General features: G+C 44.8%; 2 protein-coding genes across 2 annotated transcripts; both read right to left on the reverse strand.

Annotated features, from left to right (window-relative positions):
* Positions 1–6,001: 6,001 nt before the first annotated feature.
* LOC146961045 (pleckstrin homology domain-containing family G member 3-like) lies at positions 6,002–34,012 on the reverse strand. The gene is made up of 19 exons (XM_085771645.1): positions 33,844–34,012; positions 30,103–30,473; positions 26,983–27,083; positions 24,648–24,717; positions 24,522–24,568; positions 23,503–23,653; positions 23,267–23,398; positions 19,922–20,104; positions 19,739–19,831; positions 18,874–18,960; positions 18,706–18,739; positions 18,483–18,584; positions 18,340–18,372; positions 17,509–17,567; positions 16,439–16,576; positions 14,026–14,109; positions 10,974–12,203; positions 10,139–10,409; positions 6,002–6,954 (listed from the first exon to the last, which is right to left on the reverse strand). Exons 1-19 carry the CDS (start codon positions 34,010–34,012, stop codon positions 6,092–6,094), a joined length of 4,218 nt encoding a protein of 1,405 aa, XP_085627771.1. The 3' UTR covers positions 6,002–6,091.
* Positions 34,013–54,649: 20,637 nt separating this feature from the next.
* On the reverse strand, positions 54,650–67,419 carry LOC146961046 (kunitz-type protease inhibitor 1-like). Its single transcript, XM_085770538.1, has 9 exons — positions 66,896–67,419; positions 65,793–65,941; positions 64,137–64,278; positions 59,144–59,314; positions 58,405–58,440; positions 58,136–58,264; positions 57,982–58,032; positions 56,363–56,533; positions 54,650–54,912 (listed from the first exon to the last, which is right to left on the reverse strand). Exons 1-9 carry the CDS (start codon positions 67,341–67,343, stop codon positions 54,650–54,652), a joined length of 1,560 nt encoding a protein of 519 aa, XP_085626664.1. The 5' UTR covers positions 67,344–67,419.
* Positions 67,420–72,089: the final 4,670 nt, after the last annotated feature.

Genomic DNA, 72,089 nt, shown 5'->3' on the forward strand with positions numbered 1-72,089 from the left:
TTTTCAAAACCACACCCGCCCGCCATCCGCCCGTTGTTGTAGGCCAACATCTAATATGGATGAGGGGGGTCAGGCCATCTGAGTTTCACTTCTGCCGCGCGCTGCTGTCATGCAGTGTGCGCCCCTCTCTCTCTCTCTCTCTCTCTCTACCAATAACGGGAACAGAGCGCTATGCGGAGATGAACGGAACGAGCCAAAAGCTGAAAATCTATTCCTGACGTCCGCGGTCGATATAAAGTGGATAGGTTTCATTCATCCATGTTTTGACAGACAAGTGATAATGAGTTGCGCCGCACCGACAGCCATGTGGCTCAGCCAGCCAGGTGACGCACACAGCACAACAACATGTGCAGGCTGCTGCAGCAGCACGTCAAAGGGACACCGCCGAAAATAAAATAAATAGACTACACATAGTTTTTGAATTGTTTTTGCGCATGTTTTCATCCATAAAATGACCAAAAATGAACACTAGCGGATTTCTTGATCACTATAACGAATTATTTAAACAGCATTTGTATAGAAATGATTCCGTCCCAAGCCTTTTGATCCATAAGCGGTTGATTAGGCTACTATATCCGTGATCACTATAAGTGGTTTCCACTGTATTGTCATTTCCATGAAGAAAGTGTTGACTGTTGTTGCCAATGCCCTCAGATCAGGAGTGCGTTCCTCACAAAATGAATAAGGTGTTGCCATCTCTCATGCACAGACACCAGTGGGCAATTACTGCAGTGCCTGATGAAAATTTGACTGTTTCAAAGAGTGCTGCTCATTTTTCGTATGTGGGTAACAATATTTAACTATGTATATATTTTTCCTAATTGGTTCAACCGCCACCCGCCCGAATCTAATTAACCCTTTGATGCACAACATATGCACACCCCCTCTAATGCGCAACATGGGTCTAAAATGACCCGCATTCATTTTCCATGTGAATTCATGCTGGGTGAGTGTTTCTTTGTGGTATCTTTTAAAATCAATATATTTTATGATTGAATCCTCCAAGTATCATTTGAATATCTTGTTTTTAATTAGTACAGGGTGTTATTTCCATTTTTACTTTCTTATTTTATGAACAAATAGACAAAAAGTCTCAGAGAGTGGACCAGTTAGCTAGCTAGCTGTTGACATTTCTACATTCTACTGTATTAGTTAACTACAGTAGAACATGTCAACAGCTAGCTAGGTAGGCAGCTGTTGACATGTTCTAGCTGGTGTCTACAATAGAATATTATTCTATTGTTGTCACCAGCTAGAACATGTCATCATGTTAACAGTTAGCTAACTTGCTAATATTAAGGTATTTCCCTTTATGACAAGTAATGTAGCTACTTATTCAAGGTAACTAAAACCTTATCAATTATGCACAGTTATCTTTAATGAGTCATCAAATGTTTCTTTAGGTAAATTGGAATAATTGTAAAACAAGTAAATATGATTATATGTGCTTAAAAAAGAATATTTACTGAAGAAAATGATAAATACTGTGCAGTGATTTCAAAGATATAACATTGAAATAGCCTACTCAGATAGAATAAACTATGGTTAGCTGTTGACCACAGTAGAATATGTCAACAGAGCTATTAATGGGGGAAAAGGACAGGTAATGACTAGTCATTATTGTAATCAAGGAAACAATGGTCTGTTGTTGGTATAGATAGTGAGGGAATGCTAAAATTAAAGTATTCTTGCTATACTTGTTTTTTCAACCGGTCCACTCACTGAGACATTTTTGTTCATTTTTGTTCACAAGTTAGAAATGAAAAATGGAAATAATGACCCCACTAATAAAAAACAAGATATTAAATAATACTTGGAACATTCAATCATAAAATAGATAGATTTCAAAAGTTACAGCAAAGAAACTATCACTCAGCATGAAATCACATTGGAAATGAATGTGGGTCATTTTAGACCCATGTTGCGCATTAGAGGGGTAGTGATACAAAATGTGTTTTTATTAAAAAAGTGAAAAAGTAAAAAATAAAATAAGGATGTATTATGATCAAAAACAAGTTAATTGAGGAATACCTGGAATTCTATATGATGAAATAAATTTTTCGCAAAGATATAGCACAAAAAAACTCACTCGGGTCTATTTAGACCCATGTTGTGCATCAAAGGGTTAAAATATATTTTTTCGTCATGTCACCCGCCCGACCCGCGGTTTATCCGCGGACTCCGCGGTTGTGTCCGCAAACCGCGCATCTCTACTAGGGGGTCATATTGACAGGCAAGTACCTTGTAGACGTTCCTCAATGTTAGGGATGGGAACCGAAATTCGGGACTTTTTTGGTACCGACCGAATTCCAACCAAAGTACCGAGTATCGATTCACATAAAGTCAATCGGTACCACATTTCGGTACCTGAACGCACCTTCGTCGTGCGTCAGCGAGAGTGCAGTCTCTTTCAAGTCCTCGTCACGTAATGAGAGCAGATCTAAACGAGTCTCCCCCTCTCCTCTCGTCAAAACGTCAAGTCCACATGTTGCAGAGTTTGCTCTGCAGTTTCAGTTTCAGTTTTTTTTATTTGACAAAGTTTCACACAGAGCTTTCTGATGGCTGTAGGAGTCTTTCCATGTTTCTCCTTTTCCCACAGTAAAAACGGACATTTTTTCAGACAAGACTATAGTCTCAAACTTTTTTTTTTTTTTTCATTGAATGACTATTCCATTAGGCTATATGAAAATCATTGCCCATCCCTAAAAAATAAAATACTCTTAAAGGCTGAGGAGTTGTGATGTTGTTAAGAGGTAAATATTCAAATTTCAGACGTTTGTATTTATTTATTTATTTATTTTACCACACACACAAAAAGTACCGATTGGTACCGATATCGGTTCCCAGGTACCGAGTATCGATACCGTATCGATTCAAATGCAAAAGGTACCCATCCCTACTCAATGTGGGTTCGGTTCTCTCCACTGGTCTATGTTTGTACTTCAGGGAGTCACGGAGGCAATCCCAACGTAGCCCCAGAGTTGGCTCCTGCAGGTCCATGCTGGGTTGGGAAAGCCACAGCTCATTGCTCTCAGATCTGACGTCGGATGGAAGGTGCTCAACGACCTCCGGGATGTTGCTAGCCCACTGGCGTATCTCGAAGCCCCCAGTGAGGAGTAGCTGGCGCAGACCATCGACAAGATCCTTCGCTTCCTCCTTTGAGTGGGTGCTGCGGAGACAGTTATCCACGTAGAATGACCGCTCAACACAATCAACAAGATGGCTGTTGGACTCACCCATGTCCTGGACGTGCAGCTGCAGGGCGTACAGTAGATGGCACAGCAAGGGCTGCACGTAGCGCCAAATGGAAGGACTTCGTAGGACCATTCGTAGATCTTCGGCTCTTCGGTCCTCTTCGTGTCCCGCCAGATGAAGCGCAGAACAGGTTTGTCGGCTGGCAGAAGGCGTATCTGGTGGAACATACTTTTGATATCACCACTCACCGCAACTGGGTACTGTCGAAACCGAATGAGGACTCCTAGCAGCGATGGACCTAGAGCAGGTCCAGGAAGAAGAAGGTCGTTGAGTGACTTTCCTTCGTACTGAAAGGAACAGTTAAAGACAATCCTGTCTTTGTTGTTGTGTTGCACCATGTGGTGAGGTATAAACCAGGATCTGGTGGCACCACTGCTACGTAGCCCATCTTCTCTAGCTTGTGGATCTCCTGACAATAGACCTCAGCGCGCTGTGGGTCTTTGGCGAGTCTCCTCTCCGTACTACGAAGACTAGGCAACACTTCCATAGGAGCTTGGAGGATGGTGGAGTTGGTTCTGCGAAGCGGCGGTGTAGCAAATCTTTGGACCCCTTCAACATTGACTCTGACAGAGGAGGTCTGGAGCAGGTTTAAAGCTTGCTGATCTTGCTTCGATCGGGTCACCTGCTTCTGGCTTGTGTATGGCAGCGTGTCGATCTGCCAAAGGCGTCCAACGTTCTTTAAGAGTTCAGAAGTGGGCGAGACCGTTGCTGTAAGCAAGCACTGCTGGTTGGATGCAGGAACTTGGTCGACACTGGTGGGACCTTGAAGTGACCAGCCAAGCTTGGTGTGGACTGCAATGGGTCCCCCGGGGGGTCCCAATTGCACCGGCTCTATAGGTGTCAGGACATACATCTCTGTTTATTCATATATATATATATATTATTATTTATATTCATATTGTCTAAGTGAAGAACGTTGGGCTTTAGGGTGAAGTTTCAGAGTGTTGTGACTCTTCCAGGTGAACTCAGTTTGACCTTCTCTAGATGTGTAGCTACGTATGAGACAAACTGTTGTAAATAACAGGCTAAATAACAGGCTATACAAATCAAACTGCCTTGCCTTGTCTGTGTAATATAGGCCTATAGCTGATATAAAATCTTATATATAGTATGTAGTGTTACCCTTATCCTAACCTTTAAGTTAAAGTTTCATTCATTTCTTTTTTTAAATAATTCTGTTGAACCACGATTCAGAAGCAACGTCTGATTTATGTTCGCTAAACTTTTACCCGTTAGAACTTTTGTCAGTTTCAAGTTAATTCAGTGACAGTTGTTTTATTTTGTTTATCATCAATGAGGCTGAACATGTTTTAACAAAACATAAATAACTTCTGAACCGTTAATGACTGATGATGTAAAAGACGACGACACATGGAACACACTACAACACAATGACAACACAACCACTGGTCGTCCTGTTGGTGGTTTTAATGTGAACACAGACGTCCTCATTCTCATAGAAACTGGTTTATGTACATACATACACACATACATACACATACACACACAGTTATAGAAAGACAGTGCATTGGTTTCTATTTACAACAGATGACATAAATAGCAGGAGAAACGTTACAGGTTCAAACCCTGAGTCAGAGTCAGAGTCAGCCACTGAGCTAAAAGAACAACTCACGACACGTATTAAAACCTGCTGAGGAAACACTGGCAGCAGTCCACCATCCATCCCAGAACACTGCAAAATCTCTACATCTATCCAAGAATATTTGTCTTATTTCTTGTCAAAATGTCTCATTTCTAGTCAAAACTAATCTCTTTCCACTTCAAATAAGACTCATCATCTAAAAATTAACTTGTTTTTAGATCATTTTCAGATTATTTCACTTGAAATAAGTAGAAAAATCTGCCAGTGAAAGCAAGTTTTTAGTGCCACTATCAGATTTTTCTACTTATTTCAAGTGAAAATCTGCTTGAAAGAAGTAAAAAGTGTCTAAAAACAAGCTGCTTTTTAATGTGATGAGTCTTATTTTAGGTAGAATGAGTTTTGTTTTGACTAGAAATGAGACTAATATTCTTGGTAAGATGTTGAGTTTTTGCAGTGTGTCAGGTGTGGACAGGAAACCCTGGACTTTCCCTTCACCTTCAAAATAAAAGCATGGGGCAGTTTAGTGGTTGTTTGTGCAGCAGCAGGAGTTAAAGTGGGAGCTGGAGGGGGCATGTCCCTTTAACTGTACACACCATCCAGTAGAAAAACAGACCAGTCACACCTGATATTATATATATTATACACAACGAGCCAATCAGCACAGACCTGCCTTGTCTCCTAAAACCACAATACTCATATATACTGTATGTTTATTTATAAGTACAATTAACCCTCTAACGATCCTAGACCAGCGCGGACCTGGTTCACTGCAAAAACTCTACATCTACCAAGAATATTTGTCTTATTTCTAGTCAAAACAAATCTCATTCTACTTAAAATAAGACTCATCACATTAAAAGTAGCTTGTTTTTAGACACTTTTTACTTCTTTCAAGCAGATTTTCACTTGAAATAAGTAGAAAAATCTGATAGTGGAGCAAGTTTTTCTTTCTTATTACAAGCACAAAAAACTTGCTTTCACTGGCAGATTTTTCTACTTATTTCAAGTGAAAATTAGTTTGAAACAAGTGAAAATGATCTAAAAACAAGTTAATTTTTATTTTAAGTGAAAAGAGATTAGTTTTGACTAGAAATGAGACAAATATCCTTGTAAAGATTGTGAGTTTTTGAAGTGCTCTGGTGTCGGATGTAGAAATCTTTGGGTTCATTCGTTCGGAGCTTCGATACGACTCTTTACAGTTGAATTAAAACTGTTTCTCTTCAGTTCAGTTGATCAGTTGAGGCTCTGGAACTTCTCCCTCAGGTTCTTCACCATGCTGCTCTGCTGCTGCTGCTGCTGCTGCTGCTGCGTGGCGCCGTCCTCTGGCTCTGCAGACCGCGCGGCCTTCGCCTCCTCCCGCTGTCTGTACTCGTCTGAGTCCTGGTAGGCACGGCAACGGTCGATGACGGCCATGATGGAGATCTTCTCCCTGCTGGTGGGAGAGCGAATCTGAACGTAGCTGTCGTCATCATCATCGTCTTGTTTGGTTTCTGTGGCGGTTTGTGTTTCTGCAGCCGGCAGTGGAGGAAGAAGCTTCTCTACGACGATGAGCTTGTGTTCGGGGTCGCCGGGCAACGGAGCCTCGGCGGCGATGAAGTATCCGTCGTGGTTGCCCTCGGCGACGGCGGCCTGCTGCTCCTGGAGCTGCTGCAGCTGGTCGACCTGTTCTCCGCTGAGCCGCGGGTCCAGGGAGTTGGCTCGCTGCAGCCGCCGGCAGCGCTGCTCCCGCCGAGCGCCGTCACGTCTGCTCCGAGGTCGGGACGAGGACGGAGCGTCACTGTCGCCATGGGAACCTGCTGCTCCTCCTCCCTCCGAGGAGGAGGAATGTCGTCTCAGACCCCAGTGGAACATCTGCTCCGGCGTGGAGCGGCTGCGGCCCACAGGACTCTTCTGCAGCCGGACGCCGTGGTCCGAGTACTTGGAGCGGAGTTCCTGCACGTCGGGCCAGTGGAAGGCCTCGGTGGGACTGAGGGGGCTGCGGGACCGAGGCCGAGCCGGAGGGGCCGGGGGGGCGGGGCCAGAGCTGCAGGGGGGGGCGGAGCTCAGAGGCAGAGAGGACGACTTCTTCTGAGACACCAGGGGCAGGACGGGGTTTCCTGCAAGAAACACAAACAATCATAAATGTCAAGTTTAATTCTAGTTCATTATCATAAAGAAAAGACTGACAGGGTTATCAGAGAGGGACGTCAAGACTTTGGTCTTCTTCCATTCACTTCTGTGCTAGCCACAGTTTGTCCATAACGAACACCATGTTCAAGCATAAGGGTGTCCATCAGTGCACGTGGCACCAGGACACCCTAGGCCGGAGGTCAATGATCGACTTTGTAGTCGTGTCATCTGACCTCCGGCCGTATGTCTTGGACACTCGGGTGAAGAGAGGGGCTGAGCTGTCAACTGATCACCACCTGGTGGTGAGTTGGATCCGCTGGCAGGGGAGGAAGCTGGACAGACCTGGAAGACCCAAGCGTATCGTGAGGGTCTGCTGGGAACGTCTGGCAGAATCCCCTGTCAGGGAAGTCTTCAACTCCCACCTCCGGGAGAGCTTTGACCGGATTCCGAGGGAGGTCAGAGACATTGAGTCTGAATGGACCATGTTCTCCACTTCCATTGTTGACGCGGCCGTCCGGAGCTGTGGCCGTAAGGTCTCCGGCGCCTGTCGCGGTGGCAATCCCCGAACCCGGTGGTGGACACCAGAAGTAAGGGATGCCGTCAAGCTGAAGAAGGAGTCTTACCGAGCCTGGCTAGCTCGGGGGACTCCCGAGGCAGCTGACGGGTACCGGCAGGTCAAGCGGACGGCAGCTTGGGCGGTCACGGAAGCAAAAACTCGGGTCTGGGAAAAGTTCGGAGAGGCCATGGAGGAGGACTACCGGTCGGCCTCGAGGAAATTCTGGCAAACCACCCGGCGCCTCAGGAGGGGGAAGCAGTGCTCCACCAACACTGTTTACAGTGGAGGAGGGGAGCTGTTGACCTCGACTGGGGATATCGTCGGGCGGTGGAAGGAATACTTCGAGGATCTCCTCAATCCCACTGACACGCCTTCCGTCGAGGAAGCAGAGGCTGAGGACTCAGAGGTCGATTCATTCATCACCCAAGCTGAAGTCACTGAGGTAGTCCAGAAGCTCCTCAGTGGCAAGGCACCGGGGGTGGATGAGATCCGCCCTGAGTACCTCAAGTCTCTGGATGTTGCGGGGCTGTCGTGGCTGACACGCCTCTGCAGCATCGCGTGGCGGTCGGGGACAGAGCCTCTGGACTGGCAGACCGGGGTGGTGGTCCCTCTCTTCAGACCGGGGTGGTGGTCCCTCTCTTCAAAAAGGGGGACCGGAGGGTGTGTTCCAACTACCGGGGGATCACACTCCTCAGCCTCCCGGGGAAATCTATTCCAGGGTGCTGGAGAGGAGAATTCGGCCGATAGTCGAACCTCGGATTCAGGAGGAACAATGCGGTTTTCGTCCTGGCCGTGGAACGCTGGGCCAGCTCTATACCCTCCGCAGGGTGCTCGAGGGCGCATGGGAGTTTGCCCAACCAGTCCACATGTGTTTTGTGGACTTGGAGAAGGCTTTCGACCGTGTCCCACGTGGCATCCTGTGGGAGGTGCTCCGAGAGTATGGGGTCGGAGGCCCTCTGCTGAGGGCTGTACGGTCCCTGTATGACCGGAGCAGGAGCTTGGTTCGCATGGCGGCAGTAAGTCAGACCTGTTCCAGGTGCGTGTTGGACTCCGGCAAGGCTGCCCTTTGTCACCGGTTCTGTTCATTATTTTTATGGACAGAATTTCTAGGTGCAGCCAAGGGCCGGAGGGGGTACGGTTCGGGAGCCACTTGATTTCATCTCTGCTTTTTGCAGATGATGTGGTCTTGTTGGCTCCCTCGAGCCAGGACCTTCAGCATGCACTGGGGCGGTTTGCAGCCGAGTGTGAAGCAGCTGGGATGAGAATCAGCACCTCTAAGTCCGAGGCCATGGTTCTCGACCGGAAAAAGGTGGCTTGCACCCTCCAGGTCGGGGGAGAGTTCCTGCCTCAGGTGGAGGAGTTTAAGTATCTTGGGGTCTTGTTCACGAGTGAGGGGAGAATGGAGCGCGAGATCGACAGGCGGATCGGTGCGGCGGCCGCAGTAATGCGGTCATTGTATCGGTCCGTCGTGGTGAAGAAGGAGCTGAGCCGAAAGGCAAAGCTCTCGATTTACCGGTCGATCTACGTTCCCACCCTCACCTACGGTCATGAACTCTGGGTCATGACCGAAAGAACGGGATCCCGGATACAAGCGGCCGAAATGAGTTTCCTCCCTTAGAGATAGGGGGAGGAGCTCTGTCACCAGGGTGGCGGGGCGCTCCCTTAGAGAGAGGGGGAGGAGCTCCGTCACCAGGGTGGCGGGGCGCTCCCTTAGAGAGAGGGGGAGGAGCTCCGTCACCAGGGTGGCGGGGCGCTCCCTTAGAGAGAGGGGGAGGAGCTCCGTCACCAGGGTGGCGGGGCGCTCCCTTAGAGAGAGGGGGAGGAGCTCCGTCACCAGGGTGGCGGGGCGCTCCCTTAGAGAGAGGGGGAGGAGCTCCGTCACCAGGGTGGCGGGGCGCTCCCTTAGAGAGAGGGGGAGGAGCTCCGTCACCAGGGTGGCGGGGTGCTCCCTTAGAGAGAGGGTGAGGAGCTCTGTCACCCGGGAGGAGCTCGGAGTAGAGCCGCTGCTCCTCTACATCGAGAGGAGCCAGCTGAGGTGGCTCGGGCACCTGTATAGGATGCCCCCTGGACGCCTCCCTCGTGAGGTGTTCCGGGCATGTCCCACCGGGAGGAGACCAGAGGAAGACCCAGGACACGCTGGAGTGACTACGTCACTCGGCTGGCCTGGGAACGCCTTGGGGTCCCCCCGGAAGAGCTGGAGGAAGTGTCCGGGGAGAGGGAAGTCTGGGGATCCCTGCTCCGACTGCTGCCCCCGCGACCCGATTCCGGATAATGCGGCGGAAAATGGATGGATGGATGGATGTTTCAAGCTTGTTTGTAGTGGAAGCTTCTCGAAGCTCCTCTTCCCGGTTCGTCAAATTTGATGAACCGGGAAGAGGAGCTTGGAGGTATTTGGATGTTTTTTGGTGTGTCTTTTTGTTACAAAGACAGTTGGTATCCATTTGCAAGTAGATAATGAGTGAAATTTGAATTTTAGGTGAACTATTCTTTTAAATGCTGCTCATTTGCATATTCACATCAGTGTAAGTATTTGTATTCTCTTTATTATCTATGTATTTATCCCTTTAACAGACAAACTGGGAGCAGTGTGTGAAACAGCGGTACATGAGTCCTACCTGCAGCCTCCCTCTCCTCCTCCACCGAGGCTAAGCTCTTGGTGCTGGTCAGGAGGAACTGGCTGCGCTGGCGGACCACGGGTTTGGTGGTCTTGATCTTCTGGCTGTACTGACGGGCCAGGTGAAGGACTTTGCTCTTGGTTTTGTCTCCGTCGTCCGTCTGGTCCTCTGAGTCGTCCTCGGCGGTCCTCGGTCCTCCCGCTGCCTCGGCCTTCAGCTGGGCGACGCGCGGCGCTGCAGCTCTCAGCACCACGGCCTCATGTCCAAACACCTGAAAACAACAAGACCAATGAAAAGAAAGTTGTGCCTCCTTTAAAGATCAAGTCAACAACAACCAGACTACATTTGATGTTATTTTGTGTTGGTTTGAATAGTTAGAATATCATTATTTTTCATGTTCTTATGTTGTTTCACTCCACCGTGGCTTTATCATTACTGACTGCCATCATCTGCCCACAAACATTGGGGGCGGTGCGCGACCGTAGTGGAAATAATGAAAGTAATGGCAAACAAACACTGCTATCCACTCCAAAATCAGGCAGGTTTCCAGGATGCCAAGTAGCCTACTCATTGTAATGTAACAAGTGCCGATGAGAACCGGTGTCAAAAAGGGAAAAAGGAAGAAAAAAAAAACAATCGATCACAGACTTAAAGATCAATTTTCCATGGCAACGAACGAAGCTTCGAAGCTTCGATTTTTTTGGCTCTGCCCTAATGTTTTCCAGCGTCGTGTTTTGAGTTTTTGAGTTTATTTTACTTAAATAAAGAAGAAAAGTTTAAAGGCCCAAATAGGACGATATACACGTTCTATATATGTTATTTTTCTTCTACAGACCTTCAGCGTGTCCTTCAGACTCGCTGCGCGCGTCGCTCCGGTGGTTCTGGTCTTGAGGGGCGTCGGTCCGGTGGTGGATTCCTCGGTGACGGCGCCGAGGTCTGATGCTCCGGTCGACGGGCCGACGGCGGTGGCGGCTCTGGAAGTCTGAGGAGCTTCTCTGGATTTGTCTCGCCCTCGGTCTCTGTCTCGGTCTTCACGCTGCGATCTGGAGATCTTGTGCTCCATGGCCTGCCAGATCTTGATCATCTCAGATGAAGGTCTGAACTCCTCGTCCTCCTCAGACGGATTATTATTGTCCTGCAGACTCTGGGACCGGGACCTCGACGGGGTTTGTCCTGAGTCTTCTGCATCCGTGCTCCTCTGGTCCGACCTCAACGAGTCCAGAGAGTCGCTAGAGACCATGCAGCGGCCGTAAGGGTCTGAGGGTGAAACCAGCTGAGACTCGAGGCCCGAGGCGGCGGTGGATGTGGCTGTGGTCTGGCGGTCCCTCTGGTCCTCGGCGGCGGTCTCGGTGCTGCTGTTGAAGCGGCTGACGGAGCTGCGGACCAGGCCGGTGGGGATGTAGGTGAGGCTCTCGCGGCGCTGCAGACCGAAGGCCGCGTCCTGGTTCCCCGCGTCCTCGTAGTAGCTCCTGATCTTGCTGATGAGCAGCTGGTCCTGCTTGGACAGCGCCGAGTCTCTGCGGCGGCGGATCGCTCTGTCGCCGTCCAACAGCGGAGACAGAAGAGTCTGATCGGTCTCCGCGGTGAAGGTCTCCACGGCGACAGCGGTGTCATCTAACCGCTGGCCGCCGAGCTCTAGTTCGGCGCGGAGGCTCAGGCTGCTGCTGTTCCTGCTGGGTAACCGCGGCGACGGGCAGCCCAGCGAGCGGGCGTCGTCCGGGGCAACGCCGCTGCCGCTGCCTCGCTTGACGCTGCTGGTGAAGTGCTGAGCGATGGCGCCGGCTCGGTCCAGCACCGAGGACGGGAGGATGCTGACGACCGCGCTCTGCTGCTCTTCCTCCTTGTCTTCATCCTCCTCCTCTTCCTCAGACGACTCGGCGCTGCTCAGCGTCTTGGAGTCTGAGTCCGGCGTGGCCGACGGCGGTCCGTCCCGGGGCTCTGCAGGGTTCAGTTTGACCTCTGACCTCTGAGGAGGAGCTGAGGTCAGAGGAGGTTCTGCACCAGGTTCAGAGTTCACTGCTGGTCCAGACTCTGAGGTCGTCTGCAGCAGCGGATCGGTGGCGAGCTGGAAGAGAAGAAAATACAGATGATCATCACATCATCACTTTCAGCATTCCCACTATTGTTCTTCTGTTTGGCCATTTTGTTTATTCTCTTTTTATGTGTGTCTGTAGCCTAGTGGTTAGATCACTGGGCTGAAGACCTGAAGGTTGCTGGTTCAAATCATCACTTTCAGCATTCACACTATTGTTCTTCTGTTTGGCCGCTTTGTTTATTCTCTTTTTATGTGTGTCTGTAGCCTAGTGGTTAGATCACTGGGCTGAAGACCTGAAGGTTGCTGGTTCAAATCATCACTTTCAGCATTCACACTATTGTTCTTCTGTTTGGCCATTTTGTTTATTCTCTTTTTATGTGTGTCTGTAGCCTAGTGGTTAGATCACTGGGCTGAAGACCTGAAGGTTGCTGGTTCAAATCATCACTTTCAGCATTCACACTATTGTTCTTCTGTTTGGCCATTTTGTTTATTCTCTTTTTATGTGTGTCTGTAGCCTAGTGGTTAGATCACTGGGCTGAAGACCTGAAGGTTGCTGGTTCAAATCATCACTTTCAGCATTCACACTATTGTTCTTCTGTTTGGCCATTTTGTTTATTCTCTTTTTATGTGTGTCTGTAGCCTAGTGGTTAGATCACTGGGCTGAAGACCTGAAGGTTGCTGGTTCAAATCATCACTTTCAGCATTCACACTATTGTTCTTCTGTTTGGCCATTTTGTTTATTCTCTTTTTATGTGTGTCTGTAGCCTAGTGGTTAGATCACTGGGCTGAAGACCTGAAGGTTGCTGGTTCAAATCATCACTTTCAGCATTCACACTATTGTTCTTCTGTTTGGCCATTTTGTTTATTCTCTTTTTATGTGTGTCTGTAGCCTAGTGGTTAGATCACTGGGCTGAAGACCTGAAGGTTGCTGGTTCAAATCATCACTTTCAGCATTCACACTATTGTTCTTCTGTTTGGCCGCTTTGTTTATTCTCTTTTTATGTGTGTCTGTAGCCTAGTGGTTAGATCACTGGGCTGAAGACCTGAAGGTTGCTGGTTCAAATCATCACTTTCAGCATTCACACTATTGTTCTTCTGTTTGGCCATTTTGTTTATTCTCTTTTTATGTGTGTCTGTAGCCTAGTGGTTAGATCACTGGGCTGAAGACCTGAAGGTTGCTGGTTCAAATCATCACTTTCAGCATTCACACTATTGTTCTTCTGTTTGGCCATTTTGTTTATTCTCTTTTTATGTGTGTCTGTAGCCTAGTGGTTAGATCACTGGGCTGAAGACCTGAAGGTTGCTGGTTCAAATCTTGCCTCAACAACTGGAATCCTTAGAGACACCACTGAACTCATTTCTGTACAAAAATAAACGGTCAGAGATATTATGGACATCACCACTGCACTGCTCCACCGTTTATTTAGTAAAGAAATCATCACAACAAGGACAAAGTGTTAGTTTCTGTGGCGGGGAGAGCAGGCGCTCTGTGATGGGATAGTAATGTCTTTCTGGGATGTTTCAGAGTTAAAACACAAAGTTTATACTGTTTCTACTCTACACTATATGAGTTCAGTGGTGTCTCTAAAGATTCCAGTCATGTACCAGAGATATCTGATTGTTTTCTGAGTGTTTGTTGTGGTTGGAAGAATTGCCCCCATGGGTTAGCGTTGTCGCTAGCGCTAGCGCCGTTTTTTGCTCCCCCCAACACTGGGTGACCATCAAGAGAACAATTTAGGGGTCAAAAATGACCAGAATTCTCCTTTAAAGCAGATAAATGTTAGTAAATGTGTGGCTTCATGTTTCTGCTGCTCAGGTGTAGAAACTGAAGCTGTTCTTCACTGCTCTGTACCTGTTCAGACGGTGGCTCAGCTCCACCTGGTTCTCCTCCAGGAGGTCGGCCATCTTGTTTGGAGGAGACTCCGCCTCCCTCCGTCTGCTCCGACAAACACAACACAACAAAGCTTCAGCAGTTTGTCTCGTCAAGTAGAACACTTGGTTAAGTATGAAGGCGCGTTACTACCAGACATTTCAAATAAAAGGGTCAGTAAAAGTCGAGGTCCTGTTTGTTCTGGATCATTAAGAAGAATCAAACTTTATATTATGAATTCTCTGAGTTTCCCAAACAGGGTTGTGTTAGGAGAAGCATCAGAAACCATAAGACCTCCTGTAGGTGAGTGAAGCGTTTCCTCATCAGCTTCCTCACACAAACTGAATGAAGTGTCAGTCGCTGAAACCAAACATGCAAATAAAACAAAGCAACCAAACACCGAGAGGCAGCTTCAACACGTTCAGATTAAAACCCTGAGCTGCAGGTCAGAGGAGCTTCAGCAGGTGAACTTCCTAACGCTCTGCTCATCAAAGCCCTGTTCTTTAAAGGGATACACCAACATTTGTTTTTTTTTCCGTGTCTTGCCTCACTCCCGAGTCCATGGCCAGCAGATAGACACCATCCTTTCCACTGTGCGTGCAGTAACAAGGGAGATAGAGCCGTATCGCCGTAATTAGCTTAGCTCAAACACTGGAAGTGTATAGGTAGTGTTAGCCTGCCTCCACCTAAAGTCGCTAATTAGCTTAGTTCAAACACTGGAAGTGTATGGGTAGTGTTAGCCTGCCTCCACCTAAAGTCATCAGAGAAACTCTTCAGCAACTCTAAACAGAAACCGGCGGCCGATCTTCGTCTCAGAGCTACAAAACTCTCCGGTAAGGCATCTTGAGCGGTCAAATGCCGCTAACGGGACGAGATCGGTCAAAACGGAGGGTTCAAGCAAAGATGCTTTATTTTGGTTCAAGCTAGCTACATCGAGGGTAGGTTAGCTTCCTATTTCAAAGTAAAAGCACAAATTCTATCGTCATGGTTTTCTGTATGTAAAGGGCAACGGGTGTTTTATTTTGTGAAAGTAACTGGAAGTGCGTTGGTCACAACGGCTAGCTTGAGTAGCGCCGAACAAAATAGTAAACAGCTGGTATTTAGACAAATTAACGACACACTGCTGATCTAAACAGCTACTTTCTCACCTAAACATGTTTGAAATGTGGATAAAGTGAAATATTTACAGAGTTTAGAGCTAAAATGAAATCAGCTTCTGACTGCTGGTTTCGGCTCAGGTAGGAGGCAGGCTAACATTACCCATACACTTCCAGTGTTTGAGCTAAGCTAATTAGAGACTTTAGGTGGAGGCAGGCTAACACTACCCATACACTTCCAGCGTTTGAGCTAAGCTAATTAGTGACTTTAGGTGGAGGCAGGCTAACACTACCTATACACTTCCAGTGTTTGAGCTAAGCTAATTAGTGACTTTAGGTGGAGGCAGGCTAACACTACCTATACACTTCCAGCGTTTGAGCTAAGCTAATTAGTGACTTTAGGTGGAGGCAGGCTAACACTACCTATACACTTCCAGTGTTTGAGCTAAGCTAATTAGTGACTTTAGGTGGAGGCAGGCTAACACTACCCATACACTTCCAGCGTTTGAGCTAAGCTAATTACGGCGATACGGCTCTATCTCCCTTGTTACTGCACGCACAGTGGAAAGGATGGTGTCTATCTGCTGGTCATGGACTCGGAAGTGAGGCAAGACACGAAAATTTTTTTTAAAGGGTTCTTTAACTTCTGAATGTAAGCGGTCCACCACCCTGCTGCAGTTGAGCCCCGGCCTCAGACATGCACCTCAGCTGCTGTTAGTCCCACACGTGAAGCTCATGCAGCCGAGCCGAGAGCTCTGGAGCCACACTGCAAAAACTCAACATCTTTCCAAGAATATTTGTCTTATTTCTTGTCAAAATGTCTCATTTCTAGTCAAAACTAACCTCTTTCCACTTAAAATAAGAAAATGAACTTGTTTTTAGATCATTTTCACTTGTTTCAAACTAATTTTTACATGAAATAAGTAGAAAAATCTGCCAGTGAAAGTAAGTTTTTTGTGTTTGTAATAAGAAAGAAAAACTTGCTCCACTATCAGATTTTTTTTCTACTTATTTCAAGTGAAAATCTGCTTGAAAGAAGTAAAAAGTGTCTAAAAACAAGCTACTTTTTAAATGTGATGAGTCTTATTTTAAGTAAAATGAGATTTGTTTTGACTAGAAATGACATTTTGACTAGAAATAAGACAAATATTCTTGGTAAAATATATGAGTTTTTGTGGTTGGTTATGGCCGAGCGGAGCAGGGAACGCCGTTATCCAGGAGTTATGGAGCGGTGGAGGAGGAAGGATGCAGCAGCGATGAAGCCCAGGCCGGCAGCAGAAAGCCGTCCTCACCGTCACCGTCAGCGAGCTGGACAGAAAGGCCTGCACCCTGAAGTGCCAGCAGGAGATGGCCGCCAGCAGCGAGCCGGCAAAGTCCTCGTCTACCTGCTCCTCGTCCCCCAGCAGCAGAAGGTCGTCTGGATCGCTGTCCTCCGTCTGGGACCGCCGAGGACGCAGCCGCCGTGCCGCCTCTTCCTCCTCTTCTTCCTCTTCCTGCTCCTCCTGCTGCTCCTCTTCCAGACCGGAACCCAGTCTGCTGCTGCTGCTGCTCCTCTCCCCCGGTAAAACCCCCTCGCTGCCCGAGTGCTGCAAGACGCCACACACACCCTCACCTTCACTCTGCAACGACTCTACGACTAATGTGACCTGGTTCAACAGATGTTCTCTGGACCAGAGGAAAAACATGGTGGTTGTGCACACACCCAGTAAGTGCCTATTTTAGGCCAGGTGCCGGATAGTCACAGGATTATTGAAAAGAAAAAGAGGGAATATCCGCACACTGGATTAAAGCTCCCATTTATTGGATACTTGCATGCAACGTTTGGACCAGATGTGGTCTTCCTCAGGCAACTAGAGAAACGGCAGGACAGGTAGCAGGCATATACTATATATATAGGCTGAAGGCCTGATGACATCACACCTCTGTCATTAGTTGGATGGGCCAATTATAAGCCACTTAGTATGCACAGAGGTCAAAAAGTACAGTAAATGTTACACAACACAATACACAATATACACAGACACAGACACACAGGTCAAGTGTTTAAAAGATGTACACAAAGACATGAGATTATAGTTGATAAACAACAACACAACAAAATGCATAAAGTCTAAAGAACTTGTTGAACACTGTTCTTTGTGTTGTGTAACATTTACTGTACTTTTTGACCTGTGTGCAGACTAAGTGGCTTATATTTGCCCATATATGGCCACCTGAAGCCCATCCAACTAATGACAGAGGAACCAGTTTCATCTTCCCCTCTTGGTTTTCTTATAATATAATATAAATGTAATGTGTAACGTTCCTAATGGACCACTAGAGGGCGGAGCAGCTGATGGATGGAGCTCAGTGACTGTAACTCTGTGACAGGACAGGGAACTGGTGACCAGCAGGTGTGAGACAGTTTGATTCTTACCTTTAGGATGGCTGTGAGGTCCAACAGGCAGCAGGCGAAGGAGAAGAAGGAGGAGAAGGAGACAGATGATTGGTTGAACACAGACAGTAAAACATTCAGTTACTATCCATCTGTGAACATGAACATTGAACAAAGAGACCAACACAATCAAGACTATTTCGTCCCTGAGGTCAGTGAACGCACCACAGTAACAGATGCAGGGGCTCGGCTATGCATAGATACTATATACACATAGACGCCGCATTCGAGCTTGTCAGGGTACGTCAACACGGCGGCCATCTTGGTCAGGGGTTTCTGACCATAGACATATAAACGTCTGACCAGCAGTCAGACCAGTCAGACCCTGTAGAACACATTTCAGTGTATTTATGCATGTGGGTGTGTGTCTGAGTATGCAAGTGTATGTTTAATACATAAAAAAAAAGAGATTTTTTGTTGATGTATCATAAATATCTGTCTGACATTTATAACAAACTAATTGGCTTGAAACTTGGTTGAATATCCAGTGAGTTGTGGTGATGTTAATGGTTAATAGACCTCTGATGCAGGAAGTAGACACGGCTTCCCCCTGACCAAGATGGCCGCCGCGTTGACGCATCGTTCCAATGGACAGCAGCGCCAGAGGCAGCTTCTACGTGTTTATATCTATGTCAGCTGTGAATGTGATGTCACAAAGTCACACCTGCAGGAAAACACCTGTTCAACATGGGATGTAAAGGCTGTAAAAGGCCGTGCTGCGTTCAGGGACCGTGGGACAAACCAGAACAGAATGAGACACGTTACCTCTGCTGCTCCTCAGGATCTGCCTGGTCGGCTCTGGAGGAGGAGGAGAGGAGGAGGAGAGGAGGAGAGGAGGGTTCAGTGACAGGTCAAAGTGATGAAGATGAAGATGAAGATGATGGTGCTTCATCATCAGGTGTTTTTACCTGACTGTCGTCGCCCCTGACGACCGTCTCTCTGGAACTCCTCGGACTGAGACGACAGAGCTTTCTTCAGACGCTCGGGACTGAAGCGATACCGGGGAGGATCTACAGGGGAGAGCACCTTCATCATCATCATCATCATCATCATCATCATCATCATCATCATCATCATCATCATCATCATCATCATCATCATCATCACAGCTGATGAACAGAGTTTACTCACAGATGGCGTCCATTTCCAAGATGGCCTCTTTAGCCTGAAACAGAAAACCACGTCAGACCTCTGCTCACTGGTGTGTGTGTGTGTGTGTGTGTGTGTGTACAGGTGTGTGTGTGTGTGTGTGTGTGTGTGTGTGTGTGTGTGTGTGTGTGTGTCTGTCTGCTCCCTGACCTTCTGTGGGATGATGGCGTGGTGGTTTTCCAGAATGATGCGTTTGATGTGATGAGCCCACAGCTTCTTCTCCTCCACCGTCTTCGCCTGAACAAAGAGTTTAAAAGAGTTCTGTCACGTTGAAGTTTATAACAGAGGGTTTGTGTTTACGCCACTTCTCCCTGGGACACGCCCCTTTCATTCAGACACAGTGGCAAAACAACAACGTCACGTGCACACCCTCTGTAAGTACAGATGGTCAAGTTGAGGGTTCCTACACATTTGAAAGTTTCCAAATTCCAGACTTTTTCCAGACCCTAATTTCCAGACTTCTCTGTAAAAAAAATCTAATAATGTGCTGCCTCTGTGCTGTTCAAGTGTTCACCTGTGTCGTTCTATGTCTTGGGTTCATTCTGTATTTTACTGTGATGTGTATTTTTTGTGATCTGTATTTTATTGCGATCTGTATTGTGAGTGTTGGGACTATAGATGGAAATTCGCCCTCGATGCTAAATCTGGTACAATCATCTTTTCATGGTTTTGCAATTGACTAATGGTATTGTACACTGTCCTGTGTTATAATAAACTAAACTAAACTAAACAATATTTAAGTAAATAGACGTGCATAATATAAGAAAATCAAGCAATTTATCATTCGTTTTCATTACTCTGAATGTGTCTGCCATTATGCAAATCATTTCCAGGAGATTGTAGCTAGATACAAAATAATTAACCCAAATAACTTCAGATAAGACCGAACCAAGATGAAATATATTTCCATACAATAGTTTCCATTTTCCATACTTTTACAAACCTGGAAATGTATAAAATCAAATTCCATACTTTTCCATAATTGCATAGGAACCCTGGAAGTTCTTCAGCTCACCTGCACGGTGTGCGGCTGCTTGGGGTGTTTGTAGTGCGTGACGCTGAAGCTCAGGGAGTCTTTGGCGCTTTCGATGAGCATCAGAGTGGAGCACTGAGGACAGAGGGACAGAGGTCAGAGGACAGAGGTCAGGGGTCAGACCAGGCCTCAGGTCAGAGGTCAGTGTCAGGGCCTGTCACTCACAGAGATGTGAGTCTTGTAGACGTAGTGCTCCCCGCGGCGCTTGGTGATGAGCAGCATGCGGTCGAACAGGAAGAGCGTCCTCTCGTTCTTGGCCCGGTGGACCTTGAAGGTTCCTTCTAGGACCAGTTCCCCGTACGTGGTGAGGTCCGGTCCTTTCCAGTTCAGCAGCAGAGACTGGACCTCCTGGTGGGGGGGGGGTGACATCATCATCATTACCTTCATCATCACCTTCATCATCATCATCATCATCACCTTCATCATCATCAGTTATTCTAGTAGGAAGGAGGGGTCCCAATGTCCCCGAGACAAACATTTTTGAAACATGGTTTTTTAGGACCCTTAAGGTGTCTACTTAAGATTTTTGCTTGTTGCCCGGGACAACTAATGTCCCATGGGTGTTTTTTGGCGGCCATTTTGAATTTATGTCCGCACAAATGGCGAAAAATGCCAGTTTTCATAGCTCCTAAACTAGACATCATACAAAGACAAATGAACACACTTTTTCTGATAATTTTGACACCAGGAATCAAATGGAAAGGTCGCTGAGATGATAAAACCACTCTTTATCAGAGAAAAAATAACTCCAAGTAGTATTTTTGTATAAATTACTCAAAAAAAGTTCGGAAATGTTTTTTCAGTCCATAATTTCTCCCTTTTAATAATTCTGGTTGGTGCTGCTTTTTAGACAGATGGAAAGCCTGATTAGTCACCTTTCCAACGAGGTACAACTTGTAAGGATTGTGCATTCATGGAATGAGTGACAAAGCTAAACATGTGGGAGCGACCAATTTAGAATTCTTAAGTGAAGCCCATTTAAATCTCACTGTCAACATGACGGTTGTTGACTGTGACAGCGTGGCGGTGCGTTCAGGTGTCGTTACCTGCAGGCGGACGGTGCGTTCAGGTGTCGTTACCTGCAGGCGGACGGTGCGTTCGTAATATTTTTTTCCGTAGGATAGGTCCGGGAAAGTCCCGCCTTCCCCGCCTCTGATTGGCTGGATGAACTCTCTGATTGGTTGTTTGATTTGGCCGTGTAACGTCATCTCACAACAGTACTGTAGTAAACTAAAATATACACAAACCGAAATGTCTAGTGTGTTCAGACGCCATGGCGAAGTGGTTTGCGTTTTCGCCTGCGGTGTGGTGAACCCGAGTTCGATCCCCGCTGGTTTCACATTCTGAAAAATTTTGTTTTTAAATGTATATTCCAAGTTTACATTTTGAGTTTGAGAGAAGTGTAATTGTGCCATTGGTTGGGTTTAGGCAATGAAGAAAGGAGTTGGTTAAGTTTAGTAAAAAGACTTTCACAGCCAAAACAAACAACCAATCAGGCGAGAGTCCTTCTAGCCAATCAGAGCCGAAAATGGAGGCGGGAAAGGCGGGACTTTCCCGGACCTATCCTACGAAAAAAAATATTGTGGTGCGTTCAGGTGTCGGACGGCGTGACGGTGCGTTCAGGCGTCGCTACCTGCAGACGGATGGCGTGACGGTGCGTTCAGGTGTCGTTCGATCCCCGCTGGTTTCCCATTCTGAAAAATTTTGTTTTTAAATGTATATTCCAAGTTTACATTATGAGTTTGAGAGAAGTGTAATTGTCCATTGTTGTGTTTAGGCAATGAAGAAAGGAGTTGGTTAAGTTTAGTAAAAAGACCAGGTAGGTAGAGAGAGTCCAGGTAGATCTAGAGGCACTTATCACAACTGACAGCCTGCGTTTCACAGCCGTTTCACAGCCAAAACAAACAACCAATCAGGCGAGAGTCCTTCTAGCCAATCAGAGTCAAAAATGGAGCCCATCTAGCCAATCAGAGGCGGTAAAGGCGGGACTTTCCCGGACCTATCCTACGAAAAAAAATATCGCGGTGCGTTCAGGTGTCTTTACCTGCAGGCGGACGGCCTGGCGGTGCGTTCAGGTGTCGTTACCTGCAGGCGGACGGCGTGGCGGTGCGTTCAGGTGTCGTTACCTGCAGGCGGACGGCCTGACAGTGCATTCAGGTGTCTTTACCTGCAGGCGGACGGCCTGACGGTGCGTTCAGGTGTCGTTACCTGCAGGCAGACGGCCTGACGGTGCGTTCAGGTGTCGTTACCTGCAGGCGGACGGCCTGACGGTGCGTTCAGGTGTCTTTAACTGCAGGCGGACGGTGCGTTCAGGTGTCGTTACCTGCAGGCGGACGGCCTGACGGTGCGTTCAGGTGTCTTTACCTGCAGGCGGACGGTGCGTTCAGGTGTCGTTACCTGCAGGCGGACGGTGCGTTCAGTTGTCGTTACCTGCAGGCGGACGGCCTGACGGTGCGTTCAGGTGTCGTTACCTGCAGGCGGACGGTGCGTTCAGGTGTCGTTACCTGCAGACGGACGGCCTGACGGTGCGTTCAGTTGTCGTTACCTGCAGGCGGACGGCCTGACGGTGCGTTCAGGTGTCTTTACCTGCAGGCGGACGGTGCGTTCAGGTGTCGTTACCTGCAGGCGGACGGCCTGACGGTGCGTTCAGGTGTCTTTACCTGCAGGCGGACGGTGCGTTCAGGTGTCGTTACCTGCAGGCGGACGGTGCGTTCAGGTGTCGTTACCTGCAGGCGGACGGCCTGACGGTGCGTTCAGGTGTCGTTACCTGCAGGCGGACGGCCTGACGGTGCGTTCAGGTGTCGTTACCTGCAGGCGGACGGCCTGACGGTGCGTTCAGGTGTCTTTACCTGCAGGCGGACGGTGCGTTCAGGTGTCGTTACCTGCAGGCGGACGATGCGTTCAGGTGTCATTACCTGCAGGCGGACGGTGCGTTCAGGTGTCGTTACCTGCAGGCGGACGGTGCGTTCAGTTGTCGTTACCTGCAGGCGGACGGCCTGACGGTGCGTTCAGGTGTCGTTACCTGCAGGCGGACGGTGCGTTCAGGTGTCGTTACCTGCAGGCGGACGGCCTGACGGTGCGTTCAGGCGTCGTTACCTGCAGGCGGACGGCCTGGCGGTGCGTTCAGGTGCTATTACCTGCAGGCGGACGGCCTGACGGTGCATTCAGGTGTGGTTACCTGCAGACGGACGGCCTGACGGTGCGTTCAGGTGCTATTACCTGCAGGCGGACGGCCTGACGGTGCGTTCAGGTGTGGTTACCTGCAGACGGACGGCCTGACGGTGCGTTCAGGTATCATTACCTGCAGGCGGACGGCCTGATGGTGCGTGCGTTCAGGCGTCGTTACCTGCAGGCGGACGGCCTGACGGTGCGTTCAGGCGTCGTTACCTGCAGGCGGACGGCCTGACGGTGCGTTCAGGCGTCGTTACCTGCAGGCGGACGGCCTGACGGTGCGTTCAGGTGTGGTTACCTGCAGGCGGACGGCCTGGCGGTGCGTTCAGGTGCTGTTACCTGCAGGCGGACGGCGTGCTCGTGCTTCCTCTTCATGTCGTTGATGTACCAGGCGACTCCCGTCATGGTGTAAATCGCCTCCTCCACCACCTCGTATCCTTCCTCCTCGGGGTCAAAGTGCTTCGCTATCTCCTAAACATGACATCATCAGGGGTCAGGGTGAGGTCACACTCACAGGGGGGAGGGGGGAGGGGGGGGAGTCAGGTGTGTGTCAGGTGTGTGTCAGGTGTGTTTACCTGGAGCAGCAGGTGGTACTTGAGGATCCTCTGAACCGGTTTGAGCAGGTACGAGCCGAGAGGCAGCGAGCGCTTCAGCAGCGCCTGGCGCTCACGGAAGAACTTGGCCAGAGATTTATTCCTCATGCACTCAGTCAGAGCCGCCACCGAGCTGGACAGGTGAGACAGGTGAGACAGGTGAGACAGAGAGGACAGGTGAGACAGGTGAGACAGGTGAGACAGTAGCCATGTTTCCATCCAAAGTGATTTGAATCACTGGGAAATGCGCATTAAAAGAAATTAAAATCCTGTGTGTCTCTATCTACGGACTTTGCACCCCCCCCCGGACGGACTGACGGTCTGATTGGTGTCTGCTCTGGATAAAGTTATGCAGTAGACCACAACCCCAACTAAACCTGGATAAACTTAACAAGGATGTCTACATCTGTTCTAAGTTAAGTCAACAACGTATTTGAGGCAACATATTGTCAGAGATGTTTAGATGTTAGCCAGTATCACAACTAAGCATAAACTCCGCTAGCTTAATGCTAACGTATAATGTAAAACTCCATAGACAGGCTAACAGACATTAGCCCGTCGCTATCGACAGCCATAGCAGTAAAGCTAAGTGAAGTTTTGGTGACTTCCAGATGATATTTAATCTTTCTGTTTCCTGTGAAATGTCTCTACTGTGACAGCTGTTGCCATAGCAACTGTCACCGAATGTTGACTGTTTGTCCGAGTGAGTGGAGGGGGCGGGGCTTAGCCAGAGGGCAATTAGACATGTAGCGGAAACCCTGATGTTGTCTTGTCACGGGAGCAGATGGGGTTTGAAAGTGGCTACGTCACTTAATTCACATACAGCTGTTTCCATCCCATTAGAATCAACCAAACCCGGCCACAGCAGCGTATTCCAGTTTGTGCGAATCAGGGGATTTTAATTTGAATCACAGCGTTTCCATCATCATGTTCTGATGCGAAACATCTAGATTCATCTAAACACGCTGATGGAAACGCAGCTAGACAGGACAGGTACTTACTTTGGGTAGTTGGTGCAGTACTGCGTGTAGATCTCAAAGTACTCGCTCTGAAACGTCACAAACAGGAAGTCGGAGTGAGTTCAGGGCGATGACATCACTGATATTATGGGATGTGGACTGTCTCACCTTCAGGACGAAGCAGCGGGCGACGGCCACGGGGTCGTTGTCACACAGGTCCAGAGCCTGGAGCAGCTCGCTGTGGGACGGGACACACGTTACCACGGCGACAACGGACGGGACACACGTTACCACGGCGACAACAGACATGAGCTCATCTACAAACAGCAACCGGGTCACACGGCAACCAAACCAAACGCACCCGGTTGACAACAACAACTTACTGTTCTTCTTCGTGGTGAATCTGTAACCATGGTAATCTACCGTACCTGAAGCTTAAAGGGATAGTTCAACATTTAGTCAGATTGGCCCATTGCCATAATCCCTATAGTCATAGCAGTAGGTTCGTTACCTTTAATTGTCGGTGCAAGCTGTTTTTAGAACGGCGGAGCAGAGCCGTGAGCTGCTCAGAGCTACGCTACGGAGGCTCATTATGGGATTTCTTGGTTTCCCTCATCATCAAACTCATCAAATACACAATCCAACAACTCCACAACGCTCTGGTGGACAAGTTGTGAGCTGCACATTCACCACGCTATGAGATAATAACACAACGTTACCACACAGAGTTGTTGTAGAGGGAAATTCATGTAAAACCTCTGATGCGTGTTGCCTTCAGGGACAGTTTTTCATCAACAGTCTCTGTATTTCCCTCTAAAACAACTCTGTGTGGTAACGTTGTGTTATTATCTCATAGCGTGGTGAATGTGCAGCTCACAACTTGTCCACCAGAGCGTTGTGGAGTTGTTGGATTGTGTATTTGATGAATTAAAGGTAACGAACCTACTGCTATGACTTTGGCAATGGGCCAATTTGACTAAATGTTGAACTATTCCTTTAAACTGTTCTGACTCTGTTCAGCAACAACAGAACCAGTGGAGAGGAGTTACTGTAGGTTAAATGTCATTGTAGTGATGTCATCTGTCCAGCAGGTGGAGCTGTGCACCACACACACACACACACACACACACACACACACACACACACACACACACACACACACACACACACACCAGTCCACTCCACCTCACACGGAGCAGCCGGGAGGAGCCGATCAGAAAAACAAACTCACCCTCTGACACGAAGCAGTGAGAGCTACAGGAGACGACGACAACAATGACAACAACAACAACAATCGTCACCATGGTTACGGAGGTGGTTGATAACGGTGCTGCTGTCGAGGCCGAGCTGATCAGACTGAATCCATCGATCAATACGAAGAATCTACTGAAGAAAAACTCTAACTCTTACCATGAATATTTGTCTTATTTCTAGTCAAAACTAATCTCATTCTACTTAAAAATAAGACTCATCACATTTAAAGACCTTATTTTTATATAATTTTTACTTTGAAAAAGAAAAAAAGTGGTACAATTTCTCAAAAAATTATTGAAAAATGTGGCAAAATTTCTCTGTCTCAAAAAAAAAGAGGCAAACAATAATACAAAAAGGGGTAAAATGTCTTGAAAAAAATAATAAAAAGGAAAATTGAGAAGAAACTGGTGAAATTTCTCAAAATAATTCTAGGAAAAGTGGTAAAGATTTCTAAAAAGCCTAAAAACTTTCACTTGAAATAAGTAGAAAAATCTGACAGTGGAGCAAGTTTTTCTTTCTTATTACAAACACTAAAAACTTACTTTCACTGGCAGATTTTTCTACTTATTTCAAGTGAAAATTAGTTTGAAACAAGTGAAAATGATCTAAAAACAAGTTAATTTTTAGGTGATGAGTCTTATTTTAAGTGGAAAGAGATTAGTTTTGACTAGAAATTAGACATTTTATACCTCAAGAGACATATAGTTCAGATCAAAGATACATGTTACGGATACTTTTACTGATTGTTAAGAAAATACTAACTGTTAACTGGAAAGATCCAAAACCACCGACCGTAACTCAGTGGTACAGAGACTGAAAAGGGTCGACACGACTCTACACAACGGAGCGAATGACTGCAAGTCTACAACTGAAAACAGACACTTCTGAACAAAGGTGGAACTGTATTTCTGTCTATCTGGAGGTCTAATGGAGGAATGTGGGTTATTATGGGTTATTATGAGACTGTCGTGTTTCTCTAGGATTGATATTGTACTGCTGTTATTCCCTTTGGTGCAAATATCTATTCTCTGTGCGATTTCTCTTTACGGCATTTTCACGGCATTTTATCTACTTGTATTTCAATTCATAGGGTCCTATGTCAGTGGATATTTTGTTTTGTTTTGTGGAAAAATAAAAAGTTCAAAATAAAAAAGAAATGAGACATTTTGACTAGAAATAAGACAAATATTCTTGAAAAGATTTAGAGTTTTTGCAGTGCAGCTCTGATGTCAGCGATTGACGACCTCACCTGTTGAACTCGTAGATGTCCTCGATGTTCCCAAACAGAGCACAGACCTGCTCCGGCCGGATCGACAGCTCTGATTGGTCGATGATGTGAGCCAGGTAGTCCTGATGGGGGAGGGGCAGAGGGGCAATAGATCAATAACCTCATTGATCAGTGAGTGGAGGAGAGAGTCATGTGACCTGTGACATCATCACTGTTACATAAGCAGCTGATCCACCGCGTCTTAGCACGCTAATTATAACACACACACACATAGACACACTCACACCTAATTAAATTATTAGATCATTAATGAGTGGCATGGAGACTAGGGATGTCACCAATACTTGTTTTCACAATTAATCGTGGTATTAAACACCACAATTAATTAATCGTAAAGATTCCTAAATACCGTCACTTTCACAAAGATTTGATGTTGGAACTGTATCGGCAGATGTGGCGCAAAAATAAGGGTAAATGCTCAGATACTGGTCCATTTGACTAATGTAACATGGAATTGGTAGGAATTTAAAGGGATATTCCTGCGTAAGTTTAAGCCATGGTCCAACGCACCGTAACACCGAGTTAGACCCCCCCTCGAGAGATGAAGTCTGCTAACCGCTAGCTTCTCTAGCTGTAGCAACTTTAGCAATGACCGCACCATAACAAACAGTGCAGTATACGGATCCACTAGCCACCGATCAAAAAGCCACTTACAGCCACAAATAATGCTCAGAACAGCACCAAACGTCATCAACAGTACAAACAGGGTCCCATCCCATAATACGAGGCATCAAACATCTGTTAGCTTAGCCTGGTTTCTATTGAAACGAGACGAAAACAACTCACCCACTCTCCTCCAGTTATCACTATGCAGCAACTTTCTGTGTCCAGCACAGAGTCCAGGCACTGACAACACACGTCTGAGGTGGACTGGCAGCACAAACATCTGGTTTCAGCACAGACATCTGGTTTCAGCACAAACATCTGGTTTCAGCACAAACATCTGGTTTCAGCACAATCATCTGGTTTCAGCACAAACATCTGGTTTCAGCGGCCACCGACAGGCAGTGACCACCAAACTGACCACTTGATTCTGTGATGTCTGCTTGTTGTAGCCATGGTTACAGGTAGTCAGCTGTTGTAGCCATGGTTACAGGTAGTCAGCTGTTGTAGCCATGGTTACAGGTAGTCAGCTGGCGTGGAGGCGATGACAGAGTGAAGTAGAGTCCAGCAGCTCAAGGATGAATGTGTGTGTATTGCTCCATATAATGCAGCTAAGTTCCTATGTATCTTCATCAGTTTATAAAAGTTATTATCGAGTGTTCACAGGGAAATGAACGGAGAGAATCACGTAAACAAGCGCGAGATTAGACGCGACGTCACGTCACACGCACAATCAGGACGCCGTTCGTTGCAGGAAGAGACTGTCTGTGATTTAGTGAAGGAAACATCACGGACACGGCTGAGTTTATGGAGTTTGAGAACAACAACGACTGGTTTCATTTCGATGGGCGCTACTATCAGTTAGAGACCGAGTTTACTGAAGACGAGCTGAAGGAAATGGAGGAGGAAAGTGAAAGAGGGGCAGCTGCGGTGGAGACTATGTTCTGGAAATGGAGGCTAAAAGTGACAGAGGGAGAGAGCCGGTGGAGTCTAAATGTTGGACCTGGGGGAATCAAGTGGTCAGTGTGGTGGTCACTGCCTGTCGGTGGCCACTGAAACCAGATGTCTGTGCTGAAACCAGATGTTTGTGCTGAAACCAGATGTTTGTGCTGAAACCAGATGTTTGTGCTGAAACCAGATGTTTGTGCTGAAACCAGATGTTTGTGCTGAAACCAGATGTTTGTGCTGAAACCAGATGATTGTGCTGAAACCAGATGTTTGTGCTGTCGGTGGCCGCTGAAACCAGATGTTTGTGCTGAAACCAGATGTGCTGAAACCAGATGATTGTGCTGAAACCAGATGTTTGTGCTGAAACCAGATGATTGTGCTGAAACCAGATGTTTGTGCTGAAAACAGATGTTTGTGCTGAAACCAGATGTTTGTGCTGAAACCAGATGTTTGTGCTGAAACCAGATGTTTGTGCTGAAACCAGATGTTTGTGCTGTCGGTGGCCGCTGAAACCAGATGTTTGTGCTGAAACCAGATGTTTGTGCTGTCGGTGGCCACTGAAACCAGATGTTTGTGCTGAAACCAGATGTTTGTGCTGCCAGTCGGCTGCTGAAACCAGATGTTTGTGCTGAAACCAGATGTGCTGAAACCAGATGTTTGTGCTGTCGGTGGCTGCTGAAACCAGATGTTTGTGCTGAAACCAGATGTTTGTGCTGAAACCAGATGTTTGTGCTGCCAGTCGGCCTCAGACGTGTGTTGTCAGTGCCTGGACTCTGTGCTGGACACGGAAAGTTGCTGCATAGCGTATAACTGGAGGAGAGTGGGTGAGTTGTTTTCGTCTCTTTTCAGTAGAAACCAGGCTAAGCTAACAGATGTTTGATGCCTCGTATTATGGGATGGGACCCTGTTTGTACTGTTGATGACGTTTGGTGCTGTTCTGAGCATTATTTGTGGCTGTAAGTGGCTTTTTGATCGGTGGATAGTGGATCCGTATACTGCGCTGTTTGTTATGGTGCGGTCATTGCTAAAGTTGCTACAACTGGAGAAGCTAGCGGTTAGCAGACTTCATCTCTCCAGGGGGGGTCTAACTCGGTGTTACGGTGCGTTGGACCATGGGTTAAACTTACGCTGGAATATCCCTTTAAATGTTAGCGTGTCATTTTTAATTAAAACGACTAAAATAAACGTAAACATTTGGTATAAATGACAATTCATGACCTGAATATTTCAAACATTTCCCCTGGGGGGTTAATAACTGGTCATATATTAATAGATACTTGAAATATTTTGTGTAAACAATGAGTAATGTAATGTAATTATATTTTGACTATACTTGATTTTACACATTCATAGTGTTGTGAAATTAATTAATGCAGAATAATCGTGATGATTGTGACACTGTGATTATTTCTCTGATAATAATCGCACTAAGACAATGTATAATCGTGACATTCCTAATCGAGACTTTTACTTTGAAGGGCTGCTGTACTTTACTTTGAAGGGCTGCTGTACTTCCTGTCTGTACCTCACCTCTACGATCATGCGCAGGTCTCTGACGTACATCCTCTCCGTCTCGATGATCTCCATGACGACGCGGTCCAGGTAGGTCAGCTGGGGGTTGGGCGCCATGTTGCCGGTCCGGACCGTGTGGCGGTGGAGCGACGCCTTGATGCTGTTGTTGTTGTTGTTGTGGCTCCGCCCCCTCACGGGGCTCAGGTCCAGGTCCACGCTGGGGGGGGCGGGGCCAGGCGGGTTGGGGGCGGGGCTGTCGTCTCTAGAGGACCCGGACCCCGAGGACAGAGTGGAGATCAGGCTCAGCGGCCGGCGGTCGGGGTCGGACGGCGTGGCCGACGGAGCGCGGTCATTGCTGCTGATGGAGGCGGAGGAGAGGCGGGGCGACTCTGGGGGGGGGGGATGATGTCATCAGTAGTAAGTAACGTCTGACGTTAATAAATTAGAAGACAGTGGTGTAGGGGCCCAGCGCCCAGTGGGGCCCATAAAAACCCCAGTAGTCTAATCTTTGTATGACTGATTTATTCTGCATAAGACCCTGACTAATACTCATAGTAATGCTGCATTAGCATCAAAACAAAGTAGGCTAAATAAGAAATGATAATACATTAAAAAAATTTTTTTAAAAAGTGGACAAGTCAGGGGGCAGGGGCCCACTTTAGTATTTTTTAGGGAGCCCAGAATTCTTGGCAACGGCCCTGCACATAGACGCTGGTTCTCAAACTTTTTTACATCAAGGACCCAAAACTGACACAAATTAGACCACGGACCCCCATTGGACAAAACACCAGAAATACACAAACAATCAATCACACGTTTAAATTAGGCGTAGCTACATTTTTGAAAGATTATAGAGAAACTTCTGGAAAAAAAAGTGGTACAATTTCTCCAAAAAAGTTGAAACATTTCTAGAAAATAGTGGTAAGATGTAAAAAAAAAAAAAAAAAAAAAAAAAAGTTTTAAGAAAAAAAAAATATGGCAAAATTTCTCTCTCTCAAAAAAAGGGGCAAACAATAATATAATGATACATTTAATTAAGCTAATAACACCTGAATCACAGGTGTCTCTTCTCTCATTGGTCGGTTTGATGTGATTACATGAAGCTGGTCGATCAATATGTTCTGATCAGATCGTTGATTGATTGATTGATTGATTGATTGATTGATTGATTGATTGTGATCAGATCTAGTTGTTTTCACACCTCGGCCATGTTGAACAGACGATGAGAAACTCCTTCATATCTGCAGCTAGCGTGCTAACAGTTAGCCTCTAGCATATCTGCAGCTAGCGTGCTAACAGTCAGCCTCTAGCATATCTGCAGCTAGCGTGCTAACAGTTAGCCTCTAGCTACTGTTTTAAACAGTGGGTTCAGTTTCTCGTCTCCGCTGCTCAACATGGCGGCGGCGTGGCGGCTGTGTGGTGCCGGCGGCGGAGCGACGTACCGGCTAACCCGTAATCCAGGGATTTAGCTAAGTATCTGAACAGCAGAGACACTGACCGTCCACCTGAGACAGAAGACACAACGACAGACACTCAACAGCTGTAGCCCTACAGCTGGAACACACCGTTAGCACAGCTAGCAGCTAACAGCTAGCGGCTAACAGCTAGCAGCTAACAGCTAGAAATGTTTCACCTTCTGAGAAATTTTACCACTTTTTTCCAAAATTCCCACCTAATTTGAACGTACATTGAGCTCCTCATTGGCCAATGAGACACCGTTATGTTGCTGTGTCACTGTTGCTACCAGAATGTGGATCTCTTGACCAATAGAAAGCTCTGTCAGCGTTGCTATGATACGCCTCCCACGCCACAGAAACACAAAACACCAAGCAGACAACTTAGTCAAGTGGCAAAAAAGTAAAAAAACAATCGCAGAAGTTTAGAAAAGAGCGGGAACAGGAACATGAGAGAGATAATCAATACCAAGACAACTGCTCATCGGCCAATGAAATGTCTCCGTTAGTCGACAAGGTTAAACGGCCAGGATCAATAATTATATGGATCGTATTAAACCCAGATGTGGTTGATCGATAGGGAGCAGAGTCGGGATACCAACTGCTAAATGTTCCATCAGACCTTCACACTGCAAAAACTCAAACTCTTTCCAAGAATATTTGTCTTCTTTCTTGTCAAAATGTCTCATTTCTAGTCAAAACTAATCTCTTTCCACTTAAAATAAGACTCATCACCTAAAAATGAACTTGTTTTTAGATCATTTTCACTTGTTTCACACAAATTTTCACTTAAAATAAGTAGAAAAATCTGCCAGTGAAAGGAAGTTTTTTGTGTTTGTAATAAGAAAGAAAAACTTGCTCCACTATCAGATTTTTCTACTTATTTCAAGTGAAAATCTGCTTGAAAGAAGTAAAAAGTGTCTAAAAACAAGCTGCTTTTAATGTGATGAGTCTTATTTTAAGTAGAATGAGATTAGTTTTGACTAGAAACGACATTTTGACTAGAAATAAGACAAATATTATTGGTAAGATTTTGAATTTTTGCAGTGCATCCTGACACAGGAGGAGGAGGAGGAAGTCCTCTGACCTTTCACAATAAAACAACTGGACTAGTCCCATGCAGCTTGACTGAAAGCCTCTGATACATCAAAACTCCTGATAGTTAGTAGCTACAGTTCTCATTAGATCATCATCACCTCTATATGCTCTCAGTCATTTCACACTCATACTCTGTTATGAATACACTGCAAAAACTTATTTCTAGTCAAAACAAACCTCATTCTACTTAAAATCAGACTCATCACATTAAAAGCAGCTTGTTTTTAGACACTTTTTACTTCTTTCAAGCAGATTTTCACTTGAAATAAGTAGAAAAATCTGATAGTGGAGCAAGTTTTTCTTTCTTATTACAAGCACAAAAAAACGTGCTTTCACTGGCAGATTTTTCTACTTATTTCATGTGAAATTTATCTAAAAACAAGTTAATTTTTAGGTGATGAGTCTTATTTTAAGTGAAAAGAGATTAGTTTTGACTAGAAATGAGACATTTTGACAAGAAATAAGACAAATATTCTTGGAAAATGAACAGTTTTTGAATCTCTGTGTCAGGGAGGTGTTTTTATTCTAAGCCCATAAAAGGTTTTTAACAGGTTTTCTCCCTTTCATTTCTGTTTCGGTGATTGTTATGGTGCAAATAAATAAAACAAACAACAAAATAAAGTTATTGTTTTAACTGTGAGCTCTTATTCTGAAAAGGAAATGACACACACACACTGGGTTGGGCTGCTTTAAAGCATCTGGAGAAACATCCAGGAAACAGGAGGAGGAGTGTTTGCATTCAAACTGTGGAGGCTGGACACACACACACACACACACACACACACACACACACACACACACACACACACACACACACACACAGACACACACACACACACACACACACACACACACACACAGACACACACACACACACACAGCTGTCCGTTAGCTGGTTGGCTTCCTGCCAGACAGTTCAAAGCCGCGAGGCGTTCACTGACCGCAGCAGGAAGTGGTTTATTTTACGACCAGTCACAGCTCAGCCTCGTTGTTGTTTACCTTCAAACACAGCAGCGACCTTCGACCTTCGACCATCGACCTCGCCGGCCGTTAACACACCCATAGATATATACACGTATCTATGGTTACACACCGAGCAGCGACATCATCGGTAACACACGTTCAGACACAGGAGGAGAAGAGGAGAAGAAGGAGGAGAAGGAGAAGGAGAAAAAGGAGGAGAAGAAGCAGTTGAATCTCTTCTCACCAAACAGTCGTTGAAGCCGGCGCTCCTCCCTGACGCTCCTCCAGGAGATCTTCACCTCCTCCTCGGAGCACCACCACCTCACCACCGCTGCACCTCCTCCTCCTCCTCCTCCTCCTCCTCCTCCTCCTCCTCCTCCTCCTCCTCTCCACCTGATCCTCTGGTGTCCCATCGCTCCACAAGGAGCTTCTTTCTTTCTTCACTCACTCAAACTTCCCAAAAAAACTGAAAAACTCCTCTCAGTTTTCCTTTTTCCTGCAGCTGCAAAGACGCCTGAACGCCTCACGGGTTTAAACTACACACACACACGTTAACACACACACACACACGTTAACACACACACATGTTAACACACACACACACGTTAACACACACACACGTTAACACACACAGACACACATGTTAACACACACACAGATGTTAGCAGACACACACATGAGCTCAGACTGATGAGGAGCAGAACGCAGCAGAGATTCAAACAGAGGAGGAGGAGGAGTCAACCAGCTGGGGCTCTTATTGTGAAGGGCACAAGACAGGAAGTCCTCCTTCACAATAAAACAGGAAGAGGCAGATACACACACACACACACACACACACACACACACACAGGAGGAGGAGGAGAAGAAAGAGGAGGAGGAGAGAGGAGGAGGAGTCAAGGGGGGACTCTTATTGTGAAGGGCACAAGACAGGAAGTCCTCCTTCACAATAAAACAGGAAGAGACCAACACACATACACATACACACACACAGGAGGAAGAGGAGGAGGAGAGAGGAGGAGGAAGAGAGAGGAAGAGAGAATGAGAGGAGGAGAGAGGAGGAGAGAGGAGGAAGAAGAGAGAAAAGGAGGAAGAGAAGGAGACAGAAGGAGGAGGAGAGAGAGAAGAGGAGGAGGAAGAAGAGGAGGAGGAAAAGAGAAGAAAAGGAGGAGGAGAGAGAAGAGGAGGAAGAGGAGGAGAGAGAAGAGGAGAAAGAGAGGAGGATAAAGAGGAGGAGAGAGGAGAGAGAGACAAGAGGAGGAGAGAGAGAGAAGAGGAGGAGAGGAGGAGAGAGAGACAACACTCAGTCAGAGCGTCTCAGGGGGCGTGGCCTGTGTAAATGGGGGCGGGGCCTGTGTAAAGGGGGCGTGGCCTGTGTAAAGGGGGCGGGGCCTGTGTAAAGGGGGCGTGGCCTGTGTAAAGGGGGCGGGGCCTGTGTAAAGGGGGCGTGGCCTGTGTAAAGGGGGCGGGGCCTGTGTAAAGGGGGTGTGGCCTGTGTGGTTGAATGGATGACTGTTCTGACACAACAGAGCTTTGACAGTCACTGTCCTCAGGACCAGGACCAGGACCAGGACCAGGACCAGGACCAGAGACCAGGACCAGGACCAGGACCAGGACCAGGACCAGGACCAGAGACCAGGACCAGGACCAGGACCAGGACCTGGACCAGGACCAGGACCAGGACCAGGACCAGGACCAGGACCAGGACCAGAGACCAGGACCAGGACCAGGACCAGGACCAGGACCAGGACCAGAACCTGGACCAGGACCAGGACCAGGACCAGGACCAGAACCTGGACCAGAACCAGGACCTGGACCTGGACCAGGACCAGGACCAGGACCAGGACCAGGACCAGGACCAGGACCAGGACCAGGACCTGGACCAGGACCAGGACCAGGACCAGGACCAGGACCAGGACCAGGACCAGGACCAGGACCAGGACCAGGACCAGCACCAGTTGAGTACAAATGGATCACACCAGAAGCTCTGACAGGTGTCGTTCAGAGTCCATCAACCTCATGACATCATACACCGAGTCGGTAACCAAGGAAACGTCACTTCCGGTCAGAGCCGTGGGGGAAAACAAACCCATTCCCCCGTAGACATACGTGTGAAAACCAAGGGGGCAGTTGTGGGTCTGAGAAGTGAAGCTCACTTCCTCGTTCAACAAACTGCAATCCCCTCTTCTTCCTCTGGGGGCTGGTGTCAGAAAGCAGCATTCTCCATAGACCCCCATGTTAAAATCACCCACTTTACATCCTCAGTAAACATGTTAAAAGCCTGGTGTCAGAACGTTTTCTGGTCTCAACCGATAGTTTCTACCCCCGCACACACTCTGAGGGGGGGGGATTTTTTTTTAACTCTACCGTTTTACTGTTATTAGGTTAAAACTCTGGCCAATCAGGGCGCGGAAACGTTGAGTGACAGGTCCGAGCAGCTCCGTGGACAGCTGCTTCGAGGCCAGTGGGCGGGTTCTCGGCCGGCCAATCCAACATGGCGCTGTTCAGGCCGCCATGTTGGAGTCACAAAAACGACTCCCCACAACCAATGGGGGACGTCACGGACGCTACGTCCATTCTTTTTACAGTCTATGGTGAAAACGCAGCATTTTAACCCTTTGTCTAACGCTTGTCCTCTGTCATGTCTTAGTTTGAATCACTTGTATCTGCTGACAAAGAGCTAGAGATTAAAAACTCATCACCATCCGGTCGGTTGTTGTCGTACATTTTAAAATATTGTCTCTTTCCCAGTCAGTCACATCCGTCTGTCTATGGAGGAACTGTTTGTCTGACATTTAGGTGGCGTTCCCTTGGTTACCGACTCGGTGTATGACTTCATGACATCACGACGTAGCTCTGCGGTGGCTAACTCTGCAGCTAGCAGGTTCTCCACCAGCGTCCTCACTAACGACGCTCCCTACGAGCCCCTGAACGCACCGTGACGGAGTGAGGTCACAACACACTGACGCCCAGGGCCGGGTGTGTGTGTGTGTGTGTGTGTGTGTGTGTGTGTGTGTGTGTCTAATCTGTAATGAGGATTAAGTTAATCCAGCCCTGAGAGGAGCAACACAACTCCTCAGCTCTGAACAACCTGATCTCACTCACACCTGTCTACAACACACACTCAGCCGTTACCATGGCAACTCATTAACACCTGTCTACACAACAGCACTCAGCCGTTACCATGGCAACTCATTAACACCTGTACTTTACTGTCATGTGTATTGTGAGTGTTGGGACGACAGATGGAAATTCTCCCTAGAGGCTAAACCTGGTACAACCATCTCTGCATTATTTTACAACTGACTAATGGTGTTGTACTCTGTCCTGTTAGAATAAACTCAATTAAACTAAACTAAACTCAGCTAAACTAAACTAAACTAAAATAAAATAAAATAAACTAAAGTAAACTAAACTAAACTAAAGTAAAGTAAATTAAACCCAACCCAACCCAACCCAACTAAACTAAACTAAACTAAACTAAACTAAACTAAACTAAACTAAACTAAACTAAACTAAATTAAACTAAACCAAACTAAACTAAACTAAACTCAACTCAACTCAACTCAACTAAACCAAACTAAACCAAACTAAACTAAACCAAACTAAACTAAACCAAACTAAACTAAACTAAACTAAACTCATCCAGCTCTAATGATTCTTCCTTCATCAGTGCAGTAACTTGCAGACGCCTTCATGGTCCTGTTCTTGGTTTGTTCGTTCAAACATTCAGAAATAAATTAAATTATTTAAAATATTAATAAATTCATGAATGAAACACTGAAAATAAATATTACTAGGTCAGAGTCAGAGCTCCAGACCAACTCTTCTTACTATGAGGACAGTACCCCCCCCCCCTAACTTAAGATTTCAGGAGTGCAAGCACAAAATGTATAGTAGGGATGCACACTGTAAAGCATACATTCATATTTCCTTTTCATTCCTGATCCTCAGACACGTCGTCCTGACACGGTAATGGCCGAGTCCTGAGTCTTTGAGCCTCTTCCATATTTACCAGTTTATATTAAAAAACAGCAGATTTTACTGGTTGCAAATAGATGAAAAAGTTACTTGCACTGTCTCAAAACTGAGCTGCAAAATGCCTCTAGGAGCAGACTGGACTGGACGACAACTACTACTACTACGACTATTACTATTAGCTGATCCAGAGCCAGTGGACGGGAGTGGATGAGGCTGCACAGCTGGAGCAGCGCGTGTGTGTGTGTGTGTGTTGAAGATGAACCTGCGTTATAGTCTGACACAGCGCTGGTGTGTGTGTGTGTGTGTGTGTGTGTGTGTGTGTGTGTGTGTACCGGTAACGTTGGTGTGTGTGCAGTGCGAGTACTAGATGTGGAATTAGTTCAGTTATCTACAATACCCACAATCCTCTGCTCTGCCTGAAGAGTCAGACTACAGGAGAAATAAACCACACAAAGTGACGGAGCTCGAGGCCCTGACTGTTACTACTACTACTACTACTAAGTTACTGCAAACCTAGTGTGGTTCCCTCAGTCTCTGTCCTCTCTACACATCTAAACCACCAGCAACACATGAACCAGTAGCAGCTGCTTCTGGTCCAGCAGGACCTGCAGACCAGTGGAACCAGTTTAAACCAGTAGAATCAGTGTAACCAGGGTTACTAATTATAAACAATATAACCAGTATAAACCAATATAAACCAGTATAAACCAATATAACCAATATAAACCAATATAGCCCAGTATAAACCAATATAACCAATATAAACCAATATAACCCAGTATAAACCAATATAAACCAATATAACCCAGTATAAACCAATATAACCAATATAAACCAATATAACCCAGTATAAACCAATATAACCAATATTAACCAATATAACCCAATATAAACCAATATTAACCAATATTAACCAATATAACCCAGTATAAACCAATATAACCCAATATAAACCAATATAACCCAGTATAAACCAATATAAACCAATATAACCCAGTATAAACCAATATAACCCAGTATAAACCAATATAACCAATATAAACCAATATAACCCAGTATAAACCAATATAACCCAGTATAAACCAATATAACCCAGTATAAACCAATATAACCCAGTATAAACCAATATAACCAATATAAACCAATATAACCCAGTATAAACCAATATAACCAATATAAACCAATATAACCCAGTATAAACCAATATAACCAATATTAACCAATATAACCCAATATAAACCAATATTAACCAATATAACCAATATAACCCAATATAAACCAATATAAACCAATATAACCCAGTATAAACCAATATAACCAATTTTAACCAATATAACCCAATATAAACCAATATTAACCAATATAACCAATATAACCCAATATAAACCAATATAAACCAATATAACCCAGTATAAACCAGTGTAACCAGTATAATCAGTGTAAACCAATGAAAACCGGATCGCATTCTTCCACCTCCGCAACATCTCCAGACTCCGCCCATCACTGACCCAGTCCAGCACTGAAATCCTGGTCCACTCTTTTGTCACATCTCGCATCGACTACTGCAACGCCCTTCTCACCGGACTCATCATCAGACTGCAGATCATCCAGAACTCAGCTGCCCGGATCATCACCCGCACCAAACCATCTGACCACATCACCCCTGTTCTCATCCAACTCCACTGGCCCCCGGTTCAATACCACATCCTCTACAAAAACCTTCTCCTCACCTACAAAGCTCTCCACATTCCACAACCCAGCCCCCACTGACCTCCACTACCTCCTCCATGAATACACTCCCTCCGCTCCCTCCGCTCCACCTCTGCTGGACTGTTAAAGCAGAAGTCAGCGATCCGGTCATTTTGGCTAACTTCTTGTCAGCCGATGGAGTTAGCAGTCCCCGCCCTCGTCCCTACGTCACCACATTCACGCGCATCCCTTGGCTGCACACACAGAGAGGACTGCCCCTTTATGCCGTTCTCTCCCCTCATTGGATAAAGGTTGTAGGATACAAGGAAAGTTTTCTCGTGGGCTCAGAGCAGAGCAGAGTGACTGACAGACCCGTGTTTCAGACCAAACACTCTATAGAAGTGATTGCTGTCGGAAGATACAACTATTTAAGACTTAGATTAACACAAATATTCCGCTTACTTCTGCTTTAAAGCAGAAGTAAGCGATCCGGTGGTTTTGGCTAATGCTGCGTTCCAGGCAGGCTTTTGAAATCGTAAATTACAGCTTCAAGTCACAACTTACGACTTTGTAGCGTTCCAGGCAACCCACTCGTGTTTCTCCGACCTGTTTTACCGGTGAAAGTCACTATAACGGCCACTCGTAACTTCTGACCCGTGAACTCGTACCAGATCGAACTGGTACGAGTTCACAGGTCGGAAAAATACGAGTTTCCTTGAACGCACCATAACAGTCCTCGTCCCTACGTCACCACATTCATGGCGTCCCTTGGCTGCACACACAGCCCTGCATGCCGTTCTCTCTCCTCATTGGATAAAAACTGTAGGATACAAGGAAAGTTTTCTCCTGGGCTCAGAGCAGAGCAGAGTGACTGACAGACCCGTGTTTCAGACCAAACACTCTATAGAAGTGATTGCTGTCGGAAGATACAACTATTTAAGACTTAGATTAACACAAATATATCACTTACTTCTGCTTTAACCACCCCCACGTCACGCCTCAGCACCATGGGTGCCCGAGCCTTCAGCTGCTCAGCACCAAAACTCTGGAACTCCCTCCCCCCACGCATAGGCTGTGTTGTAAAACATCCACTCACTCGTCTCACTCCCTCCCTCTCCACTACATCATGTAGACGATGTAGGGAACGACGGGAGGAGAATTCAGACACTAGACGGTAATTTTCTGGACGTGGTTGAGTCAGCTGATGCTCCAGGTGTTAGCGTGTTAGCATGTTAGCCTACTGCTGTGACGGAAGCAGACGCGCCGAGAATCATGTAAACAAACCATGGACGTATGAAACAAACCGGACACATAAAATAAAATAATAAAAACCAGACACTTGTGGAACATTTGAGGATGTGATTCTGTGTGGTTGTGTTACTCTACAATAAACTGTTGAAATATGAAGTTTAGTTTGGTCGACTACTGTTGTGTGTCCCGACCGTGAGCTGTGGCTATTAGCTTAGCTCGTTAGCTGTGGCTATTAGCTTAGCTCGTTAGCTGGTATTTCCTCCATATTCTACTACAGTTTCTTTATCAGATTGATTTAATGCTGCCTGTTATTGTTGGGATGCTGCTGCCCAACTCCTGCTGCTCAGGCAAATACGTCAGAGGAGTTTACAGCTAAATAACCTAAATAAATCCTAGCTAACATGCTAATTAGCTTGCTGCTCTTCTCTGGCAAAACACGACCGCATTGCATTGTGGGATACGGGAGTAGAAAGTAGTGTACATCGCTTGTTCACTCAGTTTCGCGGTGCATTGTGGGTGTTTTGCAGTGCACTACATAGTGGATGAAATTAATCACGGAGAATTCGAACAACACTACAAAATGGCAAACACACTATAGAGTTAGTGAACTACATCCGTGATAGGAGGAGATTTACTACACGGCCATAGACAGTCAGACTCCATCACAACATTCAAGTCCCAACTCAAAACCTGTTCAAACTGGCACACTCCCTTTAACCGGACACTCTGCACTTCACTCGCTTCTATCTGGATGTTTTGTTTTTAAGATATGATCTATGATGCTTTTATTTCTTTTTGTAAGGTGACCTGAAAGGCGCCAAATAAAACCAGTATAACCAGTATAACAAGTGTAACCAATGTAACCAATATAAACCGATTTCTCCTGGTTTTCCCTGTTAAAAGGGTTTTCTATGGAGTTTTTCCTCAGTGGATGTGAGGGTCTAAGGACAGAGGATGTTGTTATGATGGGATGTAAAGCCCTTTGAGACAAACTGGTGGTAGAAATGGGCTATACAAATAAAGTTGCCTTGCCTAAACCAATATAAACCAGTATAACAAGTGTAACCAGTGTAGCTAAACCAATATAAACCAATATGAACCAATGTAATTCAATGTAAACCAGTATAAAACAGTAGAAACTATAAACCAATGTAAACTAATATGAACTAATATAAACCAGTAGGGCTGGGTAAAAATATCGATTCAGCAATGCATTGCAATTCTTTTCTCTGCAATTCAATATCGATTCAGCAATCTTCTGAATCGATTCAAGCCCCTGGCCAGTGGGGGCGCTGCGAGCAACACCCTCGTGTGATTCGCGCTGTACGGACGGGGGCCGCACTAGACCAAACCATAACAATATGGGAGTGAGTAGCAGCAGCAGCGGGGATCGATCGTCGGGGGAGGGACGCACCGCGCCGTGCCGTATTAACTTTCGCTTTCAACACGCGCTACTAATCGCTACTTTTTTTTTTTTTTTAAGACGTTAGTTTAGGCGGCAGCTCTTTCCTGTTAAGGCGGCCGCCTTAACAGGAAAGAGCTGCGGGAAACCCTGAACTTATCTGACAGCTGCTCTCACTTCTTCCTCTGCTCCTCCTCACTCAGTCACCTACACACAGACAGGACTCTGTCTTCCTCACACTCACCCCAGCCCCTCAGTTTCTCATCCCACCTGCCCGTACCATACACATTGACAGTCAGTCAGAAATCACAGAACTTAAACATCATAACAAGAACATTACTGCGGGGTCGCTACAATATTTTCAGTTGTGCAGTCAACTATTATTAATAATATTGTTTTGTATTGTTTTATTACTCAAAATGTTATGAGTTATTTTCCAAGAGGAAAGTAGGCTATCACATAGCCTAATTAAAATTTAGCTGCACTGTAGTTCAGTGTTAAAGCAGTGTCATATTTTGTTATGCTATGAGTTATACTATGGCTGTTCATAAGGCATGAAACTAAACAAATAATTATTAAAAAAAAAAAAATCTGGTACTCTTATTTGTGTATTTCTGCTTGATACTGAATCGATATCGAAGCATTTCAATCAATATCGAATCGAATCGATATCGAATCGAATCGTGACCTAATGAATCGAAATCGAATCGAATCGTGAGATTCTCAACAATACCCAGCCCTATAAACCAGTATAACCAATAAACCAATATGAAGCAATGTAATTCAATGTAAACCAGTATAAAACAGTAGAAACTAATATAAACCAATGTAAACTAATATGAACTAATATAAACCAGTATAACCAATATAAACCAATATGAACCAATGTAAACTAATATGAACTAATATAAACCAGTATAACCAATATAAACCAATATGAACCAATGTAAACTAATATGAACTAATATAAACCAGTATAACCAATATAAACCCAGTTTAAACCAGTGTAACAAGTGTAACCAGTATAAACCAATACAAACCAGTGTCCTGTCATCTAGCTGGTGTCATCACAGTGACACCACAGGCCTCCTCTTATGTAACACAGTTAAAGCCAGCCGTTTCCATGGCGATTAAGAGTCTGGTCATGTGACCTGAGATTAGCTTTGCATGGCGACACACACACACACACACACACACACACACACACACACACACACACACACACACACACACACACACACACGTATAGGCTACAAACACAATAATCAAAACATTTTCCTTTACAGACTCAGACCGACTGAACGCTACAGCCCATAATACCTGAGGCCCGTTGCTATGGAGACGGACACAGGGACTGACTCTGGATCAGATCCACATGAACTCAGCAGCAGCAGCAGCAGCACGCCATCGCACCGGTCGCCTAGGTTACGCCTCCTCCACCTGGCGCCGGTCGCCTAGGTTACGGGTCCAGAACCAGAAGCTGCTCTGCTCCGGTCTGGATCGGTTATGGTCTGGATGTGGTCTGAGCCTCGCTGCAGCTCCGAGCGAAGGGGGCGGGGCCTAATCCAATTACAGCGACTGAGCAGCGCTGACGGACAGGTGAGCTCTGACCTCACACGCTCTTATTCTGAAAACACGCTCTTATTCTGAAGGAGCTGCTGCCACACACACACACACACACAGGGTTTCAAAATAAAAGTCTTAGACACGCTCTACAGGCCTCACAGGATTTCAAAATAAAAAACATGGCTCTTATTCTGAAAACAGGCTATTATTCTGAAAGAGCTACTGCCACACACACAGACTGCACAGGGTTTCAAAATAAAAGTCTTAGACAGGCTCTTATTCTGAAAGAGCTGCTGCCACCCACACACACACACACACACACACACAGACTGCACAGGGTTTCAAAATAAAAGTCTTAATAAAAGTCTTAGACAGGCTCTTATTCTGAAGGAGCTGCTGCCACCCACACAGACTGCACAGGGTTTCAAAATAAAAGTCTTAATAAAAGTCTTAGACAGGCTCTTATTCTGAAGGAGCTGCTGCCACACACACAGACTGCACTGGGTTTCAAAATAAAAGACTTAATAAAAGTCTTAGACAGGCTCTTATTCTGAAGGAGCTGCTGCCACACACACAGACTGCACAGGGTTTCAGAATAAAAGACTTAGACAGGCTCTTATTCTGAAGGAGCTGCTGCCACACACACACACACACACACACACACACACACACACACACACACACACACACACACAGACTGCACAGGATTTCAAAATAAAAGTCTTAGACAGGCTCTTATTCTGAAGGAGCTGCTGCCACACACACAGACTGCACAGGGTTTCAAAATAAAAGTCTTAGACAGGCTCTTATTCTGAAAGAGCTGCTGCCACACACACAGACTGCACTGGGTTTCAAAATAAAAGTCTTAGACAGGCTCTTATTCTGAAAGAGCTGCTGCCACACACACAGACTGCACAGGACTTCAAAATAAAAGTCTTAGACACGCTCTTATTCTGAAAGAGCTACACACAGACTGCACAGGGCTTCAAAATAAAAGTCTTAGACAGGCTCTTATTCTGAAAGAGCTGCTGCCACACACACACACACAGACTGCACAGGGTTTCAGAATAAAAGTCTTAATAAAAGTCTTAGACAGGCTCTTATTCTGAAAGAGCTGCTGTAATCTACACACAGACTGCACAGGGTTTCAAAATAAAAGTCTTAGACAGGCTCTTATTCTGAAGGAGCTGCAGCCACACACACACACAGACAGACTGCACAGGATTTCAAAATAAAAGTCTTAGACAGGCTCTTATTCTGAAGGAGCTGCAGCCACACACACACAGACAGACTGCACTAGGTTTCAGAATAAAAGTCTTAGACAGGCTCTTATTCTGAAGGAGCTGCAGCCACACACACACAGACAGACTGCACTAGGTTTCAAAATAAAAGTCTTAGACAGGCTCTTATTCTGAAAGAGCTGCTGCCACACACACAGACCGCACAGGATTTCAAAATAAAAGTCCTGGAGAACTAACGATGTTTAACGAGATAAACAAAGTGAGATGACGATGAGCACAGATGTAACCACGGCAACCGTCACGTCACTCACACACACACACACACACACACACACACACACACACACACACAGGACAATAGCCCTGTGTGTGTGTGTGTGTTGCTGCTGGCTCCGTCTGCCACAGAAAGACACAACAAAGACTGAACTGTCTGCCTGTGTGTGTGTGTGTGTGTGTGTGTGTGTGTGTGTGTGTGTGTGTGTGTGTGTGTGTGTGTGTGTGTGTGTGTGTGTGTGTGTGTGTTCTTACCTTCACCCATGGAGGCGTCATAAGAGGAGCTGCTCGATCCTTCAGGCATCACACTGACCTACACACACACAGACACACACACACACACACACACACACACACACACAGACACACACACACACACACACACACACACACACACACACACACACACACACACACACACACACACATACAGGATCAGTTAGAGGAAGAACGACTTGTTCCTCTTTGCTGTGTCAATAAAACAAATGTGTGTGTGTGTGTGTGTGTGTGTGTGTGTGTGTGTGTGTGTGTGTGTGTGTGTGTGTGTGTGTGTGTGTACAGTGTGTGTATGTACTGTGTGTGTGTGTGTGTACAGTGTGTGTGTGTGTGTGTGTGTGTGTGTGTGTGTGTACAGTGAGGTGTCTGAACTAGAACCAGTCTGGTACCGATCAGCTGTCACCACCTGTCAATCAACTCATCTGGCTACCCGTTGCCGCGGTAACCCCACGGTCTGTCAGGGTTGTCATGGAAACGTGATGACAACCCGTCTGTCTGGTCTGGCTCTGACAGGAACTTCCTGTTACCGTGGTTTCATCTGATTAAAGCAGAGAGTTGAGCTCTGGTGAGAATCTAGACTAGAGTTGATTCCTACGTACTATACCTTTAAATGTATAGTCAGCCTATTGACTGACTATACATTTAAAGGTACAGTACGTAGGAATCCCCCCCATCTAGCGGTGCGGTTGCATATCTGAACGTATTCTTGATGTTGCATTCAGGTGAAATGGGTTGATTTGATCATAAAAAGACAAATAAGTTACACACTGGGGCTTTAAAGGGACAACCAGGAGTTTTGTTAAAGCGAAGTGTTTCCTCACTACATTTATGAGCCTCCGCACCGTGAAATTCTTTGACCGGCGCAAGACAGACTCATGTTTTCATTCATCAAGAAAGAACTCGTAACTGGTGTTTTTCCGACCTGTGAAGTCGTACCAGGTCAGAAGTTACGAGTGGCCGTTATAGTGACTTTCACAGGTAAAACAGGTCGGAAAAACACGAGTGGGTTGCCTGGAACGCTACAAGTTAAGTAAGTTGTGACTTGAAGCTGTAATTTACGGTTTCAAAAGCCGGCCTGGAACGCAGCATTAGCCAAAACGACCGGACCACTTACTTCTGATTTAATATCAGACTTTTTTATAACCAAATAGAAACTCCTGGTTGTCCCTTTAAATATTTACAAGTGGAGAAATCAAAACGTCACAAGCAACTTCCTGACAATGTGAAAGATTCAATGTGGCCACTAAAAGCAAGATGAAGATAAACTGTCAACAGGGTGTAACTGAACAATATAAACACCTCCCCCCCCCCCCCAGATTCACTGTTGTTACCCCTGTGCCCCCCCCCCCCCCCCCCCCAGATTCACTGTTGTTACCCCCTGTGCCCCCCCCCCCCCCCCCCCCCAGTAAAACTCCGCACCGCCCCTGTTCCTCTGGTTCTGGCCGCGACTGACACCGAGACAAGTTTTGTCTCCGCGGGAAAAACCGCCAGGTCCGAACCCCGGACCGGGACCGGGTTCGAGTCCGAGTCCGAGTCCGGGTCTTTAAACGTCCGGGGTCCGCGCGAGCTGCTGCCACACCTACACGGCCAGTCGCCTCGCGCGCAGGTCTAGACTACAACCTCACCTGGTCCCGGCGGCTGCACGAGCCGCTGACGTCACTGAGTGGACCGGACCAGGTGTGTGTGTGTGTGTGTGTGTGTGTGTGTGTGTGTGTGTGTGTGAGGTTCTGAAGATGACACACACACACACACACACACTTCCGGCTCCAAACACACACACAGCGACTTCAGAGAAACTTCAGAGTTACAGCGAAGACACTTCCTCAGAGCGCGAGACACCGGCCCAGCGGGGGGGGAGTAATAGATTACAGTAGAGTAGAGTAAAGTAGAGTACTAGAGTAATAGATTACAGTAGAGTAGAGTCCAGTAGAGTCTCACCTCGGTTCTGATGCTCCAGCTGTTCTCTCCTCTCGGCTCCTCGCGCTGATAAAACCTCCTCTGTCCGGCTGCACGCGCTGCTGCGCATGCGCCCGTTTCAACAGAAAAGTCAGGCACGAGGACACAAACTGTTTGTTGTTGCTGCTCCACAGTGAAAGGGGGGGGGGGGTAAATATCTGTTCATTAGTGTTGTTACTAATATTATATCTGTTTATTATTATTATGGGCTATGTGTTTATTATTATTAGCCTATTTCATTTATTTATTATGATGATTATTATTATTGGGTGTTCGTCTGCGTGACAGAACCAGAATGAGAGTTAATTAATTAATTAATTAGAATTAGAAATACTTGATTTAATCCCCGAGGGGAAATTTAAAATGTCCCAGAGCAGCAGCAAGACAATTAAATACAGACAACAACACAGATCACAAACACTGAGTAAAAATACATGAAGACATAAAAACACAAAGTGTATTAAAACACAGAATAAAAAAGAAATAAATATATGAATACGAGATGCGTGTAGAAGGTTAAAAGTTAAGAAGTTAAAGAAGTGCTGGGTCCAGGATGCTGATGGTGACTGCATTAATTCATCAGATTGAGGAGTTGTGCAGCTGTATTGCATGATGACTTTTTTGTTTTTGTCATTTACATTTTTATTGAACTTTTAAGAAACATACAGGTTCAAGATGCACATGTTGTTCTTCTGTGTGTTGTGGTGCTGACGTCCTCTCACACACCAAAAGGAGAGGTGATGAAATCCAAACCAATATGACACATAAGGAAATGAATCCACATGAGAAGAAACCGAGTCCATCAAATCAATGATACAAGCTGCTGCATTTATAGTCTGGTTTGTGTAACTCACAACAAAATAGTTCCCTAGAGCTCATCCCGTCTTCCTCTTTGCCTTTTGCTTCATAGGGATGCTGATCCATCCACTGCACCAGCCACTCCCATCAGATAAGTTGCTAAATCATTGACAGGGTTCAAGCGATTCTTCCTCATCCATCCTGCTGTAAACAACACAACATCCTTAAAGCTCTTTTTGTTTTTTTCCGTTTGGGAGTGTAGGAATGCCACAGAAGAGAGCGGCGTGTGGACAGGTTTACAGCTTCAGAGGTTTTCCCCTTTACTGAATTAAGGTTATTCATTATGATAATATCCTGTGTTTTATTGTTTTTGACTTTTCTAACTGATCATAAAAGTTCACTGAATTTGTTAATAGCTTTTGTTTGGTGTTTTGGTCTTTTCCAAATATCACGATGATATCTCCCCCCAATGATATGACACGATACAAGTTTCACTGTAATATTATTTATTTATATATTACATCATGACCTCTCAAAGTTCTCAAAATGATAATAATGATAATAATTAATATGTATCTCTATATAATATAATAAGCATGACTCATTTGGTGTCATTAATTGCAAATATTTTCTTTTAACGGTCTTAGTATAATAGTAAAAGTCAGACTGAGACGTGATCTTAATTTCCTTCCTTATGTCTTTTATTTTGAAAAATAACTTATATTGAAAGGCACGAGACACGTGAACACATGCAGTTGTAATGCTCCTCCTCACTTTCTGATTATTTGCTCCATTTGCTCTGAATGCAAAGATATCAGTTTCTTATTAATGTGGCCTGATGCAGTGAATCTGGTTTTGTTTTGTGGGTCTTTATTTTGTGCAATTTGATATTTATTCACTTTAGTGAACATGCTCTGAATGCAGAGATGCATTAGAAGTCAAATATATCGTTTTGTTGGTCTCCATTTTGTGCAGTTTGATATTTTTTTTATTCACTCCCGTTCATGCAGTTGTCATGGTAACTCCTCAGTTTCATTCATGTGCTCTGAAATGCACTTTGCTCAATAAAGAGCTAAATGAGTTTTTAAAGGCTTTTTTTTTTTTAAATCTTGGTTTGAATTCTATAAAAGTGGGTCGCGACTTAATGAGAGAAGCCCTGATCTAGAAGACACATAGCAGGAGTCAAGGTGACTGCTGAACCACACCTTTCACTCAGGAAGTCCACAACTTCCACCCAGAATGGAGCCACTAGTGTAGGCTACACCCCCATATACAGGACAAACAAGTTCCCAGTCCGGTTTTACATTTCCAACACTTATTGTCATTCAACAATCTCATTCTATGTGATCTAATCTCACAGCAGTGTGGTAGCTAATATCTGTGTATAATCTTGTCCTGTGTGAACTTCCCTCAGCGCTGTGAGTGATGATTCACTGTGTCTGTGTCGCCCCCTGCTGGCGGGAACTCACAGGTGAAACCGGTCGGTCCGGTTCTGATGACGTCTGAACTGTGAAGGTGTATACAGGTATATACAGGTATATACAGGCTATACAGGTACAAACTGTTCTTGGTCTTCCTCCGTTGTCATGGCGACAGTTCAGATGTTTTGTCACAGGAAGAAGAAGCTGTAGATCAGATAAAGAAGAAGAGGTAGGAAAATGCAACACTTCATTAATTAATTTGATTATTCTAATTGCAAAATTCCACATATAGCTACATAAAACCAAATTTTCCAAAGGTCGACCTTTCTTTCCTGTTTTTGAAATTGATTTCAAGAACTACCTTGAATGTATTAAAAGAATTGATAATAAAAAATGTATAGACTACACACTGTTAACATAATTGAAGAAATATTTGGAGAAAAGTAATATGTCCTGCCATTTTCTTTCTTCATTTTATTTAAATTCATTTATTTTATTATTATATTTGTGTTACTTATGTAATGACTTCTGCACTTCATCCACTTTATGTCGCATACTGTATTTGTTTATTTGCTTCCTTGATGCCTGACTGTTTGTATTGTCCACGGTCAATGTTATGAACTGTGATTGGAACTTTTAAAGGGATAGTATCATTTATTTTTAAAGTGGGGTTGTATGATCTCCAAATAGCCCCTAAGTACTTTAATTGCAGTAGAAGACTCTCTGCACTCCTCCCGTTAGCAACGCCAGCCCATAATAGCCCTGCCCAGAGATTTACAACATACAGTGTTGTGAACAGACCCAAAGAAACGGCCTATTTTCACGGCCTAAAAGAGGTTTTACCTGAAAAAAAAATACACAGTTCCATTGTTCACTATAATATAATTTTTTCCAGGAAAAACACAGTTTTTATTTGGACCTAACCAACTGCTGATCGGCGGGCGCTAACCCTGGGCGGAGGGATACGTGAGTTGGTTAGGTCCAAATAAAAACTGTGTTTATTATGGGCTGGCGTTGCTAACGGGAGGAGTGCAGAGAGTCTTCTACTGCAATTAAAGTACTTAGGGGCTATTTGTAGATCATACAACCACACTTTTAAAAAAATGCTACTATCCCTTTAAATAAAGTTTTGGAAAAAAAAAAAAAAAAAAGATAAAGAAGAAGAGGCAGCTCCTCAATAACAGAACAAACAGGTCAAACATGAAGTTCAGCTTTGATCCAGAGCATGAGGATGATTCTGATCCAGCAGTTTGGAGGATTCAGGAACAACACGGGATTTAGATTCAGATCAAACTGGTTAAATAAACAACATTTACTGTCTCATGGAACATATTTATATTTATACATTTATTTAGATTTGGCACCTTAAAAGACTCTGAAGAAACAACAACATCACACAAAACAACACAAACATCCCATAACCAGATGAACCCACTCTGAGTGTCTCCATATGCTGCTGTTCTACCTGTTGCTATAGCTACAGCAGCGCTTCTTAAACCCTTTTCCATTCCATTCAATTCAATTAAAAAAAACTTTATTTATCCCTGAGGGTCAATTCAAGAGCATGTTGACATCAAGGACCCTAAATGACACAAATCAGACCACGGACCCACATTGGACACCAGAAATACACAAATATTTAAATTAGGCGTGAAACATTATAGAGAAATAAATGTCTGGGAAAGTGTGGTACAATTTCTCCCCCAAAAATTGAAACATTTCTAGAAAAAAATGGTAAAATCCCTCCAAAAAATAAATAAATACAATTGTTTTTTGAAATACGTGGTAAAATTCCTTTAAAAAAATCTAGAAAAAGTGGTAAAACAATAATAATTGACCCTTTGTTGGCCTTCTCCACCAATCAGAGCGCTTCTCCCCATGACAACCCTGCGATGAAAATACACATATTACTTTAACCTTCAAAGTTATCTAGCAAACGTAACGCTACCGTTGCTAATGTCTTTTGAACTTTGTGAAGTTTTACGAGGAGAAACGGGAGATCGGCGGAGATTAAGAGTTAGCTAGTAGCTAAGGTTAGCTAGCGTCGTTAGCTAGCGTCGTTAGCTACTAGCTAGCAGTGACCAAAACAATGATTTTTCACCACTTTTCATTAAAGTCGTGTCACGCCGTTCAGTTGCTCTTTAGCCACGTCTGTCTCCATGTTTCTGATAGATAAGTTAATTAAAATTTTCCTTACAAGCTATTTAAATCTGCCTCATTTTCAATGGTTTCCAATGGGAGTTAACCCTTCCATGACCATTGTTTGTCCAACCTAGCAACAGTAACCGTGGAGGGCGGGGCCTTGACAAAGGGTCAATTATAAAAAAAAAAAAGTGGTAAAAAAGTTAAGTTAAAAAGTTTCTAGAGAAAGTTGTGGACCCCCTTGCCCCCCCTCCAGGACCCTGATGGGGCCCTGGACCTCAGGCTGAGAACCGCTGGTTTACAGACATCTGGACCCAGATGTTAAAGTTTATTTACACTAATGAGGCAGCTGTTAAAACATAACGACCTGAGACAGAAACCCAACAACAACAACATGTCAGCAGTCTGAGACATTTAACATCAGTTACATAACAGGCTACATGGACTAAACTAAACATGAAACTCACTAAAGACATGAACATTTTAACCCCTTCCAAAAACACATGATTTCTCATACTATGTTTTTATTTCATTATTTTATTTCATTATTTTTTATTCCTGTCTATATTCTGAAGGTTTTTACAGAGGGGGATTGTTGATATATCATTCATACAACATTTTATTCCAAAAAACATGGGGAAATTTGATTCTTTTAGGGCTGGTGACAGTATTTTCTCATTTACACAGTGATAAAAAGAGATATCCACAATCCTCCTCTGGAAAAACTAAAGACTCTAATGTGTCAACTAAATTAAACAAGAATTTTGAAAGTAGCTTTATCCATTGTTCAGATTTCTGTTATGGAAATATATGCAAATGAGCACATATTTCATTAGATATCGCCTCATTTACACATTTAAATATAAAATTTGACAAAATTGTAATTCAAAAAATATTTGTCTTAACTTAATATGAGTGATAAACTTGGGAAATTTCATGGTGAAATCTGTTAGTTAAAATTTTAACCTAGGAACACCTGAGGAATGGTCTCCACGGCAAACAGAAGTAGTGATGGCGTCGTTGAGGTCTTTGGTTGTCATGACAACTGCCACTCCAACCGACAACGACGCGTAGCTAGCGACGTAAGCGATGACGTCGCGTAGGTCGGTGTCGGTGGCGGCGCTGTCGTAAACGGAGATGACGTTGTATGACCAGAGGATTTAACCTTTAAAAGCGAAGTTTGACTCTCCAGAATGAACATTGTAGATATCAACAACGTCTTTCTGACTCGTTGTCGTAACTACATTTATTCATGTGTATGGGGTTTGTCATTACAGATATCTACAGTTCAGTTGCAGATATCCACTATGTGAATTACAGATATCTGGAACTGAATTACCACTAGTACTAATTCCAGTTTGAGATATCTACAATTTGATTCTGACTAGTCATAATTCCAGTTACAGATATCTACAACTTCATTTCACCGAGTCAAAACTTAATTTAAGATATCCAAAAAGGGACATGTACAGTAGATATCTTTAATTGAGGTGAATTAAAGATATCTTGAACTGGAATTATGACTAGTCAGAATCAAACTGTAGATATCTCAGTTTTACTAGTGGTAATTCAGTTCCAGATATCTGTAATTCACATAGTGGATATCTGCAACTGAATTGTAGATATCTGTAATGACAAACCCCATACACATGAATGGTTAAAGTGAAGGAAGAATGTAGTTGCAGATATCTGAAATGTTCTTTTTGACAAGAGGCAAAACTGAATTACAGATATCTGGAATAAAAAATCCAACTATTCCAAATGTAGTTAGGACCAGTCAGAAAGACGTTGTTGATATCTACAATGTTACAGTAATTCCGGAGAGTCAAACTTAGCTTTTAAATGTTAAATCCACTTGCCATACATTTACAGATATCTACAACGTCATTTCACCTAGTCATAACTTCATTACAGATATCTGAACAGGGACATGTAGATATCTTTAATTGAGGTGAATTAATGATATCTTGTCTTTATCTAGTCAGAATCAAATTGTAGATATCTGTAACTGGAATTAGTACTAGTGGTAATACAGTTACAGATATCTGTAATTCACATAGTGGATATCTGCAACTGAACTGTAGATATCTGTAATGACAAACCCCATACACATGAATGGTTACAGTGACGTCATTTGTCCTAGGAAGAAGGACAAATTGTAGATCTCAAACTGGAATTAGTAGGCTACTAGTGGTAATTCAGTTACAGATATCTGTAACTGAATTACCACTAGTACTAATTCCAGTTTGAGATATCTACGGTTTGATTCTGACTAGTCATAATTCCAGCTCTAGATATCTTTAATTCACCTCAATTAAAGATATCTACATGTCCCTGTTCAGATATCTGTAATTAAGTTTTGACTAGGCGAAATGACGTTAAAGATATCTCAAACTGGAATTAGTACTAGTGGTAATTCAGTTACAGATATCTGTAATTCACATAGTGGATATCTGCAACTGAACTGTAGATATCTGTAATGACAAACCCCATACACATGAATGGTTACAGTGACGTCATCTGTCCTAGGAACACTGCAAAAACTCTACATCTTACCAAGAATATTTGTCTAATTTCTAGTCAAAACAAACCTCATTCTACTTAAAATGAGACTCATCACATAAAAAGCAGCTTGTTTTTAGACACTTTTTACTTCTTTCAAGCAGATTTTCACTTGAAATAAGTAGAAAAATCTGATAGTGGAGCAAGTTTTTCTTTTCTTATTACAAGCACAAAAAACCTGCTTTCACTGGCAGATTTTTCTACTTATTTCAAGTGAAAATTAGTTTGAAACAAGTGAAAATGATCTAAAAACAAGTTAATTTTTAGGTGATGAGTCTTATTTTAAGTGGAAAGAGATTAGTTTTGACAAGAAATAAGACAAATATTCTTGGAAAGATGTAGTTTTTGCAGTGAAGAACGTAGTTGTGGATCTGAAATGTTCTTTTTGACGAGAGGTAAAACTGAATTACAGAGATCTACAACACATCCAGTCTGGCTTTTAAATGTTAAAATGGCTCGCGGTGATGACGTCACACAGGCGAGGCGATGACATCATCACATGGGTTTGGTGGTGCTGTTGTAGACCAGCGTGTCCTGCTCCGACAGCGTGACGTGGGCGGGGCCAGTGGCGGCCGCCGGCCTATGGGAGCGCTGCTGCTTCCTCCTCTGGGCCTTCAGGAAGCAGTAGCTGAGCACGGCCAGCAGAGCCAAGATGGCCACCGCCAGCAGCACGGCCAGCGCGATGGAGCCCGAGTCCCGCTCCGCCCCCTGCTCCGTCTCGTAGCGGTCGAACATCCCTCTGGAGAACACGTGGCGCTCTGCAACACGAGGACCAGATCAGACCAGAACAGACCACATCAGACCAGAAGAGACCAGAACAGACCACATCACATTTTTTTTTTTTTTTAATGTTAAAACAATGTAAAGCAGAGTTTCCACTACCAGTTACCATTACTTTGCACGCCTTTCCACTAGTTACAACTCTACTCCACTAGGTTTAGGTGCTTTTCTTTTCAATCACAGCTGCCACTGCCTAAAAAAATCCTAGAGGAAACATACTGCACATAACATTGTTTGCACTTGAAAAAAAGAAAGGAATATTTATTTATTTTATTTTAACTTCTATACATTTTAGTTTTAGTTTAAATTTGTGGAAGAAGAAATGTATTTAAAGCTCATGCTTACATCATGCATGTAAATAGTTACAATAAAACATTTCAAAATGCATGTGCAACTCGGTTAAATAAAAGTCTGTTGGTCCAGTCATATTTTGTCATTGTAGCTTTCTTAAAATCTCGTCTCGTCTCGATCTCGTGAACCCAATCTCGTGTCTCGTCTCGTCTCGTGAGATGAGTGTATCGTCACACCCCTAGTATTTATGCATGTGGGTGTGTGTTTAATACATTTAAAAAAAAATTATTACATTTTTCAAATTTTTGTTGTTGTTGTTGTATCATAAATATGTGTCTGACATTTATAATAAACCAAACGGCTTGAAAATCGGTTGAATATTCAGTGAGTTGTGGCGATTTTAATGGTTGATAGACCTCTAACAGGAAGTAGACACGGCTTCCCCCTGACCAAGATGGCCGCCACGTTGACGTATTCCACTCAATAGAGCTGCCTGGGAACGCAGCCTCTAGTCAGTATATATAGAGAGCCTAAGCGGAAGCAGGAAGTAACGGCGCCATGGGACCTCAACTCTGAAAAACTCGCCATTCAAATGAATGAGACTGAACATTTTATTTCGTGATCCGATTGAATTGCGCCATGAGAAAAAACTCTGTCCTCTACCTGTTTAAAACATCACGTTTCATGAAGAGAAATCAGCCGTTTATCATAAAACGGCAACAGAAGAATGTATTTTGTGTAAAGACGCTCTACGGACTACAGATCTGTGTCGCACAGAAAATACGTCACCAACTGACACGGGAAAGGAAGGTCGCCATGTGGTCGCCATGGTGACGTCACCTACGCGACTTGTAGTCTTTCTGCTTACAGATTCTTCTGAGTTTTATTCTACAATAGTTTTACAACAAACTGCTGGTTTCTCTTCATGAAACGTGATGTTTTAAACAGGTAGAGGACAGAGTTTATTCTCATGGCACAATTCAAACGGATCACGAAATAAAACTTTGACTCCCGTTCATTTGAATGGCGACTTTTTCAGAGTTGAGGTCCCATGGCGCCGTTACTTCCTGCTTCCGCTTAGGCTCTCTATTCCTATGGACCCCCCAGACCACATCAGACCCCCCAGACCTCCTGTACCTGTGACTCCGGCGCAGGTGCTGCTGCAGTTTTCCTCCTCCGGGAAGTTGTTGTTGTTGCCATAGCAACCTCCGTAGGTGAAGCGGTGACAGTGGCGGTCCACGGGGTCGTAGTACCAGCGGGTGTGACTCGCCCGGCACGGACCGGTGCGGGGGGGCTCGGTGCAGCGGGCTGGGGGGGGGTTAGCATGTAGCATGTTAGCTTGACAGAGGCTGTTTTCGAAAACCGCATACTACCGTACTGCCTACTACATACTGCGTTAGTATGTACTGTCTACTACAGACTGAACGTGGTATTCAGTCTGCAGCGACCGTGACATCACAGAGACAGTCGCTCTGCAGAGCTGCTCGGCCGGCCAACCTCCGTCCTCATCCCGGGGGAGAAAAACGCCAGAGATTTCCCTAGTCAGTACGACATCCGGGAATTTTTCGCATACTGCAGATTTAGCTTTTGTTTACATATTGTATACTTTATACTACATACTGCATTTTGACCAAATCAGTACATACTAGCAGTATAGTATAGTACTATATATAGTATATTATAAAACGTAAAGGTGAAATCCGGCGATCTGATTGGTTGTTAACCGTGGTATAATGAGCAGTTACCACGGCTACTATTCTAAAGCCTTATCACAGCGTAGGCTATCACTCCGCCTCAGGCACGTATGACTGGTATGAATGGAAGTTGTTGTCATGTATCCATGACAACGGACTGTTGCAGTCCGTAGCAACAGACAGTCGATGTTTTTACGATGTTAAAAAATGTAGTAAAGTAGTGTAATTGACATGTTGAAGGTGAACTTTGACCTCCAGAGGGTTAACAATGGTAGAGGGGACTGAGCAGTGACAGAGCTACTTGGAGCTAACGTCTGGACAGCTGGGACTAGTTTTTCCACAGTGAGGCTATTTTATTGGATAATATGTATTTCTGGTTAAATAAAACTACATGAAATTGATTGCGTATCCCTCTTTCATATTGTCATTATTGGTAACCGTAGCGTCGGGCTGAACAACGCCCCTTAGAGTGGTATAATGAGCATAGACCACGGCCTGTCGTGATATATTGCTTAAAGCAGAAGTAAGTGATATATTTGTGTTAATCTAAGTCTTAAATAGTTGTATCTTCCGACAGCAATCACTTCTATAGAGTGTTTGGTCTGAAACACGGGTCTGTCAGTCACTCTGCTCTGCTCTGAGCCCAGGAGAAAACTTTCCTTGTATCCTACAACCTTTATCCAATGAGGAGAGAGAACGGCATGCAGGGCTGTGTGTGCAGCCAAGGAACGCCGTGAATGTGGTGACGTAGGGACGAGGACTGTTATGGTGCGTTCAAGGCAACTCGTAACTGGTGTTTTTCCGACCTGTGAAGTGGTACCAGTTCGATCTGGTACGAGTTCACGGGTCAGAAGTTACGAGTGGCCGTTATAGTGACTTTCACAGGTGAAACAGGTCGGAGAAACACGAGTGTGTTGCCTGGAACGCTACAAAGTCGTAAGTTGTGACTTGAAGCTGTAATTTACGGTTTCAAAAGCCTGCCTGGAACGCAGCATTAGCCCAAACCACCGGATCGCTTACTACTGCTTTAAGTTTAGTATAGTATAATACATAGAGTCTGACCTTTGGTCTGGTTGACGTCGATGCTCAGCAGGCGGCTGAAGGTCTGGTTCACTGAGGAGGAGGAGGAAGGTCAGTGTGTGTGTGTGTGAGAATGTGTCAGTGTGTGTGTGTGTGTGTGTGTGTGTGTGTGTGTGTGTGTGTGTGTGTGTGTTACGTTGGCTGCAGTGGTCCTCGTCCGACCCGTCGCTGCAGTGTTTCTCTCCGTCACACTCCAGACTTCTGTCCAGGCAGCAGCCGCTGGCACAGGTCATCTGACCGGGACCGCACGGCACGCCACACACCTCTGGACACACACACACACACACACAGAGACACACACACACACAGAGACACACACACACACACACACACACCTGTCACAGCTGTCACGTCATCACCACGCTGCAGAGACAACAGGAAGAAGAGGTGCATTGTGGGACCGACCTGTGAGGGGGAGAGGAGCGCCTCTCTCTGCCGTCGCTATGGAAACACAGAAACACATCATCATTTTGTCAGGTGTGTGTATCTTAAACTACAATCTGCTGTAACATGCTAGTAGTTAAAGGGACAGTTCAACATTTAGTCAAACTGGCCCAGTGCCATAATCCCTATAGTCATAGCAGTAGGTTTGTTACCTTTAATTGTCGGTGCACATTCACCACGCTATGAGATAATAACACAACGTTACCACACAGAGTTGTTTTAGAGGGAAATACAGAGACTGTTGATGAAAAACTGTCCCTGAAGGCAACGTGCATCAGTGGTTTTGCATGAATTTCCCTCTAAAACAACTCTGTGTGGTAACGTTGTGTTATTATCTCATAGCGTGGTGAATGTGCAGCTCACAACTTGTCCACCAGAGCGTTGTGGAGTTGTTGGATTGTGTATTTGATGAGTTTGATGAGGGAAACCAAGAAATCCCATAATGAGCCTCCATTAGTAGCGTAGCTCTGAGCAGCTCACGGCTCTGCTCCGCCGTTCTAAAAACAGCTTGCACCGACAATTAAAGGTAACGAACCTACTGCTATGACTATAGGGGTTATGGCAATGGGCCAATTTGACTAAATGTTGAACTATCCCTTTAAGACGGATTTCATTTAAGTCTAACGTTTATTTTTGGGGCACAAAACTCCAGACTGAACCTTTAACTGCTCAGGTGTGTGTGTCAGGTGTGTGTGCTGACCTGTGACTCCTCTGCAGGCGCTCACACACTCGCGGTGCGTCACGTAGTTGTTGTGGTTTTGTTTGCAGCCTCCGAACACGAAGCTCACGCAGTCGCCCGTGGCAACGTCGTAGTGCCAGCGGGGAAACGCAGCGCGGCACGGACCGACCTTCACCGGCGCCAGGCAGTACACTGAGGAGGAGGAGGATGACATCATCAGCATCATCATCATCATCATCAACCAACTGTTGTGTGTTTGATGTTACTGATTTGGCCAAAATGCAGTATGTAAAGAAAAGCTAAATCTGCAGTATGCGAAAGGTTCCCGGATGTTGTACTGATTCTTAAATCTCTCCAGTATCTGACCAGTCTACATTGTGTCCTGTATCCCACAATGCAATGCTCCCCTGATGTCTAACCGTAACCAAAGACGGTTTAGAGTAGTGAAGTATTTTTGCCGTGTAGCGTAACTATAGTTGGGTTTCCATCCACCTTTTCTTATTCGCATTTTGTGAAAATGCGCATAAATACTTGGATGGAAACGCCAGAAATTCGAATAAAGGCAGTAAATGCGCATAAAAGTTTATACGCTTGGAGGGGGGGGATTTGTCAGCGTATCGATTAAAGGAAATGTGAGTTTTTGTGATGGAAACAGATGATGTGAATTGAGCCAGAGTTTGTGGTGAAGCTGCTGGACTTCACCCAGCGACGCCCCGGTGTCCCAGCTCTTCTCTCTGCACCGCAACACAAACGCTCCGTAACCTGTAATGTTTTGTTTATGACGGTTAAGACGACACAAACACACGCCGTAACATCGTTATGTAACTTATTGATTTTTCACCGGCTTCGTATGTAAACAGATGCACATGGTCTAGAGGAGCGTAACCAGAACAGACTGTCACAGTTCTACTGTCTTTCTGTGTAAATATCTCATGTTACAACATGAAAACCTGCAGTTTATATTCAAGTGCGGCCTATAGGCTATATGTATTTTCTTTTAAAATGTAGCTGGTGCGGATTATACAGGTGCGTCTATAGTCCGGAAAGTACGTAAATTGTCCATGATGTTGAGTGTCAGCTGAGTGTCAACTATTGGATACATTCACGCTCTCTTATGACGTGATCTCACGGTGCACTCCTCCTAATCGCAAAACACTAATGAATGGAAACGGTCATAAATTCGCTTTGCTTTTTGCGCATTTTCACAAAATCCGCTTTTAAATTCTATACGACTTGGATGGAAACCCAGCTTATGTTATACAGCTTAATAAAATAAAACATAATGCAGACTGATGTGTTCATATGCCTTAAGGTCCAGTGATATTTATTGTTTGAACATTCCTCGACTGTGGACTGAATTAGGGGAAAAAAGCGTTTAGTTTCGCCGCCCCAACATGGAACAACCTCCAGGCTGAACTGAAACTGTCTGAACTTGTATCTTTTAATGTGTTTCGTCACTTCTTAAAGGACCGACAACAAAAATCAATTGAGCGGTGCCGCTGACCAACCTTGTCACCATGACCCCCTTGCTCCTTGCACTTTGTTTTAACCTCTACTGTATTATGGCCCTATTTATTATAATGTAATATTGTAATGTATTCTGTATTTTTATAATGTTGACGACGTGTGCTGCTGCCCTCTTGGCCAGGTCACCCTTGAAAATGAGATCTCGATCTCAACGGGTCTTTTACCTGGTTAAATAAAGGCTAAATAACATTTTTTTTAAAATTGTAAAACATGTATTTCTTGATGTAAATGTGGTGGTTTGTGTCCGTAGGCTCCAGAGCCCCGAGGCAGCGCTGCTCTTCTGTCCAATACACACAGGAAGCTTCACTTTACATTCAGACTAACTAATGCTACTGATACAGCTGTTAGATTTCATCACTGAGACCAACATTTATCTCCTAGAAATAATGTAACCAGCCAGTGGTAAACCTCTAAAAACCTGCGGGTAAGTTAATTAGCGATGGTTTTCTCCCCCGGGATGAGGACGGAGGTTGGCCGGCCGAGCAGCTCTGCAGACCGGCTGCTGTCTCTGTGATGTCCCGGTCGCTGCAGAGCTTCACTTCTCTGAAAAACATCGGAGCAAACTTCTAAACAGCCGTCGTTTGGATCAACTGGCCGTAGATTTGGATCTAAACAGTTACTTTCTCACATGAAAACATATTAAAACTTAAAGCAGAAGTAAGCGATATATTTGTGTTAATCTAAGTCTTAAATAGTTGTATCTTCCGACAGCAATCACTTCTATAGAGTGTTTGGTCTGAAACACGGGTCTGTCAGTCACTCTGCTCTGCTCTGAGCCCAGGAGAAAACTTTCCTTGTATCCTACAACCTTTATCCAATGAGGAGAGAGAACGGCATAAAGGGGCAGTCCTCTCTGTGTGTGCAGCCAAGGGATGCGCCTGAATGTGGTGACGTAGGGACGAGGACCAATAGATCCATGACGAGGGCGGGGGCTGCTAACTCCATCTGCTGACAAGACGTTATGGTGCGTTCAAGGCAACTCGTAACTCGTGTTTTTCCGACCTGTGAAGTGGTACCAGTTCGATCTGGTACGAGTTCACGGGTCAGAAGTTACGAGTGGCCGTTATAGTGACTTTCACAGGTAAAACAGGTCGGAGAAACACGAGTGGGTTGTCTGGAACGCTACAAAGTCGTAAGTTGTGACTTGAAGCTGTAATTTACGGTTTCAAAAGCCTGGAACGCAGCATTAGCCAAAACCACCGGATCGCTGACTTCTGCTTTAATAAAGTTACGTAGCCTAATAACAGCGCTAGAGCGGGAAATAAAACAGCTTTTAGCCTGTTTTACAGCTACCGCTACCAGTGCCGTGAAATGCATTCTGGGAAACTTGTATACTGTTACTGCGGTGTGAACGGTGTCGGTCTGAATCTCACATCCAGTCTGTAGTACACAGTACATACAGTACTAACACAGTATGTAGTATGCTGCTTTGAATACAACCTGTGTGTGTAAAGGGAGTGCCGTCGTTTCAGCTGTGTCGACACACCGGTTGCTACGGCAACGTGGTATTTAGGCTACCTGACAGTTTTACAAGGTGATCAGTTCTATGTGTGTGTGTGTGTGTGTTTACTACACTATAAAACACACACACACACACACACACACACACACACACAGTCGATCAGTGCTGCAATCGATCAATACACAATCAATCAGTCATGTGACACTTCAACCTGGAGTTAAAGGTACAAAGAAGAGACAACACAGCTGTGTGTCTGTGTGTGTGTGTGTGTGTGTGTGTGTGTGTGTGTGTGTGTGTGTGTGTGTGTGTGTGTGAGGCAGGTGTTCAGGTCCGACCGGTCCGACTCAGGTGTGGATCTTCAGGTGAGAGCGCTGACTCACACAGAGACAACATGGAGCTGCCTCTGTGATTGGTTACTGGGTTTGTTTACATCAGGCTGGGTTCAACAAATCAGTTTATGCTACTGTGATTTAAAGGGATACGCCAACATTATTTTTTTTCGTGTCTTGCCTCACTCCCGAGTCCATGGCCAGCAGATAGACACCATCCTTTCCACTGTGCGTGCAGTAACCATGGAGATAGAGCCGTATCGCTGTAATTAGCTTAGCTCAAACACTGGAAGTGTATAGGTAGTGTTAGCCTGCCTCCACCTAAAGTCGCTAATTAGCTTAGCACAAACACTGGAAGTCTATGGGTAATGTTAGCCTGCCTCCACCTAAAGTCGCTAATTAGCTTAGCACAAACACTGGAAGTGTTTAGGTAGTGTTAGCCTGCCTCCACCTAAAGTCGCGAATTAGCTTAGCTCAAACACTGGAAGTCTATGGGTAATGTTAGCCTGCCTCCACCTAAAGTCGCTAATTAGCTTAGCACAAACACTGGAAGTGTATAGGTAGTGTTAGCCTGCCTCCACCTAAAGTCGCGAATTAGCTTAGCTCAAACGCTGGAAGTGTATAGGTAGTGTTAGCCTGCCTCCACCTAAAGTCGCTAATTAGCTTAGCACAAACACTGGAAGTGTTTAGGTAGTGTTAGCCTGCCTCCACCTAAAGTCGCGAATTAGCTTAGCTCAAACACTGGAAGTCTATGGGTAATGTTAGCCTGCCTCCACCTAAAGTCGCTAATTAGCTTAGCACAAACACTGGAAGTGTATAGGTAGTGTTAGCCTGCCTCCACCTAAAGTCGCGAATTAGCTTAGCTCAAACGCTGGAAGTGTATAGGTAGTGTTAGCCTGCCTCCACCTAAAGTCGCTAATTAGCTTAGCTCAAACACTGGAAGTGTATGGGTAGTGTTAGCCTGCCTCCACCTAAAGTCGCTAATTAGCTTAGCACAAACACTGGAAGTGTATAGGTAGTGTTAGCCTGCCTCCACCTAAAGTTGCTAATTAGCTTAGCTCAAACGCTGGAAGTGTATAGGTAGTGTTAGCCTGCCTCCACCTAAAGTCGCTAATTAGCTTAGCACAAACACTGGAAGTGTATAGGTAGTGTTAGCCTGCCTCCACCTAAAGTCGCTAATTAGCTTAGCTCAAACGCTGGAAGTGTATAGGTAGTGTTAGCCTGCCTCCACCTAAAGTCGCTAATTAGCTTAGCTCAAACGCTGGAAGTGTATAGGTAGTGTTAGCCTGCCTCCACCTAAAGTCGCTAATTAGCTTAGCTCAAACGCTGGAAGTGTATAGGTAGTGTTAGCCTGCCTCCACCTAAAGTCGCTAATTAGCTTAGCACAAACACTGGAAGTGTATAGGTAGTGTTAGCCTGCCTCCACCTAAAGTCGCTAATTAGCTTAGCACAAACACTGGAAGTGTATAGGTAGTGTTAGCCTGCCTCCACCTAAAGTCGCGAATTAGCTTAGCTCAAACGCTGGAAGTGTATAGGTAGTGTTAGCCTGCCTCCACCTAAAGTTGCTAATTAGCTTAGCACAAACACTGGAAGTGTATAGGTAGTGTTAGCCTGCCTCCACTAAACTCTGGATGGTATTTCAATGACGTCACAGATCTGGTATTTCCATGGCGACCACCACTACATTTCTACTCACAGCTGGACTTCTCCGGGCTGAGCACCTGGACGGTAACCTTGGCGACGCCTGAGAGCCCGTTGGAGTCGGTGACGGTCAGCTGGAAGACGTAGGAGCCCACCTGCAGGTCGGACAGCCTCACCTGGTCAGGGAGGGCCCTTGCCTAGGAGACAGAGGGGGTCAGATAGAGGCGTTGCCTAGGAGACACAGGAGGTCAGATAGAGGCGTTGCCTAGGAGACACAGGGGTCAGATAGAGGCGTTGCCTAGGAGACAGAGGAGGTCAGAAAGAGGCGTTGCCTAGGAGACACAGGGGAGTCTCCGACACCGCCGCCACGATGCTAACCGCTTCACCAAGAGCTCAATGACCACTTGGCGAAACGGTTAGCACATACTTCAGTACCGCTAACTGCCACTTCTCCTCCCTGGTCCCTGATCTGATCTGATCTGATTTGATTTGATTTGATTTGATTTGATTTGATTTATCTATTTAGCACAAGTTGAACAGTGCAAGGAGGGAACGAAGCCTGGAAGGCTCGTACAAAGTTCCACTCCCATCGTCTAAGAATTACATGAAACTCAAGATAAACAATGAGAAATACAGCAAATAAAATTGAAAAAAAAACAATAAAATGTAGTTACAGTGCAACATAGAAAGACTATGAAACACAAACAACAAAAGAAAGGAAGAAAGATGCATAATTAACATTGACAGGAAAATAACACTGAAGGTTATGACATAAAGTGTTTTTTCAGTAACTTTCTAAAGGATGTATAAGATGTAGTTGACCTCAGAACCACATCTAAACCATTCCAGAGTTTTGCACCTTTAAATGTGATATTAGATTGATGCCCAGATGTTTGACAGAAGGGTAAATGAAGATTGCCACTATGCCTGGTTGAATATGAATGAAGGTCAGATGAGAATGTAGAAAAATGTTGAAAAGTGTCAGGAAGATTTTGTTTAGCGTTGATAAACTTATGCACAAACAAGCATGAATGGAAGACATTAAAGGGACAACGAGGAGTTTCTATTTGGTTATAAAAAGTCTGATATTAATGTGGATGAATCTCCGTTACCACTTGTTAATGGTCCATTTTAGATAAATCTATGGTTTTGTCTCTATGGTTATTTTGTTATTATTAGTGGTGGTGGAAATGCTGGGCGAGCCGACCAGCGTTTCTTTACTTTCGGTTTCGTGGCGAGTCATGAGAATAACGCCGCCGTATGAATCTCCGTTTATGGTGGGAACTACGACGGTATGTGATCGTCTTCCAACCTCTGACTTTAATTCTTGATGAATGAAAACATGAGTCTGTCTTGCACCGGTCAAAGAATTTCACGGTGCGGAGGCTCATGGTAAATCTAGTATGAAGACACTTCGCTTTTCTAAAACTCCGCGTTGTCCCTTTAAGTTTATGGATGGGCAATATTGAATATTTCATAAAAGGGGTGCAGATGGTTCTAGTCTACTGGGCCGAGATCTCCCTGGTGACCGTGGTAACGATACCCGCCGTGTAGCTCCGCCCCCAGCGTGTAGCTCCGCCCCCAGCATGTAGCTCTGCCCCCAGTGTGTAGCTCCGCCCCCAGCGTGTAGCTCCGCCCCCAGCGTGTAGCTCCGCCCCCTCCGTGTAGCTCCGCCCCCGGCGTGTAGCCCCGCCCCCTCCATGTCTCTCACCTCCATCTTGGCTTCGTCTCCACTCAGCTGACTCCACTGGTAGTCTGTGATGACGGCGTCGCCCACCGCCACGCTCTCGCTGCCGTTCAGGGTCACCACCTGGCCGGGCTGCACCACCACGCCACGGCCTGTCATGGCGATGGGTTCCCCTGGAGACCGTGATGTCAGAACACATGTTGCATTAAAGGATGTTCCTTTTTTTTTTTTAACAACTTTATTGACAACAACAGTATACACAGGACTGAATACAGTTAGATGAAATAAGTGTATACAACATTAATACACAACCAAACCATCATAAATACGCCAGGGGTTGACAGCAAGACAGAAAAAACATACATTTAAAGGGACATTGTGTAAGTTCTCCTGTTATCTATTCACGAAAATCGATTATTTCGTTCAAAAGTGCGTTTTTCATTCATCAGTAATCCCCCCATCAACAAAGTGAAGTGTTCCTTTCAGCTCTGAATGAGCCGTTCATATCATTCATATCTGTACATCAAGGAGGAATGGAGCGTTACACTGATGCTGCATTCACCTGCAGTCGGGCAGACGGCCGTCGCTAACAAACCAGATGTCATTTTAGTCACAGAAGTCCAGAGAACGATGGTAAAACAATACCACATCGCCATGACAACATGTTGTCATGTGTATTGTTTTGCCTCGTGCTGACGGACCACTTGTTTACATAGAGGCTAGTTTATGCCGTTACGTGCAGCAGCGGCTGTCGACCGTCTGCCGTCTGCCCAATTTCACCTGAATGCAGCATGAAAAATACGACTGAGTTGCTTGTGATCTACAACCACAACGTTCCTTTAAATGACTGAATGAACGAGCTGTTTATGCTGTTACATGCAGCGACTGTTGTCCGCCTGCCCTCTGCCCAATTTCACGTGAATGCAGCATGAAACTGCAAGCAATTCTTACACAATGTTCCTTTAAATAAATATTTTGTAAAGCTTACAAAGATCACACGTTTTAACAGCTTTTAAAGGATGTTCCGTCTCTGAAGTCAACCAGCTGACTGACCTCTGACCTCTGGTATTGACCCTGATCAGTATTGATTAGATGTGTAACCTAGGCAACAGGTCCAGTAGACTCACCTGGCTCCTGCGGCCCCCCCAGGTGCTTGAGGAACAGCTCCTCTCTGACGTAGCTCCGGTAACCGACCTGGTTCACGAACCTGCAGACGAACCGGTTCCGGTGCACGCAGCCGAACAGGGCGCACGTGCGTGTTTCCTCTCCGGCGGGGGCGCGCGGCGGCTCCAGCAGCGCGAGGTTGCACCGCGTCATCCCGCAGCACGCGCGCTCGCACGCCTCCGGGGAGGGCACGCGCTCGGTGGCCAGCAGCACCGCGCCCTCGCGCACCGCCGCCTCCGCGTCCAGCACGAAGTCTTCCTGCCCCGCGCGGAACGAACCGCTGCAGGTCGCCCCCCCCTCCCCCCCCTCTGCTGCTGCTGCTGCTGCTGCTGCTGCTGCTGCTGCAGGCAGGAGGAGGAGGAGGAGGAGGAGGAGGGGGGGCTGCGGGGAGGAAGAGGAGGGGGGAGGCATTATGAGAGGGAAGGAGTGAGGAAGAGGAAGAGGAAGAAGTTACCGCTTCTGCCGCGTCTTGCCGCTCCGCGCTGACCGCTTCAAGGAGGAGAAAGAGGAGAAACTTTCCGAAACTTTCCTCGTGGATCTGAACTTTAACCGGGACAAACGGACAAACGGCTGCTGGTTCAGGTCTCTGTGGTTCACCTGTCCTGGTTCAGGTCTCTGTGGTTCACCTGTCCTGGTTCAGGTCTCTGTGGTTCACCTGGTCTCGGTTCACCTGTCCTGGTTCAGGTGTGTCTCTCTCTCTCTCTCTCTGGCTTCAGGAAGACAAGAGCACAACAACCGCTCTGACGTCACGCAGGTGCGGTCACAGCGGAGAGGCGGAGACAGACAGGTAGTAGTGAGATGTGCAATAGACCTTTTCAGAGAGTATAAACAAAGACAGGTGTGGCTCATTAGAAAACGCTCTGCTACACTAAATGGAATGGAGCCTTAATTAGTATCCTTGGTAACACCTGTATTTGTTTATACTCTCTGAAAAGGTCTATTGAATAAAAGAAACAAGTTAAAAACAGATAAATACATTAAGAACATGTAATACAAAATGAGGACGTTAACCACCATCAACGTCGATGTTGATGGTGGATGAGATGAATTATGTTTTTTCACAAAGTTAGTCCTTGCTAGAGGGACCGTGTATGATAATTATGGGGGGGGGAGTCTAATACATAGGCTATTGTAAATGTTTCATGTTATTTTATTACTATAATTTTGTTTGTTTATATGCCAATATGTAGGTCAGAACATAGAATAACTGTATGAAACACATTGATTCCTGATCAGAGTGATCAGAGCGACTGCTGACCCATTTGTTTTGGATGGAACTAGAAGACTTGTTTAAATGTTTGACAGACAGGCATCAAGATTAAACTAAAAAAAAAAAAAAAGATATAATTCGCACTTATGATGAAAAAAAAACTTAAGGGAAAGGAATTGTTCTTGTTGCATCTTTTTATTTTACAAGGAAAATATTACATCCATAAATGTAAATGTAAATGGTCGTCCAAAAAAACAAATTTTTATGAGTTTAAAAATAGAAATAAGACATTACATGCAGCTAATACAATATATGAAAGACAGAAAAGCTATAAAAACCTTGGAATATTATAAATTATTACAAACAACTATATGATTTAATAATAGGCCTACCTATAATATATAATAGGCTAATATGTCAGCAAACTAAGGTTACATAACATTAACATTATAGAGTGCAGGAGAAAGAAAGACACATTTCAGGTTAGACAAATAAAATCATTTCAAAAACATGAAAAGTTTCTTATTTTCAGATTGACTAATTATTTTGATGTACTAGGCTACTGTTTGATTTCCTTTTTGAAACGGTGAATACAAAGAGTTTGATTAGTGAATTTGCGGTTGTGGATATGAGCTTTATAGCTAAGAATAATATTAAATTGATTAAATAATATTGGTCTGATTGGGAAGACGGGACTGAAAGGAAACCAAACAATACATTTTGAATGATAATCCAAAATAAAGTTTTTGTCGATGTGTTGGGTAGATGAAAGTGGTTATACATTTTTCCAGAAAGTCTGCAGGTGAGGACAAGACAGAAGAGATGGTGAAGATCTTTTTTATATCTTTGCATAAATAGATTGGTGGGTTAGATATGATGGATGAGTGTGAGGGATACTTGTTTGATTCTGTTTGTAATGAAATATTTGTAGGGGAGGGACCATATGTGGTTTGTTTTTATGTGACGCTCCTCCACAGGTATGTCTGGTCTCAGTCACAGGAAGTGTTTTACAGACGATGGATGCCGATGTCTTAATGGCAAAACAGGCTCTCAAGTCCCAGTTGGTAGCCTACAGTTAAACGTGTCATTAAGTAGCCTAAATCGGAAGCAAAGAGTATAATCAAGAACCATATGCACACAACATGGCAGGAGGTGTGGGACTTCTTAGATACAGGCAGGCATCTGTATCCAGAAACAGGTTGGTGGTGGGAGGAGAGAAGAGACAGTTATTACCTGACTGAGGATAGGACACACAGGGTTGTCTGCCCTGCATGAGATACACCTCTTGTTTTTACATTTTACATCTGTTATTATTATTTTTTTAAATTAATTTTTATATGTAAATCTTTGCATTTACCTAGAGAGAGGGGTAAAAAAAGAAGTGAAAAGACATAAAGGGGGTAGTAAGTGTTAGGGTGAAAACTGTCTTAACACTGAATGTTTGCCTTTTACTAACTGAAGTTGATATTGTACCTTACTGATGAATAAATCAAACAGAACACCAATGTTTTACTGACTGATGAAATAAAGCTGAACCTGTGTCTCTACACTGGAGACTGCAGCTGCTTACAGTTACCTCATCACCAGAACTAACACTGAACATATATTCTCCACTTTGACAGTACTGATCAACACTGAATATATCTCACTGATGATTGTTTTATTAGACTGAGCACTTACTCATTTTACCCATTTAAACAAGTTAATCCTGCGTGGTGTGAAACATTTGCCTTTATGTGTGTTTATGCATTCACTTTAAGTAGTAGTAAAGTTTAGTCTCATGTTTTAACTAACCTATTGTGTCTTATATTTTTGACTAACCCATTGAGTTATAATATAATGCAATGAATAGCCTATACCAGTAACCTGTTTGATCATTCAGAGGTAAACTGAGGGCACACAGAGCCACAGTGAAATCAAAACATCTCCAAGGCCGAAGGGAGGAGAGGATGAGAGGCCTGTGGCCCGCTGAATGAAGCATTGTGAGGAAGAGTTTTAATGATCTGTATTATCTGCCCTGACCCCTCAGACACCTGGGATGGAGAGTTATGTCAGTGTAGGGAGGGTTTGTTGTGTTCCAGAGGTTCGTGTGCTGGGAAGATGGGACCAACATGTGCAGCCAGAAGGCACCAACGAAGGGAGGGCTAAGTCTAAACCACAGCCACGCCCCACCTGTTTCTGACCAATAAGAGTTAATTACTCACACACACAGTGCGAAATGTTAAAAACCAATGTAACGCCTTTGTCTTGGCCAGATGCAAATTGCAGAAGACAGAGAATTCCTGCTCTCTGGGGATGGTGGTTGCAGCTAACTGCTGCAGACTGCCATTTCTTGAACAGGAGAGTTTCTTGTATCTGATTCCTCTGATGATCCAATTTAATAAATAGTTAACCGGAACGTTGTTGTTTGTCCTCTCTTGGAATAAACAAACACGCAAAGAAAAAGAAAGAAAGAAAGAACAGTAGAAAGAGACACAGAGAGAGGGGGTAGAAAGAAAGAAAGAAAGAAAAACACAGAGAAAGGGGGTAGTAAGAAAGAAAGAAAGAAAGAGATAGAGAGAAAGAAAGAACAGTAGAAAGAGACACAGAGAGAGGGGTAGAAAAAGGAAAGAAAGAAAGAAAGAAAGAAAAACACAGAGAAAGGGGGTAGTAAGAAAGAAAGAGATAGAGAGAAAGAAAGAACAGTAGAAAGAGACACAGAGAGAGGGGTAGAAAAAGGAAAGAAAGAAAGAAAGAAAGAAAGAAAGAAAGAAAGAAAAACACAGAGAAAGGGGGTAGTAAAAAAGAAAGAAAGAGATAGAGAGAAAGAAAGAACAGTAGAAAGAGACACAGAGAGAGGGGTAGAAAGAAAGAAAGAAAGAAAGAAAGAAAGAAAGGGGGGTAGAAAGAGAGAAAAAGTGATCGATAACAAAGTGTTCAGAGCTGAAGCTGCTGCTGCTGCTGCTGCTCATGGTGGATGTATTATACTGTTGCTGCTGCCTGTATACTGTATGTCTATGGCTGCTGTTAACAAGTGTATCCGTCTGCGGCCTGCAAGAGGGAGGCGTGTCGAGTAGTAGGCACTGTAGGAGGCGTGTCGCGTAATGACGTCACTACGCGACACGCCCCCCGCCACTACAGGGAACGCCCTACACACGGTTCTTAAAGGGATATGAGCCCACTGTTGCATGTTGCATGCAAAAGTTAACGACTTTGCCTGCGCGTTCTTTGCCCTATAATGAATGTATTCAAAAGCTTACAAATGTTATTATTACATTTTTTATTGGGTAAAAACAATTAAGGCAGGATTTCATTTATATTAAAATTTAGATGTAAAATTTTCTGACTTTGTCACAAGAGAAAACACAAGATAATTAACAGACAGGAATTCATGAGCTAAATGTCAGTGCTTATGTGGGAGTAAGAGCTAATGTGTTGATATATATATATATATGTATATATATATATATGTATATATATATATATATATATATATATATATATATATATATGTATATACATATATATATATATATATATATATATATATATATATATATATATATATATATATATATAAAAAAGTAGTGGCCTAGCTTATATTTATTTATATAAATAAATAAAAGTAGTAAATAATAATGTCAGTGCTTATGTGGGAGTAAGAGCGTAATGTGTAGATAATAAATAAATATATATATATATATAAATAAAAGTAGTGGCCTACATAACAAAATTAAAATAATGTGATGACAATAACTTTTATTATTCCTTAATGGGGAATTCATTTGTGAATCTCTCCATTCTGTAGGTTACTGAGCAGTGTTGCTCCCTTGCTTTCTCTCTTGATATCAGCAGGGATCATCAGCAGCATTCTCCTGGAGCTTGAGTTGCTGGCCCTCTCGCCCTCTCTCCTACCTGCAACACCTCTTGGGCTTTGTTTGGTATTCTGATTTCCTTTATTTCACCCT

Source organism: Trachurus japonicus, chromosome 24 (assembly GCF_045865225.1).
Source record: "Trachurus japonicus isolate A0001 chromosome 24, Traja_1.0".
Taxonomy (NCBI): domain Eukaryota; kingdom Metazoa; phylum Chordata; class Actinopteri; order Carangiformes; family Carangidae; genus Trachurus; species Trachurus japonicus.

Bases quoted from the DNA above. Each gene is read 5' to 3' on its own strand.
- LOC146961046 (XM_085770538.1), bottom strand. From the start codon at position 67,343: ATGCCTCCCCCCTCCTCTTCCTCCCCGCAGCCCCCCCTCCTCCTCCTC. The intron at 59,315-64,136 runs GTGAGTAGAAAT...CCTCCTCCTCAG, and splicing joins CAGCCCGGAGAAGTCCAGCT to TGTACTGCCTGGCGCCGGTG. The intron at 58,441-59,143 runs GTCAGCACACAC...GTGTTTCCATAG, and splicing joins CGCCTGCAGAGGAGTCACAG to CGACGGCAGAGAGAGGCGCT.
- LOC146961045 (XM_085771645.1), bottom strand. From the start codon at position 34,012: ATGGGACACCAGAGGATCAGGTGGAGAGGAGGAGGAGGAGGAGGAGGA. The intron at 18,740-18,873 runs GTCAGGGAGCAG...TTTCTGTTTCAG, and splicing joins ACGCCATCATCCCACAGAAG to GCTAAAGAGGCCATCTTGGA. The intron at 18,373-18,482 runs GTAAAAACACCT...CTCCTCCTCCAG, and splicing joins TCAGGGGCGACGACAGTCAG to AGCCGACCAGGCAGATCCTG.